The sequence below is a fragment of the Akebia trifoliata genome, chromosome 5 (assembly GCF_017979445.1).
Source record: "Akebia trifoliata isolate Shusen 1 chromosome 5, ASM1797944v1, whole genome shotgun sequence".
NCBI lineage: Eukaryota > Viridiplantae > Streptophyta > Magnoliopsida > Ranunculales > Lardizabalaceae > Akebia > Akebia trifoliata.
Genome location: NC_141379.1, coordinates 18,508,468 through 18,580,556, shown reverse-complemented (window position 1 = coordinate 18,580,556; position 72,089 = coordinate 18,508,468). Strand labels below are relative to the sequence as shown.

Sequence of the window (72,089 nt, the reverse complement as noted above, 5' to 3'; positions counted from 1 at the left end):
CTCAATTTGTTGGGCCTTCTTTTCATTTGTCATGCTTTTGGCCTCTGTGGCCCAATACTCACACTCGTTATCAGGAATGACCACAGGGGGTAGTCGATTTTGTGGAATGTAAGAAGGGGCCCCTGGTATCCCAGTACTGTGGGTGGCAAGGTGGTCTGTTGTCGTTCAATTAGATGTTGGTTTGACCCTGATACATGTTGTTGTACTATTTGGGTCTATATAAAACTAACATTAGCTAACACGACGCTTAACATCTTTTCTTACTGCTTAGTAGTTTTTAATAATGTTGCGATCCTTGCATCAATATTTGGCATTTCAGCCATTGTAGGCTGTGGTGCTTCGGAGGTACTCATGGTGGCACTTAAGGATCTGAACAAATACGAAGGCTCCTCTGGTTGTTTATATTTCTTTCAATTGGTCACTTGTGGGTATAGAAGATCAAGTGTTACTGGCTTATTTACAAAAAAGAAAATGCATGATGTTTTATTAGGTTGGGTGAAGTTATTTATTATAAAATAAACGAGTTTTAAAGAAAAAATGGTTATTCGACGTGGAGCCGGCATCAACATGGAGCTGGATTGTGTATTTTTGAAAATAATTACATTAGCATGAAGTTAGCATTAGCATGAAGATAAAGCATGTATTTTCAAAAATAATTTCATCAACTTGGAGTTGGCATTAGCACGAAGCTGGATTGCATATTTTTGAAAAGAATTACATCAGCACGGAGCTGGCATCAACATGGAATTGGCATTAACACAAAACTAGAATGTATATTTTCGAGAATAATTGCACCAACATGGAGCTAATATCAACACGGAGTTGGCATCAATATAGAACTGGGTTGCATGTTTTTGAAAATGATTACATCAACATGGAGCTAGTATCAACACGGAGTTGGCGTCAACATGGAGCTGAGTTGTATACTTTTGAAAATAATTACATCTATACGAAGCTAGCATCAACACGAAGTTGGAGTAATTTTGAGAGTAAGGGATTACATCAGCCCATAACTGGTATCAACACGGAGTTGGAAGACATTTTGTAAAATCAAATTTTTACGAAATTGAGTTGGAAGAACACACATTTTGTGTTAGCCTCCAATTCAATTATCTGAAACCAAGCTTGGCCAATCAAATCCCTAGGGAAGAGGTGGCATATGATACTTTCACAAGAGCACTCTTAAGTCACCTCATTTCCTTGAATAGACGTAGTTTATTTCCCTCATATAAATATGGCAAGATTGTTCTTAGGCACCGACTTTGACCAATACCTACAATTGACGCCATTGGAAATTTTTTTATTTTTTTTGTTTCTTTTTGTTTTATTTTTTTGATTTTTTTTATTTTTGAAATATATTTTCTTAGAAAATGATTGAGTTCGCTTGGTTTGTTGACCTTGTTGGGTCATATATGGATCCTAAACTCGGTTCGGGTCGAAATTGGATTGTGGACTCGATTCAAAATGGTTACAGGCCGTAGACCCGGGTTCAGTTGGAAACGAGTCCTGGACTCGATTTAGATGGACACAGGTCATAGATCCGATTCGAGTAGATACAGGTCGTGGACCCGATTCAGATGGATACAGGTCATGGATCCGATTTAGATAGATATAGGTCGTGGACCTGGTTTGAGTGGATACAGGTCGTGAACCCTGTTTGGATGGATAGTGGTTATAAACCATTCGAGATGGATATGGATCGTGACTCGGATCGAAACGATTATTGGTGGGGCTACAAAATCGATTTGATTTGAGAAATTCCACATATATATATATATATTTTGAAAACAGTTTGTAGAAATCTTGAGGGTGTTAGATCCCACTTGTCCTCAGATCTCAGGGCCAACTTGATTGGACGAAAAACCCTCATGGTTGCACTAGGTGCCATGGACCCACTTGAGGCCCAAGGTCTAAAATTTATTTTGATTCGGCTCATCGACGACATATTGAAGAAATTCCCCTTTGCTTAGTTTTCCAACATTTGGGATATATATATTAAGGTGGTGTTGATGTTTAAACAACAAGTAGGAGTTCCCATGAATCTGGTATGTTCAGGATTCATACTGGTCCATGTTTGGAGCATGGATAGAACTATCCTTGTCTTATCCATGTTTTAAGTAAGGATGAGACACTAAATATTCTATCCATACTTCAAACACGGATGAGACACATTTTTGTCTATCCGTGTTACGAGCACGGATGAGAAACATTTTTGTCCATTCGTGTTATGAACACGGACCAAAAAGAAATCCAATTTCTACAATTCACAAAAATTGGTTTTTTAGCCAGTATTTTGAATGTCCCTCACTATTCTTTGCATGTAATGCAGCAATTACCTCCCTCCCCTTTTACCTAAGGGGGAAAGCAAATGAATGGAAGGAAATTTGATCCTAATCTATACAAAGTTGGCTTCATGGGCTTAAAACTCTGACTTCGAGGCCCGACAACTACTTAAACAAATACAACTTTGTTCAGGGATCGATACATTCTTAGAAACTCGTGTCCTAGATTTATCTAATCGAGAACATGCATGCAACTAATAGGTGGATTTACATTTACCCAATCTTCAAACCTCGATGCATACCAAAGTACACACGTCATTGGTTGGTGATCGAATTTGATGTGTTCATCCTCAACACTTGAAATAACAATCTTAAGCTGTAAAACTATTAGGCATCGGGGCTAGATATATTGAGGGTTGGGTGGCTTGTGCAATGGGCTATGCTCGCAAGTACTCGTGCATTTTTTTTTTTTTTTTTATCATCGACCCCCTTACAAGTATGTAATGGAAGAATGAAAATAAGTAAATATTACAACATATCATACGTAATTAGAAAAGGAACATAAACAACAAACACAAAAAATGTTAGCAAACCAAATAAAAATATATGTTTTTTTACAATGATCGAGTCGACACGAGGGTTTAACACATGTTCCCTAGTGGAATCACTAGTTGTAGATGCATGATTTTCGGATATGGTTACCACTTCTACGAAGGTTTGGAATCATCACCATTCATTTTGTAGGAGAAAATAGTCACCCGATGAACATTTTTAGGAAAATTGTCATTTTTGACGTTTAGTGACTCTCGTTAGGATAAGGTACCAATCATCCTTGAGATCGGGGTAAACGGGTCAATTGGAGAAAAGGGAAGGTGTTAGACACCCTTTTCTCCCCACCAAGTGGCGATGACCTCAACTCAACTCAGTCATTTTTGGATAAAAATGCAAAATAAAATAAAGTGCCATGTGTCAAAAACTTGTACTCTAAGTAGGGATTTATTTTTGGCTTGATTATCGGATCATCCCATTGAAGGGGATGATCCTTATAAACACTTAGCCTTGGGAACTACATGAGTTTTTGAAAAATATTGGCTATGGTATGGGTCCATTCTTATAAGTTTAGAAGAATCTGAACTATGGTTGTCACAAAAAGGTTTGATGGGTTAAAACAATTTTATTTTGAAAATGGTTACAACCCCTATACTTTCAATCGAATCAAAGTCTGATCTATCAAAGATAGGAGAAGGGGAGCATCACATCCTATGTCTTTCTAAAAGGAACTTAAAGAGATGAAAGGGAAAGTAGAAGAGGAATATGGAGAAGGTAGAGAAAGAGGGGGGATATGTGTTATTTTTTACCCACCTTGAAGCTTTAACTTTTCTTTCTTTCCTTCCTTCTTAATCTTCTTTTATGTCATCTTGAGTCCTTAGTAAAGTATGCAAATGTATTTAGAGTAATGTGAGAATAAAGTAGAGGGGAGTTGAGGGAAGATTATTTTCTTTTCTTTTTTGTCTAAGACATGGTACCCATTTTGGAAGGGGATGGGGTATTTATAGGTATACGGAGTTTACTTTAAGGATATAATGGGGTGAAATAATGGAAGAGTAGAGAATGACATGGATTTTGAAGGTGGAGGGTATGAAATTTGGTGTTGGACTGAGGGTAGTTGTGTAATGAGGGTAAATGGATAATTTTTTATCCAAATGGTTTGGATCCTACCTAATCCATTTAGGTGAAGTGTTTAGTGAGGTAAGATGGTGGGTATTTATTTTAAGAGAATGAAAGTGTAAGGAAGTGGTTTGTTGATTGAGTGATAGGCAGGTTAAAGAGGAATGGTGTTTAGATTAAGAGAATGGGTTGTATAGGGGGTTAGTTGATTGAATTTTGGGAGGGTTAAAGAGATGATGACATGTGTCAAAAAGAGATGGGGAGGTTAGGTGACTAGATGAATTGATTGGAAATGAGTGCTTGATTAGCCAAGAGGGTATGAGTTTGTTTTGTAAGTGATGATGATGGTAAGTTAGAGATGGGGATAGATGATGTTTTAGAGAGAAGTGATGTGGGTAGGTTAGGGAAGGTATGGGTTGAGATGATTTTTAGAGAGTAAAACCCTTAATTTTTAATTCGTAACTCGAGAAAATAAATAAATAGTAGAATTTTAAGAAAATCTTGAAAGTGGGACTTAAGGGGTAAATCTTTAGGATGTTTCTAATCATTTTTAATAGAATCTGACCTCACCATTGGATTCAAAATGATTGAAAAACATACTTTAGCTTGTAAGCATGTTCAAATGGGAGTCCGTATATAAAAATTACAAAATCCTCGATTACCGAGTCGGACTAGACTAAAATAGTGACTTTTTGTTAGAGCAAAATTATTAAGATTCGATTATACCATTGGATTCGTAACGAAAAATTATTGAATATGGACTATTTATTTGTCATTTTTGGAGTAAAAAAAGTCGAATTATCCTAAAAAATGAAAATGACATCAATTTTAGGGGTCACCTCAGGCTAAAAATATAAATTTTTGTTAAAGAGAGAATTTATAGAAATTGACCACACCATTAGATCTGGAATAAAAAATTATGTGAAATAAAGTATTCATTCGTCATTTTTGGATTCCGGACGATCAAGTTATCGTCAATCGAAATAATAGGCAAAATACCGATTTCGTCCATTTCGGGATCAAACCGTCTTCCGTTGCAGAAGGGAGAAAGGACGACAGCATTGAGATCTTCAAAACCACCGGGTCAGATTCAAAAATCAGTCGCTTCGAAGTTTGATCCGTCTTAATTTCCGCATCGATCGCCTCGATTTTCGCACACGTGTTTTAATTCCTTCACATAGAGATAGTAAGGAACTTTCAATTTCTATTAGTAATCATAGATTGTGAAAATTGCATTTAGGATTTTATCAGAAAAATTTTGATGTATTTCCAAAATATAGAATTCTTTTGTTATTTAAAACTTCACGCCAGAAATTGTATGTTTGATATGTTTAATTGTATTTTTAACAAATTATACGTAGGTAGAGTATTTTAACGGGTTATTTCCATCAATTGGGTCTTTTGTACTGCTCAGACCTCGTTTTGATATAAAATTTGTATTCTTTTTCAATATTATTGATAAAAATAAATTCTATAGTTGAAAAATGTGATTTAATATTCAATGAACTCATATTGAGTTGATGAATATCAGAAAATTGATATTTCATTGAAGAGATTGAAAACTTTAAAAATCGGAAAAAGGGAAAAAGGGTATGAAACGGTAAAATGTCAGAGTCACACCTGAGGGGTAATGTCTGTATTTTATGTTGTTGTGTTGTGTGTAGGTTGGTGAACAGATATCCAGGAATAATGTTACTGGTTGCATGTTATTTACTTTTTGTTAACGCGAGGCGCTATTTACTTTTCCGTTCTATTATTTATGTTAGGCCGATTGGCCACACTTGCATAGTAAAAAACTGGATATCCATTCTCAACCTTGTATTGTTAATTTATCATTTATTTTCAAATAAAAATAATATATATATGTAGCTATTTTATGAGCTGTTAAAGAGTTTGTGAATGCCTGAAGGGATAGTGCGTCATATCATCCGGAGTGGTGTACTATCTTGGGATGTACGGTAGGGACCACCAAGCTCATATGTGGTACAGGACGCGTATGAGAGTGGAGTCACAACTGGGATCCGGGTTATTCCTCTCTATCTTTACTAGTGAACTTGTAATGTAAAGGTGGTCGTATACGAATGATTTGTATATTTGGGAATCACATGCACACCTGATAGGCATAGACAAAGATGATTAGTCAGTGATCACTAACAATATATAGTAGTCGAACGTTCTGACACATCGTAAAGAGACCCATTGCTTACGGTCACGTCAAACGGCCAGCCTGAGCCGGATAAATGGTCAACTAAGTGTTGTAAGTACAACGACGGGCCATAAAATCAGGAACTAAAAGCCAGAGAAGAATTGTAACATCATGTCCCGACTGGGAGCGATCCAGTCGTGAATCCTAACTCTCTAATTCCAGTACTCCACTATTGTGTATTATGTATCTGTTGCCTTATTTTTATATATAAAATGAAATGCATGTTTAATGTTTCAATTTAATCAGTTAAATTTGTATAAAATAAAAAGAAATGTTATAGTGAGTACTGCTGATCGATGTAATTTGAATTTTAAAATGTTTAGTTGCTCATCCCTGGCTATATGTACCAGTTAATCGTAGTTTTTTCTGTAAACCTTTGTATATTTTAAAATGATTCAGTATGTTTATTCGTTCATGTTAGGAGAGGTTATTGGCAGAAATTGTTTAATTCCCTATTGGGTAACCATTGTTAATCACCCTTTCCTTTTTTATTTTTTAGTTTCAGATTCAGAGCTTGGCGAGGCAGGTGTAAAACATGAGTGAGAATCATCTGGTGGGTCAGATAGACAGCCAGAGTCCGTCACTTAGTGAGTAGTGGGGTTATACTCCCTAGTGGTGTCAATTCCTCCAGGTAGTCTTATAGATTCTGTTATGAGCGTTAGGACTTTCGTTAGAACGAGAAATTTTTCTATAATCCCGTGTATAAATTTCTTCTTCTGCACTCTGATGTATCGTACGTTATTAGACGTAGATAGACTTTTGCTAGTACTATATTTTGTTTGTTTATATGCAGGATTGTATGTCGTTTATCAGGTGCAGGTTGAACGCCTTGGAATGCTAACATAAACAGAGGAGACCATGCAAAAATTTCGAAGTGCCACCTAGTACCTCAAGTTTTGACATGGGGTTTTGTGTTAGTGTTTGGCGGGGCACCACAGATAGTATCAGAGCATAGCATTAGATCCGTATGGGATACAGATCTGCTATGTTTAGATGAATTGGTTGATACCACAGATATTAGAGCGATAATCATAGAGTGTCACTAGGAATTCGATATCCGAACTCATTAGTAGTTCCGTATCGAAATTATGAGTTCTTCCGTGTCTAGAAGTTTATAGAGCCTTATAAGTCTAAGATAGGATTCTAAGTTTTTTCTTTAGTAATGGAAATGGAGTCCATTACTAAGTTCCAAGCTATCATAGTAATTCATAGTTACGTAAGAGCGATTTTGGCCTTATTCTGATAAGTGCCTTATTACAGATAAACACAAGCGAGAGGAATGGACAAGGTAAACGTAACAGAGACGAGACAGATTCTGGATCAGACCACTGACCTGATAGCACAGCTAATATCATTCATCGGACAGGTGACTGAGTCTCATGAGAAGAAATATGAATAATACAACTACCACCACCTCGAAGCCAAGTGGAAAGAACGCAATTAATATGTAATAAGAGACAAACAATTACGAAATTAGAAAATTCTTAGGAAAAATAACAATACGTGAGGTGGGATATTATAAACATACCAACTCAATGGATAGACGAATTTTATAAGAAACAACAACATATACTATTAAATCAGTCGAAAGAAAGAGCTATGGTATGTTATGAATGTGACAAATTAGAACATAAATGAGAGCAACGTTCAGGTCGACGTCAACCAATTAAAGATACGTGACTCAAAAAGATGTTAGACAAGTCAATTCAGGGAACGATAAGGTCACCAAATTTCAATAAAGTGGATAACGTACTCGTGCCACCCCGAACAGACAAGACTAGTCGCCAGAAACTAGAAATGATACAAGACTTACCACAATTGCAAGGTGCACCACTAAATCCAAGAAATGAGGGAGCGTTGGATTCTTCGCAAGAGACAAATACTATTTTATCTATAGGACCACTATCACAAGTCGTGCCTTTGAAGAATGAGAGAATTCTCCAGCCCAAAGGATAGGTAAATCCAAGAATGTGATTGTAGAATTTCCAATGATTACATCCACCGAGATTTAGGGGCTTTTTCGATCCGGTTGAGGTCAATGGGTGGATTTTTAAGACTTGATAGATTTTGAGTGTCATATAGTGCCCGATAGATCAATGGGTGGCGGTGACTACATTCCATTTGGACGAGGATGCCTATCATTAGTAACGTTTTGAGAAGAATGTATTGGGAGATGAATCGTTTGAATGGGTAGACTTCGAGAGGATGTTTGTTGATAGATTTATATCCGAGATTGCTCGAGAAATTAAACATTATGAGTTTTTGAGATTAGTACAAGGTAATCTATCAATTACAGAGACTAAGATATGATGTTCATTAGGTTGTCACGATATGCGCCCGAGCTTATCTTGACAAATTTGTAGAAGGACCGTAGATTCTATAGAAGACTATAACCCTACTTAAGGGCCAAGAGGTCGATGATTGAAACTACCCATTATAGAGATACGATGAGTCGAGCTTAAAAGGTAGAGCAGGGAGAAATGGAGTTACAGACCTCCAGGGGGCAAATTAGTTAATCTTAGACTTCTTTTCTTCCCAGATTAGATTCGGACAAGAGGTCTATATATTCGAGGCTAATCTCCCCCGAATCAATGTATCCACAATATAGAACTCTTCCACTATCAAGTTGTAGAGTTCCCCAATCGCCGAGTTATAGAGTAATTGGAGCTCTGATGATGCCAACAGGGGCCAAAAGAACCAACTACGCAGTTTCAGAGCATGTAGGCTCCAGTTTACCAACTGCCTACTCTAGAAAAGTCTACAAAGACAAGATCATTAACATGTACATGTGTGGGCAGGTGGGACACATATTATTTACTCCAACAGCTATAAAAGTCTAACTACAGCTAATAGTTAATAGGTTAAAGTGCAGATAAGACAAAAAACATATAAACAACTCATACAGTTACTAGAATAAAATAAGAACTACTGCTTCCTAAGAGACGAGAACTCATAACTCGGGCTTATTAGCTTAGTTAGTGCATAGTATCAGTAGGCAACGTAAAGGAAAGTCGTATTGACACTAGTAGATAAGCAGGTGCTTCTTGTATTTCCTTCATGTCGAGATCTACTTTCTCAAATATCAACATAGGGAGTCGCGTATCTTTCCTTTCGATTGAAGATGGTTTAACTTTGGAGGCCTAACGACTGAACTATTAGATGAAGCAACTCTTGATTTACGACTTCTTGAATCGATTCACCTCCTTTAAAAAGATAGATCATCCTTTTTTCTTTCATCTTTCTATCATCGATGTCGGTTCTAACTCTTCTTTTGCCTTCTCCTTTCACGACCGCTTTCCAGTAGATGAATTCATTATTGTCGTTCTCGTTACATGATCAATGCCTTCTATAGACAAGCGCTCATTTCAAAACTACGATCGTGGCTCCTTTTCACTTCTTGAAACGAAAGCGCTATAAGTAAATATTATAACTCTGTAGAAGCAACGGCTACCACCTGCTTGTGTCCACATCCATCCTAAAGAGAAAAGGTCTGCAATCAAGACATACCTTTCTTATAAGGTAAGGTACACTTGTTTATATGAGCAATTTTTAGATGAGAAGGAAAAAAAAATACGCGTGGTCCAGTTAAATATTGGCTTTTCATAGGCGAGTCACAAAAAGCCATTGGTTATACGGTAAGACTATGCATTAAGGAGTAAAATTCATGCAAGTAGGGGTAAAACATAATAGATGGTGTAATTGGTGAGAAAAATAAAGATGAAGAATAGAGAAGATGTGAAAGGATTGTGGTTGATAAACATTGGTGGGGAAGTGATATAAGGTGAATTAATTGTTATCTTACGGTTATACAAATAATGGATTAGTTGGAGTATGTGTTTGAATTATATTGAGTAGTTAACGAATGTGTTGGGTTGATGGAATATGGGAGACATAAGTCTATGTCGTGTTAGTGGAATCGCGATAAAGCTCGATAAGGTATGATTTCAATTTTGAGGACGAAATTTTTATTCAAGAGGGGAGAATGTAAAATCCTAAATTTTTAATTCGTATCTCGAGGAAAATAGTAAAATTTTAAAAAAATCTTGAAAGTGGGACTTAGGGGTAAAACTTTAGGATGTTTCTGATCATTTTTAATAGAATCTGACATCACCATTGGATTCAAAATGATCGAAAAACATACTTTAGCCTGTAAGCATGCTCAAATGCGAGTCCGAATATAAAAATTACAAAATCTTCGATTATCGAGTCGGAACAGGATAAAATAGTAATTTTTTACTAAAACAAGAATTATTAAAATTTGATTATACCATTGGATTCGTAATAAAAAATTATTAAATATGAACTATTTATTTGTCATTTTTGGAGCACAGAAAGTCGAATTATCGTCAAAAACGAAAATGACATCAATTTTAGGGGTCACCTCATGCCAAAAATGTAAATTTTTGTTAAAGATAGAATTTATAGAAATTGACCACACCATTAGATCCGGAACGAAAAATTAGGCGAAATAGAGTATTCATTCGTCATTTTTTGATTCCGGACGATCAAGTTATCATCGATTGAAATAATAGGTAAAATACCAATTTCGTCCGTTTTGGGATCAAACCGTCCTCCGCCGCAGAAGGGAGAAAGGACGACGGCATCGAGATCTTCATAACCACAGGGTCAGATTCAAAAATCAGCCACTTTGAAGTTTGGTCCGTCTCCATTTCTGTGCCAATCGCCTCGATTTTTGCGTACGTGTTTCAATTCTTTCTCATAGAGATAGTAAGGAACTTTCAATTTCTATTAGTAATCGTAGATTGTAAAAATTACATTTAGGATTTGATCGAAAATATTTTGATGTATTTCCAAAATATAGAATTCTTTTGTTATATCAAACTTCACGTTAGAAATTGCGTGTTTGATATGTTTAATTGTATTTTTAACAAATTATACGTGGGTAGAGTATTTTAACGGGTTATTTCCATCAATTGGGTCTTGTACACTGCTTGGACCCTGTTTTGATATAAAATTTGTATTCTTTTTCAATATTATTGATAAAAATAAATTCTATAGTTGGAAAATGTGATTTAATATTCAATGAACTCATATTGAGTTGATGAATATCAGAAAATGGATATTTTATTGAAGGGATTGAAAACTGTAAAAATCAGAAAAAGGGAAAAAGGGTATGAAACGGTAAAATGTTAGAGTCACACCCGAGGGGTAATGTCTGTATTTTATGTTGTTGTGTTGTGTTTAGGTTGGTGAATAGATATCTAGGAATAATGTTACTGGTTGCATGTTTATTTACATTCTGTTAGCGCGAGGCGCTGTTTACTTTTCCGTTCTGTTATTTATGTTCGGCCGATTGGCCACACTTGCATGGTAGGAAACTGGATATCCATTCTCAACCTTGTATTGTTAATTTATCATTTCTTTTCAAATGAAAATAATATATATATATGTAGCTATTTTGTGAGCTGTTAAAGAGTCTGTGAATGCCTGAAGGGATAGTGCGTCATATCATCCGGAGTTGTGTACTATCCTGAGATGTACGGTAGGGACCACCAAGCTCATACATGGTATGAGACGCGTATGAGAGTGAAGTCACAACTAGAATCCGGGTTATTCCTCTCTATCTTTACTAGTGAACTTGTAATGTAAAGGTGGTCGTATACGAATGGTTTATATATTTGGGAATCACATGCACGCCTAATAGGCATAGACGAAGATGATTAGTCAGTGATTACTAACAATCTATAGTAGTCGAACGTTCTGACACATCGAAAAGAGACCCATTGCTTACATCACGTCAAACGACCAGCCTAAGCTGGATAAATGGTCAACCAAGTGTGATAAGTGCAGCGACCAGCCACAAAATCAGGAATTAAAAGCTAGAGAAGAATTTTAATATCATGTCCCAACTAGGAGGGATCCAATCGTGAATCTCAACTCTCTAATTCCAATACTCCACTATTGTGTATTATGTATCTGTTACCTTATTTTGATATATAAAATGAAATTCATGTTTAATGTTTCCCTTTAATCAATTAGATTTGTATAAAAAAAAGAATGTTATAGTGAGTACTATTGATCGATGTAATGTGAATTTTAAAATGTTTAGTTGCTCATCCCTGGCTATATGTACTAGTTAATTATAGTTTCTTCTGTAAAACTTTGTATATTTTAAAATGATTCAGTATGTTTATTCGTTTATGTTAGGAGAGGTTATTAGCATAAATTGTTTGATTCCCTACTCGGTAACCATTGTTATTCATCATTTCCTTCTCTATTTTTTAGTTTCAAATTCAGAGCTTGGCGAGGCAGGTGTAAAACATGAGTGAGAATCATCTGGTGGGTCAGATAGATAGTCATAGTCCGTTACTTGGTGAGTATTGGGGTTATACCCCCTAGTGGTGTCAATTCCTCCAGGTAGGCTTATAGATTCTATCACGAGCGTTACGACATTCGTTAAAGCGAGAAATTTTTGTGTAATCCCGTGTATAAATTTCCTCTTCTGCACTTTGATCTATCGTACGTTATTAGACATATATAGGATTTCGCTAGTACTATATTTTTTTTGTTTATATACAGGATTGTATGTCGTTTATCAGGTGCAGGTTGAACACCTTGGAATGCTAACATAAACAGAGGAGACAATGTGTAGACACCCCATTTTTGCACTCGCCTGATTAATCAACTCGTCAATCCGATTGCAATGATTCCCAATGATGGATGTGTATTCCGTTACTTTATTTTGTTACCAGATGTGTTTCAGAAATCCGGATGAGGTATCTCGAATTGACAAAACCCTTAGAAACCACGCTACGCTAGGAAAATACGACCCCAGAAACATAGAAATCATCATCTTGCATACCAAAAAGAAACTTCATGATAAAAATCACTAAAAAATTACCAAATTACCAAAATACCCCTAACCTCAAAACAACCCTAGAGCCTACATTACGCTTAGAAAAACTCTCTCGAACACATAAAATAACAAATCGAAACCAAATAAATCATTTCACAAATTTTAAAAGAATTCGACAAAATTACGAAAATGCCCCTCATAAAGTTCACAATCATTTCACACAAAAAACTTCATAAATGACACAAAATAATATTTCCATTGAATTCCTTACGAAAAATCGATTCTAAAACATCCTAGAACATTAAAAACCGACTTAAAACGTGAAAAGTCCTCTCCGGGGGCAAAACGGTAATTTCACAATTTTCATAATTAAAAAATTTGAAATTAATAAATAAACATTAAATAATTAAAGTGAAATATTAATGAAATTAATTTAAAAATTTGAACCTAAAAAATCGATTAATCGGACTCTCAGGCAAAATTGTTGAGGGTTCGTGGGATATTTCTTTAAGGACCCCTCCATTTGGGGGTCCAAAGAATTAAAGAAATAATGGAAGGAGGTTCTCCAAAAATTTAAATTCAATCAAGCAAGACTGTAGTCAAAGTATTAAAGTCAATCAAGTGAGACTAAAGTCAAAATTAAAGTCAATTAAGCAAGACTGAAGTCAAAATATTAAAAGTCAATCAATTAAGACTAAAGTCAAAACATTAAAAGTCAATCAAATAAGATCAAAAGTCATAAGAGAATTCTAATTAAATAATAACTCTATCTAATAGAGTTCTAACTTAAAAACAATTCTACCTAAAACAATTCTAACTAAAACACAATTCTACCTAAAATAATTTTAACTAAAACACAACTCTAATTAAAAGATCTCTAATTAAACACTAACTCTATCCAAATCAACCTTAAAAAAATTCTATAAATAGAGGTGCTCACACCCTATTTTCATATATAAAAAAAACCCTAAGAGAAGTAGGTCTAGAAGCCCCCATAGCCTCCTATAAACCCTAGTTTTGGAGCCCCAACTCCTTACCTAACATCCCTCCTTCAATTTTAGTCTAGAAAACACCTAAAATCCCTCTAAAAACACCCCAAATCCGCAACAAACTTGAAGAGTTCAGATCCAAAAACAAGGAGATACCTTGATCTAGGAGATCTGAAGTCAAATCCAGAGACAGAATGAAGCAAGGGAGTACAGTACAAGGAGCTCTTTTTGTCAGATCTGAGGGAACAAAATCCTTGCTATCGGAAAGGTATGTAATTTTTTTATTTTTATCTAGGTTTTTAGCAATGTGATATATTTGGAAAGTTAGTAGAGACCGGCTTTGACCGGGCGGGGTTGGTGCCTAATACCTTCCAACCCCGTAACATGATCCCCGAATTCAAATTTTTTGTGGTAGATTAGTTCTTTTTATCCATGTTAGAGTCAGTTTGGTTCCTAGAGCACAATAACTAGGTGGCGACTCCCAAACCTCAAGAGTCAAAAGTGGATCCGCGCACCCCGCGGATCGAGGACACTTTCAGTGGCGACTCCATTGGGGACTATTGAGGATCAAACTTGAAAAACACCAAGTATGGGAGCATTGCCAAGATGACCTAGTTTTTTTTTATTATTTAGTTGGATTTATTTTATTTATTTTTTCTGTTTATTTATTTTTTGTCTTGATTGTAGATCATTTTGGGTATTGCATTTTTTTTTCCAATTAAGGATCACTTTTTGATGACCCCTAAATAATGAAAGATTCAAATTGACCTATGAAAATGATGGAATGATAAAGGTTTGATAGAAATATTAAAACGCTTTAGAGAATATTCTAGTAAGAATTAAGTCTAGGAGCCTCTTAATAAAACATAGATCTCGTCGAGTAGATTAATTTAGAATCTGAGTTCACTCAATTTCGTTATCGAAAGCCTTAGATATTATCGATGCAAGTTCAATCTGTAAATCTTGAATTATTTCTGAATGAAAGTTGGGACAGCAATGTTAAAATTTTTTTAGAGAATATTCTAGTGAGAATTAAGTCTGGGAGCCTTTAATAAAACATAGATCTCGTCGAGTAGATTAATTTAGAATCTGAGTTCACTCAATTTCGTTATCGAAAGCCTTAGATATTATCGATGCAAGTTCAATCTGTAAATCTTGAATTATTTCTGAATGAAAGTTGGGACAGCAATGTTAAAACTTTTTTAGAGAATATTCTAGTGAGAATTAAGTCTGGGAGCCTTTAATAAAACATAGATCTCGTCGAGTAGATTAATTTAGAATCTGAGTTCACTCAATTTCATTATCGGAAGCCTTAGATATCATCGATGCAAGTTCAATCTGTAAATCTGGAATTATTTCTGAATGAAAGTTGGGACAGCAATGTTAAAACTTTTTTACAGAACATTCTAGTGCGAATTAAGTCTGGGAACCTCTTAATAAAACGTAGATCTCATCGAATAGATTAATTTAAAACTTGAGTTCACTCAATTTCGTTATCGAAAGCCTTAGATATCATCGATGCAAGTTCAATCTGTAAATCTGGAATTATTTCTGAATGAAAGTTGGGATAGCAATGTTAAAACTTTTTTACAGAACATTTTAGTGAGAATTAAGTCTGGGAACCTTTAATAAAACGTATATCTCATCGAATAGATTAATTTAGAATCTGAGTTCACTCAATTTCGTTATCGGAAGCCTTAGATATCATCGATGTAAGTTCAATCTGTAAATCTGAAATTATTTCTGAATGAAAGTTTGGACAGAACCGTTAAAACGTTTTTACAGAACATTTTGGTGAGAACTAAGTCTGGACACCTATTAATAAAATGTAGATCTTATCGAGTAGATTAATTTAGAACTTGAGTTCACTCGATTTCGTTATCGGGAGCCTTAGATATCATCGATGCAAGTTCAGATTGTATTTTCCTAATTCACAGAAAATCTGAATTTATCTAATGTTGGCACAATTAATGTTCTTGAGAGTGAGCTCATCTCAACCATTGTCATTCTATCATCAATGTAACACCTATTGGAATCTCGATTTATTTTGGATCACCAAAAAGTGATCATTGATTGGACCATAAAAATTATAAAAATTATGCCTATTGCAATGTTTGTTTGATCATTATCATATGCCATATTTATTGATTAATTTACCATGATCTTGCTTGAAATACATGATTGATGTTGATCGTAATGTTAATGTGCTTATGTGATGGGAATAATGTGATCTTAATTGAATATTCATATGATTTGAATGATTTTGATTTTGATTAAATGTATGATTGGTTTGATTGGATCCATAGGCCCATTTGTTTGAAAAAGGTCCCGGGCACACCCCACCCTGTTTTGCACACACCACATGCACGTTTTCTGTTTTGCACACTTACACGTCCTATATAGCAAACGTGGCACTAGTGCGTGGCCCGATCTCTTCGGAGATGCGACGTCATTCATGAAAACCACAACTCCAGTCACGTACCTTAGGGTATATCAAACTGGGGCATCAATACTGTCTGATCAGGTGATTTTGAGAGATATATTGATGCACCCAGGCTGGAGCGACCTGAGCCTTTGACCTATTGTAAGCCACACAGTCACATGTCCCGATTGCCAACGTAGTACTAGTACGTGGTCGGTCCCCTCGTGGGATGCGAAACCATTTATGAAAGCTACAACTCTTGACCCGTACCCGTAGGTATAAAAGGTAATCTAAGTATATCAATTGCACTTCCTTGTCAAAATCGGTGCCTAAGCAAGATTTTGCCCCGCTGTACCCTACTGTACGAGGGGGATAGACTACGTCTATTCTAGACGAGAGGTATTTAAGTGGGCCCTTGCTCAGCATTGTGCGCCACCTCTCAACTGGAGATCGAACTGGCTATTTTTGGCTTCAGAGAAGTGAATTGAGGTTTTAGATTATCACCTATACGGTATATCAAACCAAGTCACTACGTATCGAGAGGTATATAGGTGTGCTTGGGCAAGGGTGGCCAGATAAAAATGCATTGCACGTAGTAAGCCTAGAGTCTAGAAACCTTCCCAGTAGGTCACGACTCGAACTTATCGTGGGTGTTCCCGGGTTGTTTATTAAATGAATGCATGTGATTGATGAATGTATGTGAGTGATGTGAATGATGAGATCAGGGTGTATGACTATCCTCAAGGATCAAAATTTTAGTTTTTTGAAAATTAAAGTGGGTGCACCAACCCAATAAAGAACCCATTCTTTTACAATAATGATCCAGTCCATCCCGATCCAACAATCATGGTGGGCTGAGCCATTTAAATTGAAAATGGAAATCAAATTTTCAAAAGGAGACAAATAATTTACAGAGAAGAATGTTTTCCAAAAAGAATTGTTCTCTAGAAAAATATTTTCCAAGGAAAAAATATTTCCCAGAAAATATTTTCCAGAAGAATAAGATTTTTCAAAAGGAAACGCTTTCCAAAAAAAAGTTTTCTAAAAGAAAATGTTTTCTAAAAAGAAAAGGAAGAAAAATATTTTTCAAAAAAAATGATTTACAAAAGATCTATTTTGCATTGAAATATGTTTGTTGGAAGTAGTTATTCAATGAAAATAATATTTGTCAATATTTTTCAAGAGTGCAGTAAAATTATTTTCCTTCTGAATAATCATTGAATGGATGAATTGCTTAATAGATTGATGCACAAAATTCAATAAAATCTCAGGGTTCATTTAAAATGTTATCAAGGGGGTGACACTGAAATTGGTTAAATTCACCTTTAAAGAGGTTCAAGGGTTATCATGGTGTCTAAGCTCAATCGTCCATCGTCTAGCTAGGGTTGTAAATCCGGTCAGTTAGAGTAAACGTCAATATCAAATCAACAGTCAGAAATGACCTCAAAATTTCTCAACATCGTCGAGTTGTTCTTTGAATATCATAGTGTTTCAATCCTATCGGTTATAAGCAATATCTCAGTCCTCAGTCCTAATCAAAGTCGTGTGGGTACTTGTCTTAAGTTTTCATGAGTCATTTGGATTAGCTCGAGTCCTTTTTTCCAGCAAGGTCATGTCTTCCTTAGATTGAGTCTACTCTTTTCTATTGAGTCAAGTTAGTTCATCGAGTTTATAGAGGTGTCTATCGCCCCTTCAGAATTGATCGTACAAAAGAAATTTTTGAATATCTCGAGCGCATTAACGAATTAACTAATAATCTAGCTTCAAAGACAAGAAGATAAAAGTCGGGCTTAAGAAAGCAAAGGTCATTGACCTCGGAACAGAAATAAATTCCTAAAGAGATTCAAATAAAAACCATCTTATCCCTAGAGGAACACAAGGGGATAATGAATTTTCTCAGAAATTTCAAAAGACTTGTTCGTGTGATCATATGAGGGTATGTTAGGTACAAGCTTGGGTGTTGTTCAACACGGAATAGATACTCGTCTATATCGATGGAATCAAAGAAGATTTTATAAAATGTATCAGCACTATCCTTACTACATCTTGAGTGCACTATCCTTACTACATCTTGAGTTGCAAATCACATATTATCAGTCGATATGAGGATACCTTTTGAACTGATCTCTGATAATGGGTCGTACTTCAAAGCATAAGTCATTATTCTGTGTACAAAGTTCAAAATCTGGCATCGCAGATCATCACTCTACCGTCCTCAGATTAATGGAGCAGTTGAAGCAACTCGTAAGAGTTTCAAGATAATCATCAAGAAAATATGTTAATCACACTGGGATTAGTTAGAAAAATTACCATTCACACTAGGGGCACATCATACTTCAATGCAGTCCTCTATTGGAGCTATTCCCTACTCTCTAGTATATGATATGGAAGTAGTTTTGCTAGTTAAATTGGAAATCCTGTATTTCAAGGTCTTGATTGAAAGTCAGTTGTCAGAAGCAGACTGGGTTCACCAACGGTATGAAAAGTTAAATTTGATCGAAGAAAACGAGTTAAAGCCCTGTACCATGTGCAAGTTTATCTAAAAAGAGTCACCCGTGCATTTGACAAAAAGGTCAAAGCTCATCATTTACAAGTCTAGGATTTAACTATCAGACTTCAAAGAAAATTGAATACTTTTCCTCGAAGTCTGAACCCAATTGGAGAAATTCATTCATTAAGAAAATACTATCTGGAAAAGTCGTCAGCCTTCAAGATCATGATGGAAGTGAACTACCAGAGTCAACTAACCTTGATCGGATCAAATGGTACTACATTTAAGGAGGCCATCTTTGGCCGAATCAATTTTCCTGCTACCCAGTTCATTATCTCCTTTCTCAGCCCTTTGCAGCCTTTTAAAAATAAAATGATGCCTTTTTCTTTCTCAGCCCGATCACCTAACCTAGGGGAGGGAAATTCGAACTACGTTTTGGTCTGATCCCAAAATTCTGGGGTACGTAGGCAACCTGAGAAGTTACTTCAGGCCCGATCACATCAAAATAAAATATATATTTCCCATACAATAAAAAAAATCAAGAAAAAATTCAAAAGAAATATCATCCACAATGGGGAAGAAAATTTAAAAAAAAATAAAAAATTTAAAGGAAATGCCACACAAGGGGCATTTGGGTTTTTGAGCCTCAAAATCCTTTTCTTTTTATACCCAGTCCTAAGCTTACCCATGAAAGTCCTCCTAAGTACCGAACGAGAAGTCAAGGAAGATAGCAAAGCATGATCAGACAGCAACTGCAGAAGTTCAGAAGGGAAGAAGTAGAAAAAAATCTGCTAAGTTGAAAACCCAAAAAGGGCGGCTTAGGCAAAAATTAAGGTAAGCTCGCAAGGTTGAAGATCTGAAAGGATGACCTTGGCAACAATCAAAGCAAGAAAAAAAGAAAAAATTGTAAGCTCGCTAGATCGAAAACCTAAAAAGACGATCTAGGCAAAAGCTAGAGCATGCTCGTTAGATTGAAAACCTGGATAGGCAATCTAGGCAAAACTTAGAGCTATCAAAAAATAAAAGAAAATCTCCGTTGAGTTGAGAAGCTGAAAAGGTAGCCCGAGCCGAAATATCAGAAGTCTGAATGATCAAGTTTCAATACCCAGTTTGAACCAAATATAGACTCAGTGGATATAAGTATCTCGTCTATGATTGATCTGAAGAGTTTCATGTCCCTAAGCGAACCGACGGGGAGAAAGAACAAATTCTATGATGAATTTCAGAAAGAAATATTTTGTTCCAATGTCTTTGAGCCTGACTCAAAATCTTCAATATAAAAAGTCAAAATTAAAAGTTAAACCTTTATTGCGCTTGCGGTAATCAAGGATTTCAAACTTTCATAACAAGGGCACTTCCTTTTTTCTAAAGAGTACAGTTTCCCCCCTTACACTAGGGGCATTTATTTTCAAATTATATTCAATTATCCCTAGTGCAATGTTCCTTGTCAAACTAGGGGCATTTTTGTTCTGATTCCTGGTCAATTTCAACCCCAAAGGATAAGGTTAACTTTGCATTAAAGGTTACCCTCTTGATAGCAATTTTGAAAACTCCTCAGATTCAAAGAGAGTTAAAATATTTACCAGACCTTCATAAAATCCAACTTTTTATTAAAAAAAAAAAAAAAAATTCAAATGCGAGGTTAATCCCCCGTTTGTTCCCTCAAAGCTTAGTTCATTATTCTTGCACCCTGGGCAGGTAGAATAAAACTTCCTAAAAAAGAAAAAAATTAGTTCATACTCTTTCACTTTGAGTAGGTAGAGTAGAACTTCAAAAAAAAAAATTAGTTCATTACTCTTTCACTCCGAGTAGGTAGAGTAGAACTTCCAAAAAAAAAAATTAGTTCGTTACTCTTTCACCCTGGCCAGGTAGAGTAGGACTCCCAAAAAAATTAGTTCATTACTCTTTCACTCCGAGTAGGTAGAGTAGAACTTCCCAAAATAATTAATTCATTACTCTTTCACCCTGGGCAAGTAGAGTAGGATTCCCAAAACAATTAGTTCATTACTCTTTCACTCCGAGTAGGTAGAGTAGAACTTCCCAAAATAATTAGTTCATTACTCTTTTACCCTGGGCAGGTAGAGTAGGACTCTCAAAAAGCTTGGTTCATTACTCTTTCACTCCGAGTAGGTAGAATAGAACTTTCCAAAAAAAATAAATTAGTTCATTACTCTTTCACCCTGGGCAAGTAGAGTAGGACTGATGAGTGTCTCCAAACACTCAATTATACGCACATTTTCCGAATATTTATCTTGATTTTTGTACATATTTCTCTATATTAAGATAATAATCATGATAAGCCTCAAACCACCACGTTGCATGTTAATTAGGCTTAATTATATATAAATAAATTCATTTACTAGATAAATCTAATTACGTGTGTTTCTTGTGCAGAAAATCAACAATTTGGAATCAAAATCTCAAGGCAAAAGCATTTGGGCCCACTTTGGAATGCCCTAATCCTTAACTCATATTCTCCTCTTTTGTCTTTTTGTGCAAAGAAAAGTGGAGGCTACTTTTAGACTCTTCTACACACATTTTTCTCTATAAATAGAGCCTTCATTTCTAGAGAAAGGGTCCCATCTTGGTTCTCTTATCCAAGACTCCTTTAATCTAAGGCTCTTTGCCTATTCTCTTATTTTTTGTATTTTCATTTTCTAGTTATTTCCTTTTGGCTAATTAGTCTTGTAAGAAGTAGAAGAAGAAGAAGTTGTAATTTTCTCCATGAAATGAAGAAAAGTTCTTTCATCTCTTATCTTCCCTCTCTTGCAATGACATTAGGCTAAGTTCCCTTCCATTGGAGAGTGGAAAAGCCTAGAGCAAGTTCTTGTGTTATTTTTAATTTCATGCCTTTCTTTTATTTAAAATGCTTATGAATTCTCTTTAAGTTTCTTGCACCTTTTATTCTTAATATAGATACTTTATGCTTAGATTAGATCAAGATAAAGTATGCTTAAACTAGATAATTGGTAGTAGGAAGTTTTCAAAGAATTCTATTTGTTTATGTTCCCTTATTTCATTTCATTTGCAAAACTTTCCGATCTAAGGAGCTAACACCAAGCCCTTACGATTGAGTTATAAAAAGGCTTGAAACTAAGAATTGCTCATCAACATGTTCTAGGTAGATCCACCTCTAATGGTGTTTTAATTTCATAAGTTTACTTGCTTTTAATTTCATTTACTTTAGTTTCTTTTCTAGTAATTTTACATTTTCTTATAAGTTCAAAAATACAAAGAAAAACAGTTTTAATTCCTTTTAGTTAATTTGAATTTTATCTTCTTAGCTTAACTCTATTCCTCCTTTCTCTTGGGTTCGATCCCCTACTTGCCCCACAAGTAAGGTAAACGTAAGATTATTATTAACTCCGGTGAAAAGAACAACGATAGTCTCATCAGAATTTTGACGCCGCTGCCGGGGAAAGGTAAAGGTAGTAGTGGTAAGTTTTGATTTAAAATTTATTTTTTTGATTTTTATTTTATTTTTTTTTTCTTTTGGTTTCTTTCTATAAGTTCAAGTGTTCTTGAGATTTTAAGAGAGAAGAAAGAAGAAAAAAAACATTGAAAAAAAAAAAAAGTCATTCTTGTTTTCTTTTTCACCCTTGACAGCAGAACTTAAACTGACTGTAACTTTCTACTCCGATCTCCGATTATCTATTAGTGTATATCGATTTGGGGTAGAACGAAATTTTCTATAAAATGTGACAAAGTTCAGCAAGATAGCGGTAAGTCAGATTTGTTTTTGAGTCCATTTACTATCATTTCTGCTAACATTTCTGTTTTGCTTCTTGTAGGTGAACATTTTTTTTCTTTTTTTCTTCTTTTCTTTCAATTTCCTTTAATCTTTAGTTAGGTTTATTTTTTTGTTTTAGAAACTCTTGTATAGGATTTCTTGTAATTTTTATTAATTATCCAAGAAGGCTTGGATTGTAATAGACTAAGGAAGGACGACGGGTGGACAATACCGTCACGGCTCCTTAGGTTCGCACACCAAAATTGGAGTTGGTGGCCTAAGTCGACTCAAACCGTCTTCACCCCGTCTAGCACGGGAGGTAATCCCGAAACACCCACGCCTCTCTTTGCTAGTGGGTTACTCCTTGCCTTTGTATGTTATTTTTCCAATTTGCACACACTTGGAATAGTTAATTAGGTAGTAAAGAGCACCCCTCTCCTAGGGATGGCATGATAAGATAAGGATTGGAAGTCATTACCAATTCCTTGCTCTAATTAGGATAATCAATTCACTAGTCATCCAATCAAATTAATTAAAATCAATTAGACTTGACTATAGGGCCCACGAGCTCAATAGGAGAAATTCGCTTCAAGTTGTGCCAATTGCGTTTCTTGGTCATTTTTGTATCTAGTAAGATCTTGCCCTTTGAGGGGATAGACTCAGTCTATTCAAGAAAGGAAGGTATTTAAGCGTGCTCTTGCTTATGCATTATGCGCCTCCTCCGATCTGGAGATCCGAATGATTCAAACTTGACTTCATAGAACCGAGTTGGAAGGCTAGTTGCGCTATTTCTACCCAGTTAGGAGCTGTCTAGCTTTAGGCAACCTATCTAGGTCCAGTCTTTTCTTTTCGTGATTGTTTGATCGACTGTGTGATTTGTATGCTTGGTAGACGTTCACAAAATAACGTGTTAGAACCATTTGATCCTGAGATCGAACGTACCATCAGTAGGATACGCAAGACACCATCAGTAGTTATGATGGGTGATCGAGAGCGAACTCTCAATGAGCTCTTCGCTCCAGCTTCCGCATCTCCTCCCACATGCATTGTTTTACCGTTGAACAATGCACCTCAGTTTGAAATTAGGGCTGCCACCATCAATATGCTCCCTAAGTTCCACGGTTTAGAGCGTGAACAACCTTACACCCATCTTAATCGATTCTTGACTATATGTCAAACTTTTAGAAATCAGAATCTAGATGAGGAGAGTATCAAGCTTATTCTATTCCCGTTATCCTTGGAAGACCATGCAGCTGCGTGGTTGAACTCCCTAACACCCAATTCCATATCTACCTGGGATGTTCTATCAAAAAAATTTATGGCCAAATTCTACCCCGTGGCCAAAACTGAGAAAATGAAGGACTCTATTAGAAATTTTAGAGCCCGTCCTGATGATGAATTTTCCCAAACTTGGGAAAGATTCAATGATTTATTGGTCAAGTGCCCACACCATGGCATTGACAAAGCACAGTTGGTGCAAAGTTTTTATAGAGGATTAACAATGAATCAACGTACCTTAGTCGAGTCAATGCATAAGGGTCAGTTCATGAACCAGACTCCCAACCAAGCGTACGATTTCCTCGTAGAGTTAGCTGAGAGTGCTCAAAACTGGAGTACTAACCAAGAAGAATTTGATAGAGACGATCCGGTTAGGAAGACAGGCATGTATGAGATGAAGGCAGACCCTGATCTCAAAAATGTCATGTGTAGTCTAGTGAGTGGGATGAATAATCTCACGAAGAAGTTAGATGCCTTTACCATCTCAGCATCCAAACCTCACCTAGACCCTCGTACAATTTCGCAAGTGACTGTCGAACCGAGTTCTTTGTGTGTCATATGCGACGGCAATGACCATTTGGTCGAATGTTGTCCCACCTTGCCTCAAATCAAAGCTGAACAAGCAAATGCGATTAATGGCTATAGTGCTTTTAAGAAGCCAACTCCAAACTCTTTTAGCCAAACGTATCACCCAGATAATAGGTTTCATCCTAATTTCTCATACAGACAGAACGAACCTATTCAATCTAGTGGTCCGTCAGGTTACAATAGGAGTTTTCCTAGGCAATCTGGTTCTTCCACAAACCAAGCCATTGTTCCTCAAGTCCCTTATCAACCCCAACAATCTACCGATTGCAGAGCCATCATACCAGATCCCATGACCAATTACCAGCAGCCTGCCCAACAACAGTCGTTTTAGAATCTATGATTGCCGAGTTGATGAGGCAGCAACAGCAGTTCATCCAAACTCAACAGCAAACCCATCAAAATCAAACTCAGATTAACCAGGTCACTGCGCAATCCATAGCTAAGATGGAAGTTCAGTTGGGGCAGTTAGCTCTTTCCTTGAGTGGGAGAGAGAAAGGTCAATTTCCTAGTCAGACTATCCCTAACCCTAGAGGTCAACCTTTGATTCCAAACGGATCAAAAGGTCAATACGAAGTAGGAAGCCATTCTGGAGCTCCACAAGACTCAGTCCAGGCTATCCACACCTTGCGTTCGGGAAAGAAGGTGGACAACAAGGTCCAACCTATTGAATACGGGAGAAAAGGTCTTAGAAAAGGACAAAGTTCAAAAAGAAGCCATAGAGTCTCCAACAGAGAAGAAGAAAGATTTGGAAAATCCTCCTATCATTTTGCCAATTCCAAAAGCTCCATTTCCCCATCGCCTTAGAGATTCTAAAAAAGGTAAGCAGTTTGAGGGTGTCTTAGAAGTCTTCCAAAATGTGCATATCAATATCCCATTCCTAGATGCCATTAAGCAGATACCTTCTTATGCGAAATTCTTAAAGGATTTGACCACAGCTAAAAGGAAAACACCATTTCCTCGGGAAGCTATTATGGCAGCCCAAGCTTCGTCACTCATCCAACAAACGATTGCACCAAAATTTAAGGATCCTGGATGTCCGACAATTTCTATTCATATTGGAAATCAAGTGGTCGAAAAATGTCTCTTAGACTTAGGGGCCAGTGTGAACCTTTTACCTATTCGGTTTATAAACAATTAGGTTTGGGGTTTTGAAACCCACAGATATCACGTTGAGTCTAGCCGATAGGTCCATAAAAATTCCAAAGGGTATAGTTGAGGACGTGATAGTTAAAGTCAAAGATTTCTATTTTCCTGTTGACTTTGTTGTCTTAGACACAGAGCCAGTCATCAATTCGAACAGTCATATTCCTATCATCTTAGGACGTCCATTCTTAGCCACGTCTGACGCAGTCATTCGTTGTAGAAACGGAATTATGACTTTAGCATTTGGGGATATGAAAGTGAAACTGAACGTCTTCCACAATTTCCAAGGAATTGATGTAGATGATGGTATGGAGGAAGTGAACATGATAGATACGCTAGTCAATCAAACGTATCAAGAATTAGGGTACTCTGATCCCCTAACGAAATGTTTGGCTCACTTTGGCCTTGACTTGGACGTAGAAGAGTCTATAAGCGAAGTCAATGCTTTGCTTGAATCCGTTCCACTCTTAGATTCTGTGCGGTGGCACAAAAGATGAAAGTCTTCCTGTGCGCACATCCAATCTTGTTCCTTCTCATGTCGAGCCTCCAAAATTGGAACTCAAGTTCTTCCAGAGACCTTGAGATATGCATTTCTTGGCAAGAATCAAACCTTGCCTGTGATCATTTCCTTCACCTCAATGAAGTCCAAGAGGGAAAGTTGTTAGGAGTATTAAGGGAACATCAAGAAGCTATTGGTTGGAGCATAGCTGACATCAAGGGAATTAGTCCATCTGTGGTGATGCACCACATTCGTTTAGAGGATTTTGCTAAACCTTCCTTAGAACCTCAGAGACGACTAAATCCTGTCATGAAAGACGTGGTTCGGATGGAAGTGATGAAATTGCTAGATGCGGGTATTATCTATCCTATCTCTGACAGTCATTGGGTGAGTCCTATACAAGTAGTTCCTAAGAAATCTGGTATCACTGTGGTAGTGAACCAAGACGACGAATTAATCCCCACTCGAGTCCAAAATGGATGGAGAGTGTGTATCGATTATAGGAAACTCAACTCGATGACTCCTAAGGATCATTTTCCCTTACCTTTCATTGATCAAATGTTAGAGCGTCTAGCAGGACATTCTTATTATTGCTTCTTAGATGGTTATTCCGGGTACAACCAGATACCTGTTGCTCCAATCGATCAAGAGAAAACAACGTTCACCTGTCCCTTTGGAACTTTCGCGTATCGTCGCATGCCTTTTGGATTATGCAATGCACCCGCTACTTTTCAACGGTGCATGATGAGTATATTTTCTGACATGCTAGAAAGATATCTCGAAGTGTTCATGGACGATTTTTCAATTTTCGGACCAAGTTTTGAGGAATGTCTCCATCACTTGACTTTGGTCCTTCAACGTTGCAAAGAGGTCAATCTAGTCCTCAATTGGGAAAAATGCCATTTCATGGTAACATCGGGGATTGTGCTAGGGCACATTGTTTCTGCTAAAGGGATTGAGGTAGATAAGGCAAAGGTAGGTCTAATTGAAAAATTACCACCTCCTAGAACGGTCAAAGAAATTAGGTCATTCCTAGGCCATGCGGGTTTTTATCGTAGATTCATTAAAGATTTTGGAAAATCTCGAAGCCTTTATGTGAGCTATTGGGAAAGGATGTTCCTTTCGACTTTTCAGAGTCATGTCTCTCTGCGTTCAACAAGCTCAAGTCCGAGTTAACCTCGGCACCCATTATTCAACCTCCAAACTGGAGCATTCCATTCGAAGTTATGTGCGACGCTTCAGATTATGCAATAGGCGCTGTTTTGGGTCAGCGAATTGAAAAACAACCTCATGTTATCCAATATGCTAGTAAAACCCTTAACGATGCTCAGCTTAACTACTCTACAACGGAGAAGGAAATGCTAGCAGTGGTCTATGCCGTTGAAAAATTTCGCCCCTACCTTATAGGATCTAAAGTTGTGATCTACACAGACCACGCAGCATTGAAGTACCTTCTATCAAAGAAAGATGCTAAAGCAAGATTAATCCGTTGGATTCTACTTCTACAAGAGTTTGATCTCGAGATCAGAGACAAAAAAGGGGCAGAAAATGTCGTCGCTGATCACTTGTCTAGGATAGTTAGCAAGCCATCCGAGGAATCCTTACCCATCTCTGAATCCTTTCCGATGAGCAACTTATGCAAATCTCTCAAGCCAATGCTCCATGGTATGCGGACATTGTCAACTACCTAGTTACAGGTCAATTCCCAGTCAAAATGACTAGTCAAGAGAAACTTCGTCTTCTGTCAAAAATAAAATGGTATTTCTGGGATGAACCATACTTATTTAAGTATTGTCCCGATCAAATCATTAGACGTTGTATTTCAACCTATGAGCAAGTCAGTATCCTAGAGTTTTGCCATAATCATGCCTGCGGAGGGCACTTCAGTGGTAAGAAGACCGCCATGAAAATCTTACAATGCGGTTTTTTCTGGCCTAGTATTTTTCGTGATGCCCACGAGTTTAGCAAATCTTGTGATAGATGTCAGAGATTAGGAAAAATCTCTAAGAGAAATGAAATGCCTCAAAATCCTATCTTGATCATCGAAATTTTTGACGTGTGGGGTATAGACTTCATGGGACCCTTTCCTATCTCCCAGGGTTACCAATACATCCTACTTGCCGTTGACTATGTGTCAAAATGGGTCGAAGCTGTGGCATGTAGAACTAACGATCACAAAGTTGTGATAAAATTCATCAAGGAGACGATTTTTTCAAGATTTGGTACTCCACGAGCTATCATAAGTGATGGTGGCTCGCATTTTTGCAACAAGATATTTGCTGCGTTGATGAAGAAATACCTCATAACGCATAAGGTTGCCACACCTTACCACCCACAAACAAGTGGACAAGTGGAGATTTCTAACAGGGAAATAAAGACTATCTTAGAAAAAACAGTCAATCCTTCAAGGAAAGATTGGTCTTTGAGATTGAGTGATTCACTCTGGGCCTATAGGACTGCATTCAAGACACCCATAGGGATGTCTCCCTACTGGTTAGTTTTTGGCAAGGCCTGCCATCTCCCTGTAGAACTAGAACATCGTGCATATTGGGCGATCAAACGCCTCAACTTTGATTTTGATAAAGCCGGTGAGAAGCGAAAGTTACAACTAGACGAGTTAGAAGAGATTAGAAATGACTCGTATGATTGTGCCAAAAGGTACAAAGAGCGTACCAAATTCTTTCACGATAGGCACATTCTTAGGAGGAATTTCATTCCTAATCAAAAAGTTTTGTTGTATGATAATAGACTCCACCTTTTTCCTGGAAAACTTAAGTCTCGATGGACTGGCCCATATATTATCCAAACATTTACCCCCATGGTGCTGTTGAAGTCCTTAATCCTAAGGACGGATCCACTTTCAAAGTGAATGGCCAACGTCTCAAACCGTTTCTCGAGTATGTTCCGCAGGAGGAAGTTTTTTTCTCGATGATCCCGTCTATCAAAATTAACTATGTTTTCGTCTAGCTAAAGACGTTAAACTTAGCGCTTCTGGGAGGCAACCATGCACTTCAAGGGACATTGTGTTAAATATCAACAGGACTATAAGGTCTTTCTCAGGTGCTATCTAACCCACTTCATTTCATTTTGTCAATTTCAATTTTACCTTTGCATGTATATGTTGAAATATTGAGGACAATATAATGTTTAAGTTTGGGGGTGTATGGGTTGGATTTCCACTTATTATTTTCTTCTTTATACAAAAAAAAATTGAAAAATATTTGGTTGGCAACTTTGTTGTATTTTTCTCAAAGTCTTAGCTTGTATCTTTTAAGCACTTAGTGAAAATATTTAATCAGTCTTCATTGGAAGCTATGATCTGGAGTCCCCATTTATGTTTCTCTTAGGCAAAAATTAGAGCAAAGTTATCTTTTGGTTTATAGTCACTTCTAATAAGGTTACCAAGAGTCTAGATTGTATTAAAAGAGCTTGTTACCTTCTTTCTACCTAGAGTTTAAGGAAAAACTAGGTTTGATGAACTTTGACTTCCTTGTTCAATTGGTTGGTTGATTAGAAGAAAAACAGAACTGGATTGTATACACCTTGTACAGCAACCATTGAATTAGACTGGGTACCTTGAAAAGGGCTGCCTACTTTTCTTAGAAAAATAGTGAAGAAGTAATAAAAATAAAAAAAATAAAAAAAAATGTCAAAGATCCAAAAGTTTATGTAAAGTTTTAGTAGGGTGAAAGCCATCAAGTGTAAAAATGTGAGTATATTGGAATATCACAGATAAAGCCCCTTAGAGGTATTAAAGTGAATATCCACACTTCTCACTACCACAGACAGGATGCTAAGTTTAGAATTAAACCCTAAGTTACTCCAGTTATTCTTGAGTAGTTAGAAGGTTGAAACTCATTTTGGGAAATCGAATCTCTTAAATTTCTGAGTTAGAATCACTATCGCTCAAAGGTCAATTTAAGTCTAAGTTTTGTCGTAGAGAAATAAGGGTTGGGACTCTATACCAAGCAGTACTTCTAATTGATTGACAAAAAAAAAAAAAAGACTTGTGCTTTTCAATATAAGTTTTGATTTTGACTATTTTTACTTCAAAGTTATTTTCAAATTTTGTGGGTATATTTTCTGCAAACCCTCACGAGTCAAACTCGTCCACTAGGGGTAACCTAGCGGTTCAAGGGCTTGCTGCATTCGCTAAATGCAGTCGAGGTGCCTGCGAAAGTGGCAGTTTTATTTTCTAGGGACTAGAAAAAGGTAAGTTTGGGGGTGTGATGAGTGTCTCCAAACACTCAATTATACGCACATTTTCCGAATATTTATCTTGATTTTTGTACCTATTTCTCTATATTAAGATAATAATCATGATAAGCCTCAAACCACCACGTTGCATGTTAATTAGGCTTAATTATATATAAATAAATTCATTTACTAGATAAATCTAATTACGTGTGTTTCTTGTGCAGAAAATCAACAATTTGGAATCAAAATCTCAAGGCAAAAGCATTTGGGCCCACTTTGGAATGCCCTAACACTTTGGAATGCCCTAATCCTTTGGAATGCCCTAATCCTTAACTCATATTCTCCTCTTTTGTCTTTTTGTGCAAAGAAAAGTGGAGGCTACTTTTAGACTCTTTTCTACACACATTTTTCTCTATAAATAGAGCCTTCATTTCTAGAGAAAGGGTCCCATCTTGGTTCTCTTATCCAAGACTCCTTTAATCTAAGGCTCTTTGCCTATTCTCTTATTTTTTGTATTTTCATTTTCTAGTTATTTCCTTTTGGCTAATTAGTCTTGTAAGAAGTAGAAGAAGAAGAAGTTGTAATTTTCTCCATGAAATGAAGAAAAGTTCTTTCATCTCTTATCTTCCCTCTCTTGCAATGACATTAGGCTAAGTTCCCCTCCATTGGAGAGTGGAAAAGCCTAGAGCAAGTTCTTGTGTTATTTTTAATTTCATGCCTTTCTTTTATTTAAAATGCTTATGAATTCTCTTTAAGTTTCTTGCACCTTTTATTCTTAATATAGATACTTTATGCTTAGATTAGATCAAGATAAAGTATGCTTAAACTAGATAATTGGTAGTAGGAAGTTTTCAAAGAATTCTACTTTGTTTATGTTCCCTTATTTCATTTCATTTGCAAAACTTTTCGATCTAAGGAGCTAACACCAAGCCCTTACGATTGAGTTATAAAAATGCTTGAAACTAAGAATTGCTCATCAACATGTTCTAGGTAGATCCACCTCTAATGGTGTTTTAATTTCATAAGTTTACTTGCTTTTAATTTACTTACTTTAGTTTCTTTTCTAGTAATTTTACATTTTCTTATAAGTTCAAAAATACAAAGAAAAACAGTTTTAATTCCTTTTAGTTAATTTGAATTTTATCTTCTTAGCTTAACTCTATTCCTCCTTTCTCTTGGGTTCGATCCCTACTTGCCCCACAAGTAAGGTAAACGTAAGATTATTATTAACTCCGGTGAGAAGAACAACGATAATATCATCAAGGACTCCTAAAAAATTAGTTCGTTACTCTTTCACTCGGAGTAGGTAGAGTAGAACTTCCCAAAAAAATTAGTTCATTACTCTTTCACCCTGGGCAGGTAGAGTAGGACTTTTAAAAAGCTAGTTCATTACTCTTTCACTCCGGGTAGGTAGTGTAGAACTTCCCGAAAAAAATTTTAGTTCATTACTCTTTCACTCCGAGTAGGTAGAACTTTCCAAAAAAAAAAATTAGTTCATTACTCTTTCACCCTAGGCAGGTAGAGTAGGACTCTTAAAAAATTAGTTCATTACTCTTTCACCTTGGCAGGTAGAGTAGGACTTCTAAAAAGCTTAGTTCATTACTCTTTCACTCCGAGTAGGTAGAGTAGAACTTCCAAAAAAAGAAAACAGAAAACAAAAATAGTTCATTACTCTTTCACTCCGGGTAGGTAGAGTAGAACTTCCCAAAAAAAATTTAGTACATTACTCTTTCACTCTGAGTAGGTAGAATAAAACTCTCAAAAAAATATAAATTCATTACTCTTTCACCTAGAGTAGGTAGAGTAGGACATTTAACTTTCTCCCAACTTTTGCTCAGATTTGTCTCAAATATCATTCAAATTTTCTCGAGTTTTGTTTTACTCAGATTTTACTCAATTTCACACAGTGCACACACTTGCACTTTTTAGTCAGGGAGAATTCTCTAAAATTCAAGGATCTGACACTGTCAGTGAGAGCTCTCGCTCAAGGACCTGACAATCTTTTAATTCGGGGAGAGCTTTACCCTCAAGGATCCGAACACCTCGACGAATTGCTAAATCAGGCTGCAAAATGAACTGTCACTAGCTTTGGCATTCAGATATTGCACTATCTACCAAAATAGATTTGCTATCTAGCTTGCTTCAACCCTCTGCCAAAGAAGGGCATCTGTAGACACCCCATTTTTGCACTCGCCTGATTAATCAACTCGTCAATCCGATTGCAATGATTCCCAATGATGGATGTGTATTCCGTTGCTTTATTTTGTTACTAGATGTGTTTCAGAAATCCGGATGAGGTATCTCGAATTGACAAAACCTTAGAAACCACGCTACACTAGGAAAATACGACCCCAGAAACATAGAAATCATCATCTTGCATACCAAAAAGAAACTTCACGATAAAAATCACTAAAAGATTATCAAATTACCAAAATACCCCTAACCTCAAAACAATCCTAGAGCCTACATTATGCTTAGAAAAACTCTCTCGAACACATAAAATAACAAATCGAAACCAAATAAATCATTTCACCAATTTTAAAAGAATTTCACAAAATTACGAAAATACCCCTCATAAAGTTCACAATCATTTCACACAAAAAACTTCATAAATGACACAAAATAATATTTCCATTGAATTCCTTACGAAAAATCGATTTTAAAACATCCTAGAACATTAAAAATCGACTTAAAACGTGAAAAGTCCTCTCCGAGGGCAAAACGATAATTTCACAATTTTTATAATTAAAAAATTCAAAATTAATAAATAAAACATTAAATAATTAAAGTGAAACATTAATGAAATTAATTTAAAATTTTGAACCTAAAAAATCGATTAATCGGACTCTCAGGCAAAATTGTTGAGGGTTCGTGGGATATTTCTTTAAGGACCCCTCCATTTGGGGGTCCAAAGAATTAAAGAAATAATGGAAGGGGATTCTCCAAAAATTTAAAGTCAATCAAGAAAGACTGTAGTCAAAGTATTAAAGTCAATCAAGTGAGACTAAAGTCAAAATTAAAGTCAATTAAGCAAGACTGAAGTAAAAATATTAAAAGTCAATCAATTAAGACTAAAGTCAAAACATTAAAAGTCAATCAGATAAGACCAAAAGTCATAATAGAATTCTAATTAAATAATAACTCTATCTAATAGATTTCTAACTTAAAAACAATTCTACCTAAAATAATTCTAATTAAAACACAATTCTGCCTAAAATAATTTTAACTAAAACACAACTCTAATTAAAAGATCTCTAATTAAACACTAACTCTATCCAAATCAACCTTAAAAAAATTCTATAAATAGAGGTGGTCACACCCTATTTTCATATATAAAAAAAAACCCTAAGAGAAGTAGGTCTAGAAGCCCCCATAGCCTCCCATAAACCCTAGTTTTGGAGCTCCAACTCCTTACCTAACATCCCTCCTTCAATTTTAGTCTAGAAAACACCTAAAATCCCTCCAAAAACACCCCCAAATTCACAACAAACTTGAAGAGTTCAGATCCAAAAACAAGGAGGTACCTTGATCTAGGAGATCCGAAGTCAAATCCGGAGACAGAACGAAGCAAGGGAGTACAGTACAAGGAGCTCTTTTTTGTCAGATCTGAGGGAACAAAATCCTTGCTATCGGAAAGGTATGTAATTTTTTTATTTTTATCTAAGTTTTTAGCAATGTGATATATTTGAGAAGTTAGTAGAGACCGGCTTTGGCCGGGCGGGGTTGGTGCCTAACACCTTCCAACCCCGTAACATGATCCCCGAATTCAGATTTTTTGTGGTAGATTAGTTTTTTTTATCCATGTTAGAGTCAGTTTGGTTCCTAGAGCACAATAACTAGGTGGCGACTCCCAAACCTCAAGAGTCAAAAGCGGATCCGCGCACCCCGCGGATCGAGGGCACTTTCACCATGCCAAAATTTCAAAGTGCCACCTAGTACCTCGAGTTTTTACATGGGGTTTTGTATTAGCGTTTGGCGGGGCGCCACAGGTGATGTGGGTAGATGGTTTGTTATAGAAAAGTGATGGGGGTAGGTTGTTGGATAAGAAAGGTGAGTTGGTGTGATGACATGTATCCCATTTGATGATCAAAAGGGTGATTGGTTGATGTGGATAATGGTTTGTGGGTTAGGGTTATGGGTGTGGTTGTAGATTGGATATAGATAATGGCTGATGGGCTTTAGTGTATTGGGCATGGGTTTTTTGAAGGTTAGGTTATTGGGAATTGGTAAGGATTATTTTGGAATAAGTTTTTGAGCGTGGGTGTGTTTTAGGGTTTAGGTGATGTGGGATTAAGTCTAGGTTAGGTTGGATAGGGTGAGAAATGAATTTTTTGTGAGTTGAGGGTTTGTGAGCTTTGAGCATGCTTGGGGTAATTCGATTTCGTAGGTGGAGCGATGAAAAGTGGGGAAAGTGAGGATATGCCAAGCTTATTTGGTAGACCCATTAGACCTTTAGGGTATCTTAGGGAACTTTGATTGATCAAAATGCCATGTATTGGCAAATTGGGCTTTTAGGCCAGTTGGCAAATTACTTAGAAAATCTGATTTTTTTTTGGCCCTTTCGAGTAGGGGCCCAGTCAAATTGGGGTGTCTACAAATGTATTGGTTTGTGTCACTTGTGGCGTGAGCTGATCATGAACCCTATGAAGGGTATTTTGATAATTTTGTAAAAATTGGCTAAATAATTTATTTAGTTTTATTTTGTTTCTTTTATCTATTTGAAAGTGTTTTCCTAAGTGTAATGTAGTCCTTAGGAATGTTCTGTCATTAGGGGTACTTTGGTAATTTGATCATTTTTTAATGATTTTTCTCGTAAAGATTCTTTTTATTTCAAAATGATGATTTCTATATTTTGGGTCATATTTTCATAACTTAATGTGGTTTCTAGAGTTTATTCGTATGAAATATCTCATTCAAGCTTTGGAAACACAATTAGTAATAAATAAAATTTTTAGAATATTCATCCATCATTTGGAACCGTTGCAATCGAGTTGACGAATTGATTGATCAGGCAAGTGCAAAAATGGTATATTTACAGGGACGCAAAATAATACTTTACTTTTTACAAAATACATGTAAATTATGCATGCGATCCAAATTAAAGATCCTACTTTTTGCATGTCCAGTCTTATCTTAGAAACTCTTATCAATGACTGTGTTAAGCCCAAAGAAAGGGCGCTCACTAGTTTTCCTACACTTAAAGGGGATGGGTAAGCGTTATAAATGGTAGAAGGTGCTAGAGCAACGACTCGATGTGGCTAAACATCATGAGAGGGTACGAGAGTTTGAGATATCCAATACTAGAGGCAAAGCACATAAACATTAGATGTTTCATTAGGAGTTTTATTAAGTATTGTAATAGGATTTACTTTGTTAGTATTTTTTTTGTGTATTGTACTACCCTATTTTCTTTCAAGAACAATTTATTTTGGTAGTATTTTTAGAAATCTTTTTCTTTTTCGTAGTTATTTCGTCTTGTGTTAGTTTAAACGGTGTTGGTTGAAAATACTGGTGTATGTATATCCAACATAGCCTAGGAAACATGTACCCAGATTATGAGGATAGTATCTTTCATGTTGCTCCAAGCATCATACAGCATGATCACAATTAATATGACAGATACAATAGTCCCTACGACAATGGTGAGTAGTGTGTTGTCTCATTTCAAGGGACACTGTATTGATATCACAAGAATGTAAGATCATTTTTAGATACTATCAAACCCGCTTCATTTCCTTTTGTCAATTTCAGTTTGCATTTGCATATGCATGCTAAAATATTGAGGACAATATTATGTTTAAGTTTGGGGGTGTAGGGCCGGATTTCCACCTTTTTTTTATTTTCTATTTCGAAAATCATAAAATTTTGAAAATTTTGAAAAATATTTTGTTACATTGTATACGGTTACCTTGCCTTTGAACCTTGGAAGTGAGTATTTGAATGTATGAGATTTGAATCTCGAAAGGTCTTAAAATAGGTTTATTGTATAGGATCGTTTTGCACTTGAACCTTGAAATAGGTATCTCTACTGTATGAGATTTAAATCCATAAATTTTTTTTATAGGATTGAGACCTAAGGTTCTAACAAACTTTTAATAGATAAGAATTGGTTGTGTGTACGATCCTTATCGGTGAAAGACGATTGGGGTGACCCATATGTGAGGTCGATCATGAGAGGTTCTAACAAACCTAAAATAGATAGATAGCATTGCACGAACGTTGACAATGAAGAATAATGAAGTAACCCATGAGTGGGGTCTATCATAAGAGGTTCTAACAAACCTAAAAGAAATGAGGATTGATAGAACTATGTTTTGAAAAAAAATTGAAGTTCTAGGGAAGAAAGAGTGGAGGCTTATTATGTGGATTGAAGTGAAAAGCTTTTCACCTCATTTTAGATTAAAGTGTAACTTAAACTTACGGATTCGAGTAGGATTTGAAATAACGATTACTTTTAGACCCATAGAAGTACCTAAGTTTAAAGAATAGGAATCTTAAGTCTAATTTGGAAATGAATTCACAAATCTAAGAAGTTAGTATGACAAAGATGCGAAGCAGATTCCTAACCTCATTTTTTTTTGGATTTTCTAAATTCGAACTATTCGATCAGGTTCACCTATGTAAGGATTGACCACTTGAATGCATAAGGAAACTGATGATGATTGTAATGATGACTTTGAGTCCTAATCTTATACTCGAGAAAATTTGAAATACTTCGATGAACCTAGAGTCTTAACCTAAGATCAAGGTTGCCTTCGACACTAATGAAACCTCGACTCAACCTTAAGTGGGAATTTGAAGACACATTAGATTTGGATTTAAACTCACCACAAGAAGTCAAGAGTGGGAAAAAGTCTAAGTTTAGTTTTGGTCTTGGTTGAACTTCAACTAAGGCCAAACACTTGTTCTAACCAAGGGTGAAGGTAGAGAAACCACCTTTAGTCATAGAGGGGGTTGATCCTGGATACAATATTGCTTGGCCGTGGGTAAGGTATGGCCAGGCCACAATTTTACCTTAGCTGTGGGTTAGGCATGACTATGCAACAATTTTACCCTGGTCATGGTTAGGTATGGTTAGGAAAAAAATTTCTTTGGCCATGGGTAAATCCCAATTTACCAAAGGTGGGACACACTAATCTATTACATGGGTTATCAAAAGCCTTACAACTTGACTTTCGTGGGTTGACTTGGACTTACAATACTTTAAGGAGTTGGCACACAATCCGTTAGGATTCTTTTTTCTAAAATGTGTCCTACACCTCTATCCGAAAGCTATGCATGATTGGCAATAGGTAGGTTGAAAGTTCTCAAATCTTCAAACCTCTGTACAAGTTGAAGCAAGTGTTTTATTGGTTAGTGATTGAGTTGGATATTTTTGTCTCCATATCTTAAGGTGAACGACCTTTAGGCATAAGATTACACGGATCTGAGACTAGGGAGTTTTTATAGGACAGGTGGTTTGTGCATTGGCTATGATCAAGAGGTGCATAAGTGCCTTCTTTTATAAAATGTATAACAACTTTACAAGTAAATCAATCCCACAAGGTAACCCCAAATAAATTCCCCATTATTGTAAACATTCACCACTCAAAGAGAAAGAACATAAAAGAAGCAAGACGATGTTAGTTGCAAAAAAAAGGAAAAACAACAAGTTAATGTTTTAAATCAACACCCATGGTCATTCAAATTCTAGTTTGAACCCTTGGTTTCCTTAGTGGAGTCGTTAGGTTGTAGTACGAGGGCTTCAAAACTTTTGGGAAGGTTTTAAATTCATCTAGATGGGTTTAGGAATCGCCATTATTCAATTAAAGTGTGAATGGATACTGTAGAGGGAAATAATCGCACAGTCATCTAAACCATACACGTGTCCAGGCCGGTTAAGTGGTACTAAGCACAAATCAACATACGAGGTGTTACCCGGCAGAAGGGTAGGCCAAGGTAGAGAATGCCTAGCCTAGCTAGGAGGGTAGCACAAGAATAAACAAGACCTGGTCGAAGAATACCCATAATCTTGATGCATCTATGTAAAGCCTAGAGATCTCGGAGGAGATCTCTCCAGTATAACATATCCATTTCAAAGATCCCCATTCTATTTAAGATCCTGAAAATCAGGGGATTCTCCAAGATCAACTCTCACGAGAATGAGAAGCCCTGATTCAGAGAAAATATCTATGAATAGTACAATATGAATAGACTTAAATATCGTTTCCCCGATTGAGAGTAGAACCAGTTTTATCCATTATTCCTCTATTATTCTAACTTGATCATCGGATAACTTTTTGCAAGTACCACACCCATGCTAGCAAGGGGTGGAAGGAGTGACTTTCAATCTGTGATGTAGAGTCCATCAACACCATTCATTGGAATCTGACCCCACAAATCTGGAACCATTTGTGGGAATCCAATAGCATATTGATTTTAGTCGAAATGATGAAGATCTATTAGATCCATCAAATTCATTGCACCTCCATCTGCGGTAGCAACTGTAGATGTTCACCTCCTGGCGATGTTAAAAATCATAAGGAAGTAGCAAGAAGATATGCAAAAGAAGATGGATGACTTGGATGAATAAAATATAAATCTAAGTCAGCATCTTGAAAATCAATAGCAAGCAAGACAAGATCTGCCACCACGATATCATTAGCCTCCTATAGGAGATGATCATGTCTCAAATACAGAGGGTAGTTCTCAATCGCGAATCCCAACTAGGGAGGAAAAAGCGAAAGCTGCCACTACTACTACTTGAGTGGTGCCCACAGTGGGTCTGACCCGAATGATGATCTGAAAAAAGAAAGAGACGATGAAGGGTATCGATATTGGCACAGTTACAATGCAAGCTTCAGGGGTATTTAGAGGTCCCCATTTACTTTGAAGATCTTAGCTTGAAAGATCTCGAAAAAGTCCATGCCATCGCATTTTACCCCATATTCTAAGATGAAGGACCAATAAAGCATTTATTCCACTTCTAACAAATGCTTATGCTGTAAAAAGGAAATGAGGGTTTGATGTGCAAGCTATTCCCTTCTAGTTTGTAGGAAAATGTGTCGATCTAGTTCCACTAGTTTCCATGAGGATCAATAACTTCTTTTGAGGAGCTTTTCACTGTCTTTGTAACTTGTTACATTGGCAACAAGAAGAGTGGAGAAAATGTGGATGCTCTGCTCAACATGGGAATGCAATCTGGGGAGAAACTTAGAGAGCTCACAAAGAGATTCAAGGAAAAAGTGATAGTCCTAGAAAATTGTACCGAGAGAACGACAGTAGTGGCCTTCAGAAACTCTTTGCCATTTGGCTCAAGGTTATATAGGTATCTTGTGAAGTGGAGACTAGAAACACTAAGTGAGCTATTCAAAAGAGTAAAAAAATACATCAGACTTTGGAATTTATCTGGGAAGGGAAAGGTCATACACACTATGGTGAAGTCCAGTAAGCAGCAATAGAACGGGAAGAGATTGTTCTAACAGGATAGAAAGCAGAGGCTAAGAGACATATTTCTCTATGCCTCCTAGTGAAATTCTACCCTTCTTCGTGAATGAACCATATTTCGAGTGGCAAGCATTTCTTTCTCAAGATCAAATAAAGTAAGACGAGTGATACTACGATTATTACAAGGTACAGGTCCATACACCAACAAGTGCTAGGCCTTGAAAAGATTTCTACAAAGATTGGCAGAGTAGGGCAGACTAAGGGACTTGCTCAAAAGACAGAGAGAAAATCCTCGCCAAGACATAAATCAGAAGCCTAATCAACCACCTGTTGAAGGGAAGGACAGAAGGGCAACAATTATTCATGTTGTCCTAAAATAAGAACCTATAAGGTCAGGCCTGAATAAGACTAACGAGAGAGCCAAAAGGAGGAGAGTAGAGCACCTTGCTCACATCTATACAATAAGAAGTGGGCCCACATAGTAGATGGAACCCTAGGAAAATCAAAATATGGCCTTTACTAAGAAAGGCTTGGTGGGAGTGGCAAAGCCACATTATGATGCTTTTGTTGTAACCCTCCAAGTAGGCACTTTCACTCTCAAGAGGGTGCTAATCGACAACGATAGCGTAATCGACATCTTGTATGCTACCTTTCTGAAGATGGGTCTCAATAGAAGCAAGTTCACCGAAGCAAGAGCTGCTCTAATTGGGTTTGATGGGAGAATGAGCCAATCATGGGGTGAAATAGTCTTGCCTGTGTTGGTTGGACGAATAACTTTGATAACTAAGTTTATGATCGTTGAAGCAAGCTCTCTTTACAATGCCATACTAGGAAGATGGTGGACCTAAGAGATGAAGGTAATACCTTTAGCGTACTACCAGGTCCTAAGGTTCCCAACATTGTAAGGGATGTGGGATATTCGAAGGGATCAAGTAGTAGCCTAGGTTTGCATATTAGGTAAGGAAGAACTTTTCGTGGAAAACACTTAGCAATAGCAGTTACACTGGGAAAAGTTAGTCCGATGAGCCCCCATGCTTGGAGAACGTCCAAATTGTGGATGTAAGGAAAGGAATGCAAATTGGGGTAAGGGCATAACTAGGTCTAGAGAAGTTGGAAGAGTTGGTAGATTGCCTGAGAAAGAACAAATATATTTTCACTTGGTCCATAGAAGAAATGTCGGGGATCAGTCCCAAAGTGATCTACCATCACTTAAACGTTAAGCTAGCTGTTAGGCCAGTAAAGCAAAAGCCAAGAAGATTATCACCTCATTTCAGGTGTTGTACATACTAACCATAATAACCAACAAATAATTGCAAAGTTGAATTTGCTGGAAGAAAAATGAGAAGCAGTGTTGATAAGGTTAGAGAGCTATCAGTAGAAGTTACAGAATTACTTTAATAAAAAAGTACGTCACATGCAATTCAAAAAAGGAGACTTAGTGCTATGCAAAGTGTTCCAGAACACAGAAGAGTAGAATAGTGGAAAACTATGTCCAAATTGGGAAGAACCATACAGAGTAGCAAAAGTAGGCCAGAAGGGAGTCACTACTTAGTGACAATGATCGGTAAATAGTTGCCTAGATCGTAGAATACTGGTAATCTCAAAAAATATTATCAATTAAAGAAAACTCCTTGGGTTGTTGATCGAGGCCTTAGTTTGCCACGAATATAATAGCACTAAAATGAATCTCACTTGGGTCTGAGTTTACGTGGTTCTACTCTACCTTAATTGGTAGGATATTGAGCAGGTCGGGGCCCTACTCTACCATGAGTAATATAACATAGAAATGGGCTCTTTTAAGAGTCAGGTCCTTGCAGCTCTCATTTTCTTTAATTGGTAAAGTGAAGAGTTGGATAACCATGCTCTATCCTGAGTAACAGAGCACAAAGATGGACTCTTTCGAAAGTAAGATCCTCGCAGTTCTCTTTTTCCTTAATTGGTAGAGTGAAGAGTTGGACGGCCAAGCTCTATCCTGAGTGATAGTGAGGTACTATCATCCATAATTAGACTCATTTTAAGAATAATGTGCTGATACAAGTTTTCAGATTTACCAATAAATAACATGTTCTTGAAATAAGATAGATTTCTGGATGACATGGCCACGTTGACTCCAACAACGTGAAATTTTTTGATAAATGAGGTCTTAACCTCAAATTTTATTAAAAAGCACACGATAATGAATCAAAAACTCAAAATTTTCAATTAAGACCAATTTGTGAGTTTTTGGACTCAAGAGTGAATGTATCTAGCTAATGTGTATTTTACACATCAGTGTGAGGATCTCCAAAGATTTGACTAAGGGGATGATCCTTAACTACTGGTGGATTTTCCGGTACGAGAGACGGGGACGACGACGTGGAAGGATAGGAAACACTTCTTCCTCAATGTCATCGAATCTATTTAACATATATACTTTGTTAGTTGATTATCAACTACAACATTTATGGACCTTTGAATAGAATAGGTTTTCTGATTGATGACTCGATAAGGGTGACTATGAATATACTAACATATAGCCTTGCCATTTTTCAAGACAACCTTTCCTAGGTTTTAATGGTCTCTAAAGAATATAACATTTCTACTTAAAGACCTTAAAATATATAATACTGGGAGATAAGTTGTTCCACAAATCATAGATTATCAATCCATCCTATTCTAAGATATACACAAGAAATAGGTATCAGGTAGTATTTATAACCATAGCTCAAATTTTACAATGAAGTATAACTAGCCATTTGTTGTAGAACAGAGCTAATCCTTTCAGCAACTCCATAATGCTAAGGGATCTTTAGAATAGAGAATTTATGTCGGATCCTATGATTATCACAAAATTCAATGAATTGATTATTCTCAAACTCTTCACTATGATCACTTTAGATCTATCCAACAATGGATTTTATTTTTGTTTGAAATTGCTTAATGACATTCATAAATTCATCAAATGTATCCAATTTTTTATTCTAGAATGCAGCCAACAGAATCTGAAGTGGTTATCTACCACGACTAGAAAATTTCTCTCACCTCTTAGAGTTTGAATTCTTGTGGGATCCATAAGATCTATGTGAAGTAATGCTAGAGGATTTGAGGTAGTTAAAGCGTTTATCTTTTTGTGAGTACTACAAATTTATTTACTAATATGATACTTCCCATGGACATTTCTAGCTTTACTACCCAGTTTGGGCAACCCTCTGACTAATGCTTTTTGAAGCACGTTGAGACAAGTTCTTGTAGTAAACATGGTCAAGATGTTGAAGTCACAATTGGACCTCGTCAACTCGAGTCACATTACCCACACACAGAATGATGGTTTTTCTAGTGTCTTCAATAACATAACAATCATTGGATGTGCGAAGACTTCTCATAATCAATTTCCCATTAATATCTGAGATCTCATACACCTTGCGGTTGAAACTCTATCACAAATTTGAGATATGTTGAGGAGGTTATATTTCAAACCATACACATAGAGGACAATTTCAACCTTGGCATCCCCAATTTACTAGCCATGCGACACCCAACAATCTTAGTGATACAACTATCACCAAAGGTGACAAAATCTCCATTAAACTCTACCAAGTGACTAAACTAGCTTTAGTGACTGGTCTTATGTTTGGACTAACTACTATCCAAATATCATTGTGTGAAATTTCTTACCTTAGAAAGGGTGTGAATCACGAGGCATTAGTTATCCCTAGAGTTAACTTTTTAGTTTAAAATAAATTCTTTGGGATGGAGGATTGTTTTTAGAAAAAGAAGGGATTTTCCTATTAAGTTCATATTTCTCTTTCTTTGTTGAGTTTTAAGTAGGAGACCTACTATTTTTAGGTGATCTTGAAGGTGATATCATCTTCGAATTCTTTCCTAGACTTTGATTTCTTCCACTTGATTTGAAAGACTCTTGTATTTTCAGATTTAGAAGAGAAATCAGATCAAATAAGTCCCTCACAATACAGTCCACTATAAAAGATGAAGACTTTATCACTTTCTTAGCCTTAGAGGGCTCATTTTTTTCACAAATAATTCAATTTTCTGTAAAGGAACCTATCCTATCTCATGTACCTTTTTCTATACCACTGGTTTTGGAATACATGGTCTTGTGTTTAAATTTAATACAACCAATATCTCTGTAGAAGTTGCAAGTGATCACTTTCTTAAAGTATTTCTTTAAGAAAGAAAAACATTTAGAAATGGTAACCTCCTTGGGATCTAAAGTGTCTCCAGAAGTGATTATTTTCTTGGAGTACGAAAAAAGTCTCCAAGAACAAATACTATGGGAATAGGAAACAATATAGAATTATAACTATCATAGCCAAGATTTCCCTTATCCCCAAACAGTTTTCATATACCCAAGATCTTTTCATATTTTTCACTACCCTGGGTATAATTATACTCAAGTCTAGCATAGTTATACTCGAATGTTGAGATTTACTGATCAATTCACTTCTCTCTCTCCAACAACTGTTGTGCACTAGAATCTCTTTGAAGGGATGTTTCATGTTTTATAACTCAATCTCTAAGGAGCATTTTTCTACAACTGTTTGTTCTAAGAAATCCATTAATCCCTCTTTTTTGTCTTTTCTTGACCATGCTTCTTAATGAGTACAACATGATTCGCAAACATTTGATCGAAGGCAGATTCAAACTCCAAGACATTTTGATTGCCTTTCTCATTCTTCTAATCAAAAGAGGAGGCTACTTAAGGAAATGATTGATTTACCAATATCTTTTCATCCTTAACTTCATCCACTAAAGGGATGTAGACCATAGTGAATATTATATTGGATCCTGAAGGTGATATAGTCTTCAAAATTTGACGAAGCTTATTTCTGACCTTATAACTCATTTGAGTCATCCAATGTGGCTTTTGCAATCAATTTTTTCCTTACACCTAGATTTTTGAAAATAAATTGTTTTAGGTTTCGAGGGACAAGCTTTGAAAAATGGCCAATGCTTCCATAGTTATAGCTTTTAGTATCATATTTTGACATATAAGGAGATTTACAAATGGGTCACCTTTTGTCATAGAGATACTCATTTTACCGAAACTATGTCATCCTTTCTTCTTACAAACTATCTTTCAATTTGTCCCCATCAAAGTCATGTCCTCAACATCTAGGTCACTCTCACTATTTTCCTCAAGGATATTTTACTACTAATTTGGGAAGAGGAATGAGATGAAATGTGATTTACCTATTTAGAGGTTGGCTTTGAAGTAGAAAAACATGACCATCGTCTACTTCTTTTAGGGAGGACCTTCAAGATAGAGCTCAACTATGGTAAGCAACCCAATGAGTTTGTGACGCCCCCCGAAATACTAACACAAAATCTCATGTTAGATATTGAAGCACAAGGTGGCGCCTCAAAATTTCAGCATGGTCTCTTTTGTTTATCTTAGAATTCTAAGGAGTCCAACCTATTCTACCTGATAAACAAAATCCATAATATCCTTTACATACATACAAAATATAATAATAGCAGAAACCTATATACATCTAATAATGTATGATAGATTAGAGTGCAGAAGCATAAATAAAATACAAGATTATATAAACATTCTTCACTTTAACAAAAATCCTTACACTCAGTACAAGACCTATAATGCTATCTGAACGAATTAACACCTCTAGGGAGGTATAGCCCTAGTACTTACGAGGTAATGGACTTCGATTGTCTATCTGACCTACTAAATAATCTTCACTCATGTTCTACACCTGTCTCGCCAAGCTCTGGATCTGAAATTAAACAATAGAGAAGGAAATGGTGAGTACCAATGGTTTTTTAGTAGGAAAGTAAACAATTTCTGCCAATAACCTCTCCTAACATGAACGAATAACATACTGAATCATTTAAACATATGCAAAGTTTTACAAAAGAAACTACACGTAATTGGTACATATAGCCAGGGATGAGCAACTAAACATTTTAAAACTCACATTACATCCATCAACAGTACTCACTATAACATTTTCTTTTTATACAAATCTAATTGATCAAATGGAAACATTAAACATGCATCTCATTTTTTATATCAAAATAAGGTAATATGTACATAATACACAAGGGTGGAGTTGTGGAATTAGCGAGTTGGGATTCGTGATTGGATCGTTTCCAATTGGAACATGACGTTTTATAATAAAGGACTAGTTCCTGATTTTAGGGCTGGTATTGTTTACCATACTTGTAGAACCATTTATTCGACTCAGACTGGTCGTTTGATGTAATCGTAAGTAATGGGGTCTCTTTTCGATGTGTCAGAACGTTCAACTTGATAAGAATGTAAAATACCATATTTTTCTCCTTTAATATTTAGTCCTTTATACATATTTGGTGCCTAAATGTACTCATTATTCTTTTATTTTCATTTAAGATGCAAATGGAGGTGTTAAGTGCAAAATGAAATTAATTGGACGATTTTGGACAATTTCGACATCACTTCGTAATCTAGGCATAACTCTCGCATACGAATTTCGATTGAGATTATTCAAAATGATATGGAATGTTGAGAAAAAGATCTACAACTTTCATATTTTGAGTTTTGAGAGATACTAGCTGCATCATGGTCAAAATCAGACTTAAAGTTGCTGCATGTATACTATTGACGCGGTTTATTTTTGAAAGTCTCCAAATTTCGTGCACGAAAATTCCAATTGAAAGCACCACTTTTCTAATTATATTATGACTTTATTTTATTCTTAATAATTTTTCCTTAGTTAGTCAGATTTTGATATTGTTATTTTAGGATAAGATTTAGAATATTTTTAAGAGATTTTGTAGGCTTCTAAGAATGAAAAAAAGAACATGTAGAAGAAAAAAAAAAGGGAGAGACTTGAGGAGGATCTCTCTCTCTCTCTCTCTCTCCCTCTCTCTATTATTTTATTTTAATCTTTTCTTTAGGAAAGAAGTGGCTGAAACTTGGGGAACTAGCGGCCATAAGAAGAAGACTTGCTGAATTTTTGTGAACTAGTTGCAAAAAAGAGATAAATTTCTACCATAAGGAAGAGTTGTTGAAATTAATAAGTTGCGAAAATCACCACCAACACATTACAAGCTTCTTTGGTTGTGTTAAAAAGTGTAACCCTTATGACTAGTCTTTTTATTTGTTTCAACCATGATTTTTATTGGATTAAAGATTATTTTGTTGGATTTTTATATTGAAATTTGTTAATTCAATGAGTTAGTAACTTTCAGATTTCTTAATTGATGTTTCCGGATTTGTGATATATAAACACATGAATTAGTGATCTTAATTATGTATGCTGAATTTTCAGTTCGGTTATATTGAAAACTTTGATATTAACTGTCATTGAAGCCATAATTGTATCTCTAATCACCTAATTGATTTGGGGTATGATTTAAAAATGATAAAAACTATGAACAATAGTTGTGATCTGAAAATTGCATGTTCTTTAGCCATGGACTTTTTCATAGGTTTGAGGAGTAAGTTATTGAATCATAATTCCTTTTGATCTTAATGATTTGTTTAAGGAGTTGTAAAGATACGTTGAGTATTAACTTGATTGCTTAATCAAAATAACTAGGTGATGGACTTTTCCAAAATCCTAGGATTTACTAAGAAGGAATTTATAAAATGCATGATCTTTTTAGACTTGCACTTTGATTCAATTCGGATATGTAATTAAGGCATGAAATTTGTTGTCTATGTTGAAGCAATTTGATTAGTCATTTAATGAATTTGATTTTTTTGAATTGTGAGAGAAGATGATGAATTGTAAATATTTATTTCTTTAATTTTAATTTTAATTTTAATTTTTATTATTATTATTATTTTTTAAATCCGAATCGTCACAATTGAAATCCCCTTAAAATTGTGTAATATGTTTGTTTCCAAATTGTTAATTAAAATAACTAAAATTTATTATGACTCTTTAGAATAGGAGTACCTACAATCCCCGCCCAATAACGATACCCTACAAATCACTTTACTACAATCTTCTACAGGGTTAATTGATTACTAAAAATATGGTCTATCAAATGGCACCGCTGCCGGGGATTGCAAAATCCCTATGTTTTAGCGTCATTTAACTTGTTAATATTCTATTTCACTTGTTAAGCTTGCATGTAATATATCTTGTGTTACACTTATTAAAATTTTTGCATGAATCTTTCTTATCATTATGGCGATCACGTTGTGATGTTTTTAGGAAGGGAAGCTTATTATTATTCTTTCAACTCTAACTTGTATATTGTTGTCTTTGCTTTTGGGTTCAGGTCCATGAATGTCCGCAGTTAGAAGAAAGACTCAAGAACTTGCAAAACACTTGGCCTTGCTAAAAGAAGTTGCACATCAACCCCCACCTCACCAAGAGGAGAGGGAAGAGTCAAAAGAGTCAGATAGCTCTTCCTATCCCTTGTTAGACGAGGAAGAAAATATACCTAATTTAAAAGAAGAAAGTAAAGAATAAGAATTACCAATGGCTGAAACCATTAGACAAATGTCTTCTTCAATTGATGGGGGAACCGTACCAACTTGTACTACTTATCCAGAATTATCAATCGGCAAAGTAGCTGAGTTTGAACTAAAGAGTGGGTTTTTACACCATTTGCCTAAATTCCATGGGCTTACTAATGAAGATCCTCATAAGCATCTCAAGGAGTTTCAGTTTGTGTGTTCAAGTATGTGCCCACAGAATGTGGATCTCAACATTTTGAAGCTGAAGTCATTCCCTTTCTCACTTGAAGATAAGGCAAAGATATGGTTGTTTGATCTACCTTCAGGCTATATCAACACATGGGAGAAGTTGATGACTGAGTTTCTAACTAAGTACTTCCCCGCTTCAAGGATTTTTGTCTTGAGAAAGTAAATAACTAGAATTGAGCAAAGGAAGGATGAGGCCTTTTATGCCTACTATGAGAGATTCAAGAGCTTAGTTACGTCATGTCCTTCACATGGGATGAAGGAAGGAAATCTACTTGTAGATACGGGGTTTTCGTCATTACGACGGCCACATCTACGATGAATTGGAGTCGCCACCATTCAAATTATAAGTGGGTGTGAATGGTCACCCGATGCACATTTTTCAAAAAATTACCATTTTTGGCATTAGTGACTCGCAACGGATAGGGAACTAATCGAACCTAGGGATTCGGGTAAGCAGTTCGGTTGGAGAAAAGGGAAGGGGTTAGGCACCCTTTTCTCCCCGCCAAGTGGCGGTAACCTCAACATAATTCGGTCATTTTTGGTTTTAAAGAACATCGGTAAATAAAGTGCCACGTGGAAGTGTTTGTCCCCTCGATAGGGATTCATTTTTGGCTTGATCATAGGGTCATTTCATTAATGGAAATGACCCTTATGAACCTTTAGCCTTGGGTCCACACATCTAAAAAAAAAAAAAAGAGTAGAAAGAGGGTGTCAGAAAAGGGAGAAAGAGAGGATAGAGAGAGAGGGGGTGCTTTGAACCCACCTTGAAGCTCCAAGTTCACTCTTGTTTCTTCACTTCTTCTTCTTCTTCTATGCTTCTTAGATCCTTAGTGAAGTATGAGAGTGAAGTTGTCCTTTTTTAGAAAGTGGTATGAGAGAATAATGGAAAAGAGATGAGTAGAAAAAATATCTTTTTTTTTTGTGTAAGACTTGGTAAAACTTCGTAACCATTTTTGGGATGAGGGGAGGGGTATTTATAGTGTTTGGAGGATGGTTTGAAGGGTATAATGGGGTGAAAGTTTGAAGGGATGGATAATGGCATTTTTTTTAGAGGGGAAAGGTATGAAATTTAAAGTGGAGGTGAGGGTAATTGTGTAATGAATGGAAGTGGATGAGGTTTAGATCCAAATGGGTTGGATCCTACCCAAATCCATTGGGGAATAGTGTTTGGTGAGATGAGATGAGTGATGGAAAATAGGGGTGTAAGGTGTTAGGTGTTTGATTGAGTGTTGGGTTGATGGAAGAGGTAAGGTGAGAGATTTGGAGGGATGGATAGTGTAAGAGGTGGGTATATTGGTTTTTGAGAGGAGAAAGGGGATGATGCCATGTGGCATATGTGATGAAAGAGTGTGGTGAGAAGATTGGTTGATTGGTTGATGGTGGTTGTTTGATTAGAGAGAGAGAAGTATGGGTTGAGGTGATTTTATTGGAGTGTTTTAAGGAAGATGATGGGTAGAGATATGGGTGGTGATGTGGGTAGTTGATGATGTTAGATAATGGTGATGGATTAGGGTATGGGTTTGGTGTGGGTGGTTGATGATGTTAGAGGATGGGGATAGGTTAGGTTAGGGTAGGGTATGGGTTGAGATGATTTTGGAGGGAAGTGATGTGTTAGATGAGTTGTTTAGAGAATGGTGATGGGGGTGGGTGATTAGATGGTGGAGGTGAAAGATGGTGATGACATGTGTCATCTTTTGATGTTGAAGGGTTGATTGGTTGATGTGGGTAATGGATAATGGGTTAAGGTTATGGGTTAGGTAAAGAGTTGGATATGGATAATAGTTAGTGGGCTTTTAGTGTATTGGGCTTGGGTTGAGGAGGATTATGGGTTATCTTGGGTTTGGATAAGGTTTGTTTGTGGGTTGGATTTTTGATGGTGGGTTCACTTTAGGGTTTAGGTGGTGTGGAATTGATTTTGGGTTGAGGGTAAGGTTAGAAATTATTTTTAAGAAAGGAGTGAAGGTTTGTAGGCCTCAAAGGGGCTCAGCATGTTTACGGATCTCGAGGTGGGGCGGCGGGAGGTAGATGAGAGGTAGGTATCCCAAGTCTCCCATTTTTATTTTTTTGGTTTTTTTGAAAATTTGAAAATCATTGATTTGATCAAAAATGCCACGTATTGACGAATTGGGCTTTTTGGGCCCGTTTGAAGGATTTTATCAATTTTTGAATGTAAGTGTGGAGCGGTGATGTTGAACACATGTGGGATGGGTCACAACCTTTCTTGTGGGTCCCTTAGACCATTGGGTGGTCTTAGGGGCATCGATTTAATCAAAACTGTCATCATTTAATGTTTTGGGCCTTAAAGGCCCGTTGGCCTATTTTGTCAGAAAATCGATATTTCGAATGGAGCATGTCAAGTTTTTTGGTGGACCTACTAAACCATTAAGAGGTGTTAGAGGCTTTGATTTGTCAAAAATGTCAAATTTTAATGCTTCAGGCCTTCGAGGCCCGTTAGTCAAATTTATCAGAAAATCACTGTTTTTGGGCCTTTTCGAGTAAGGGCCCGTTCAAATTGGGGTGTCTACAGCTGCCCTTCTTTGCAAAAAATAGACTAAACCCCTATTTGTATGGGCCAGACGATATTTTCTAAAACACGACTTCGCATTACCAATTGATGACTTTTGTATAAAAAATGGTTACTCAAACACAGGATCTGACAAAGTTACCTTATTAATTCCTTGATCTCGATGGCATGGAGCTCGTGTGAGTTCTCGGGTTTGACGAAAGTTGGATGAGCTTTGAAATTGGGATATTTCTCAGTTGTATTTTAGCAATTCGGCATTGAATGCAACTCGAAAGGATTTTGAATTTTCTCTGATTTTTATGATTTTTTATTTTTGATTTATTTATTTGATTTTTTGATTTTTATTTGATTTTTTGATTTTTTAGGTTTTTATTTGATATTTTGATTTTTTAGATTTTTGTTTGATTTTTTCGATTTTTGCTCATTGACTGATCCGTGCTTGAGGTACGGATAGCATTTGGAACGATTTCATCTGTATTTGAAACACGGATAGCATTTCTGACTCCTTCATCCGTGTTGGAGGCACTGTTGCAACCAAATTCCCCTTATCCGTGCTAGTGACACGGATGGCATACTCTTTGTCTTACCCATACTGGTAGCACGGACCAATATGAATTTCAAATGATAAAGCCTTCGCGCCCCTCCATTTTGTCCTTCTTCTTCGCTTTCTTTCGGTTTTTCTTTCTCTCTGGCGACTTTTGACGATTCTTCTCCTTACCTCTTCGTGATTTCGTTGATTTAAATCTTTGGTAGACTGGTTTGGTTAGGTTTAACCTAGACAGCTTCATCGAGATACGTGATCATAGGATTTTTGCATTGTTGATTGATCATGTGGCGACATGCAGATGGGTAGAGAGCGGAGGAGCCGAGTAGCGAGACATTCTTCTGACGAGGAGGAGGAGGCGAGGCCCCGGACCCGGACCCGCTTTGCCTTGGGGTCCGGTGTGGCGACGGAGTATGGCTGGCCGAGACAGCCTTTATGGAGGCCTGATTCAGCTTCAGTGGCCGGTTCTTCGTCTGGTAACAGGGCAGATGAAGCCAGTTCCTCTCATAGTGGTCCGGCTGAGGACCTATCGAGTAGCAGTGGTGGTAGAGGTCGACGTGGTAGCCGCGGCCAGGCAGATAGGGCCGTAGGTGCTGGCAGAGTGGGCCATGAGGCCCCCAGGGTCGAGATTCCTACGGAGGAGAGCGAGAGGGTTCCAGACACTTCTCTTCTTCGTGGATTGGGGAGACATGTTTCTATGCTGGTCCGCTTAGATATCCCTACCCCTTATCCTTCAGCTAGCTTCCGAGGGAGGTGGAGCGTATTTCTTTCTACTACTACCCTGTTCTCGGATGATATCAGGACGTAGTTTGCTACAGTAGGTTTTGGCGCATTCCTGCAGATTCTGGCATTGAGAGCAGATCGCCCTTTGTTCTTAGCTATGGTGGAGAGATGGTTCCCAGCTACTCATTCTTTTCATATGCCAAAGGTTGAGATAGGCATCAGGCCTTCCAATTTGGTTGCTATTACCGGCATTGCGATGGATGGAGAGCCTCTTCCTTTGACTATGCTATCTGTCTAGGAGGTAGGCGAGCTGTTGGGCCTTACCAGAGTCCCTGCCTCCATGGTGGGGAAGCAGGGTCGTATCAGCACCGAGGTTTTGATGGGGCTCCTGCTGATAGTGGGAGAGGATGGGGTCCCTCAAACCTACAGAGAGAGATCAGCCCGATTCGGAGACAGAGATTTTGATATCATCTTCCGCATTTGCTTCCTTCTCCTTATCGATAGTTGCTTCTTTTAGGAGGATGATTCATCAGTTTCTACCACCTTCCTTTCAGTCATGCATGACATCGACCACATCGACGATTTTGACGGGGGAGTTTGATTTATGGGACCATTCTCGCCGGTCTGGATCGAGTAGTTGAGGGCATCACTGCGCCTCGTGGAGCTGGGATCTCCACTCGCTATTTCTGGAAGTTTATTGAGGTAGATAGATCTTAATCTTGTTCCTCCTCCATTTTCTTTTTGACATTTCGTTCACTGTCTGATATTTTACGCTTTTTCTTCCAGATTTTTGTTCATGTATACTTTCCTTTTTACCTGCCTACCCGTCGTCATCCTGACGAGGGTTATCCATTGGGTGTATTCTGGGCTACCAGAGATGCCGGGCTATCAGGAGCAGGCCTAGGAGTACTCGGGCCCATATTGAAAGGTGTCGTTTCCGAGACGTGAGTATTCAAACCCTTTCTTTTCATTCAACTCTGGAACTACCTGTATTTGTTGTTTGACTCTCTTTTTTGCAAATCTTTTTGGTTACGCTTCGAGACCTCCCCCGCACTGTCAGCGGGAGGCAGGAGGTGAGGAACGCCTATCGGCGTAACGCCAGGAGACAGCGCTACCCCTTCTTTATCGGAGAGCAGAGGTACACATTTTACCTAGGGGAGCGCCTGTTCTTCCAGCACGACGGGAGTTTTCGTATTCCCGTTGCTCCACCTGAGCCCATCTTGGGGGTTATGAAGATAGAGGATTATCTCGCTCCAGAGATGGGCGTAGATGCGACTGGACTGGTGAGGGCTGAAGATTACCAGGCATGGTTCCGAGAGGCGTCTATTGGATGCATCATGCCTGCAGTTACTGCCAGAGCTGGGATTACAGAGATCGGAGGGGTACTGCTACAGGAGCATGTCGTTACGGTACGTACTCTATAATTACCTTCTTTCTTTTTAGAATTTTTTATCTTTTACCATTCTCACTTGGTCAATTTTCTCAATTTCAGGCTGATGATCTTCGTCGTCTCCGAGAGGGCTACGATGTGATTGAGGCCCAAGCAGCGAGGGCAGTGGAGATGGAGAATAGGTGAAGGGCCTCTAGGGCGGAGGTGGAGGAGTAGGCTGCTCGGCTCAAGTAGCAGGAGGCTCATATTGAGGCCCAGGCAGCTCGTATCCAGGGGCTAGAGCTGGAGGCAGCCTTGCGGGAGTCTCGTTTCCAGGCTAAGATGGTATGTCGTTATTTGTTTCTTTTTCTCTTTCCTATGTAGATCGTAGCATATTTTTCACCCGTTCTGATTGATTTTTTCGTGATTTTCTCAGGATTACTATCGATGCTGAGACGGAATGAGCACCTCTGCGCGTGCTCCGACACCTCTTAGGGTAAGCATTTCCATTTTGGTTGTTCATTTCTTTACATATGCTGTATATATCACTGCCTATATTTTGATATGCTTGTTTCTTTATTTTCAGGCCTCCCCCTCCACTGGCCCTTCTGTCCTTGGCACTGATCTCGCAGGTACCACCGAGCAAGATGCTGCCTTGGACGCTGAGTTTTTCTTCACGAATTCGGAGAGACGGCTGCGGATACATGGTCTACCTTCTTCCGGGGTGCCTGGCTCGGGTGCAGTGGCTGGATCTTGCTCTGGAGCGATCCCAGGGACTCAGAGTGCCCGGGATGATGCTCCCCCTTCGATCTGATTACTGATGTGCCTTGTAAAAACAAAGACGTTTTATGTTAGTCTTTAGAAATTGTATGTAAACACTTTAAACTTTTACATGTGTACATTTATGTTCATTATTCCTTGCATTTGTTGTCCCATCATGATTACATGTGCAATGGATTCGAACTTCTTGGGTGTGATATCGATCATCGGGGCTTTTGAGCCCTTTTGAGTGTTGGTGAGCTTACGGGTGGTTAAAGGGTGCGATTAGGGTCCCAAGGACCCTTCGAGTGTGCCTTTTGAGTGGTGTGAGTCATTTGGATCCACGGTGAATGAGGTGGCCCCTGGAGATTTGTTTTGGCCCAATATGGTTTTGGCGAGTTCCTACGTGCCCGATACGTATATTGAGAGTTTTGAATGCCTTTATCAAGCACGTAGGAACTTCTATCATCCTTTTTGTGATTTTAAGATATCGAGCCCTGAGATAATCGTTAGGTATTCCAGAATCATCAAAATTTCAAATGGCTCAGGCCTTAAGGCTTAAAATGTTCTGGTCCGTGTTACCAACACGGATTGGTTTCTCTAACTTTCATCCGTGCCAGGAGCACGGATAGGTTATTTCCTCTTTTATCCGTGCTTTAAGCACGGATGAGTTACATGTTCGTTTCATCCTTGCTTCCAACACGAATAAGCTAAACTTTATTCTATCCGTGTTTTGGACACGGATAAGTTGACATCTGTCCTTATCTGTGTTTCAAACACGGACCAGTATGATTTACTCTCTCTTTTAAGTCTGTTTCAACTCATTTTGCCCTAACATTCGATTTTTCACTTCCCTTTTTCATTTCTGGCCGATTTTTACTCTTTTTCTCCCTCAAAGCTTCTTCTCAAGCTCCATGGAGATGCCCTTTACTCATTCCAACTTGAAAACGTATGGCATTGTTGATTCTTTCTTGATTAGTTGGATAGATGGCATGGATAATGATGATAGAGCCCAATGGTGTTTGAACAAGTTGGGGTTCATTCCTTCTTTGCCCAAGGTTCCATTGCAATGGAGCTTTATTGAGGCAATGTTGGGGTATTGGATCCCTGAGCTTAATCTCTTTCAGTTCGGGGTGCATGAAATGACTCCCACCATCGAAGAGTTTGAAGTGTTGTTGGGACTTGAGATATCGGGCCCTGTTGTGATTCCATCACTACGCGATGGATTTTGAAGTGAGGCTTCCGACTTCTTGGGGATAAACCGCAAATTCTTGAAGATTTCGGATGGTGGATCAGTTTTGAAGACAATGTCCAAGTCCTTCTTGATTGAACGCCTCACGGATCCCTCGAAGCCATTGATTCATTTTAATGCTCTCACTTTGATGGTGGTGAGTCAACTTCTGTTTTTGAGTGGCGGCGACATCATGGACCTTTCTCTTATTCCCGTGATTCAGCAAGTCCGGGAGGGACACCGGTTGGCACCGATGCTTTTGAGCGAGATGTTTCAATCCCTTACGACTTGTTCTTCTGGTCATGATCATATTTTCCGAGGATGTACTCCCCTCCTACAGGTATATTCAAAACTTAGCTTAGATTTAAATCTAAACTTGAATTCACTAGTTTCCAAAGTTTAGAATGCTCCTGTTGTTGAAGCTTTGGTTCATGGATCATCTGGCTTCGACTGAACTCGTTAGTCGTCCATTTTATGTTAACGCCGACCTCGTACTCATGATGTCGAGGCGAGTTGCTCCCTTTATCTCGGGTGGCAAAGAAGAATGGTATTCTTTTATCGGTAACCTGGATGATGAAGAAGTGAGATGGGTTGGTGCCTTCCAACCTCGAGGGTCTCCCATGATAGCATTTGATGGTGCCCGTTTTCTCGTTTTGGTTGGTCTTCATGGGGCAACACATTATATACCACTTTGGGTTCTTCGTCAATTTGGTTATGATCAGGGTGTGCTCATCCCCGAGAATTTTAATGAGTTGGTCGGTCCTTTGTCGACTGCCCTTTTGAGTAGACTCGTTAAAGAATGGGGTCAAGTTGAGGTTCTGAGTCGGCCCATCTTTGCAGCGTACCTGTTCCCGGCATACCTTTATTGGATTCTAGAGCTCATTTCTGGGAGACCATCAGTATCGATAGTTCCCCGAACACGCCCTGGCGCTTCGTCCTTCTTTGATTATCGAGATGGAGTTGAAGAGTCTCAAACTGATCATCATCAAATTCAGGCCATTTGGCTCAAATTCGAGAAGAATATGCAGAAAGAGATCGCTTGGCTGACTTCTGCCCTTGCCTAGTCTGGATCTAGTGATGGTGGTGAAGTGGCTAGGCTTCGAACTGAAGTTGCTGAGTTGAGAGATCGGCTTGCCCAGTGTTATCACTTTGAGGACTTTACAGCATATTTGGTAAGCTGCAATGCTTCTGATGCCGAGAAAGTGATGATGAGTCAAGCTGCCCGGATCCATGCTTTGGAGGAGCGCCTTGACTCTTTTTTCATTTCTCACTATGATGTTTGACTGATTGCACTATATTCTCAGTTTTGTATTATCTGAATGTATGCAAAATGTTAGAAGATTAATGCAAAGAAAATTGGTTTTGTACTTACTTCGCCTCAGGTATATCTATTGTTTCCGAAAACTGAAGTTTTATCGAATGAGTCCTAGATTTGTCATCATTGGCCAAAATAGTAGTTTTGACATGTAATTTTGTGAAATGTCTTTATCAAATGAGTATGATAAATTCAGAGTTTGTAAAATCTTTGGTTATGACGATTTTGGTGCTTCTGCCAAGCATAGGGGATATAAGTGTCAATTATCTCTTAGTTCCTTTAGAGTCATCCCCAGTGCCCTAGTATTTGGAAGGTTATCATCTATTTTGGGTCACGAATCTTTTGGATGGATTTTTCCGTTCACAGTTCATACTCTTGCGGGCCAGGAGTTTTTTTTTTTTTTTTTTGTATATTGTTCACCTTTATTGCCCCGGTGCCAGTTACGATTTTCACCAGACCCCGTTTCCACATTTTTACGCATCGACGTCCTTTTTGGGATTTTCGTCGTGCCGGTGGCTTTGATCTTGCCATAGTCTGATTTTTTTACTCATAGCGCCCTTTCGGGTTTTCACTATGTCCTTTCAGACTATGCTTGTATCTTTGGTTCTTTACATTTCAGTTTTTTTCGGAGTCTCTGTGTCTCTGTGGCTTGGTGACTCAAGTTGAGCTGCGAGATCGACGATTCTACTCTTGTAGCGGCACTTTTTCTTGAGTAATCGATCTGGATTCCCCTCTCGAGTTTGCTGACGACTATTCGTGGTTTGGCAACTCAAGTTGAGCTGCAAGATTGGCTACTATACACTTCGAGTACTCTTTTTTCGAATATCCGACCTGGACTCCCCTTTCGAGTCTTCCAACGACTAATAAGACTTTGAGGTCCGGATCAAGTTGCAAGATCATTGGTGCTGCCATTGTCATTGTGTTGCCCTAGGACATTCCCTGATCAAAACAAAATTTTGGTGGGATGAAACGTTGGCTTAGGCTTATGGTGGTGGAAGGGTACAAAAAGGTTAAGGTATGGATGTATGTTGAGTGATTTAAACCTTGGGCTTGTCTATTTTTGTTTCGAAAAGGTGATTTATATCTCCTCCCAAAGTCTCTCGAACTTGTTTAGGCTGGAGATTTGGGTCGAACTTAGATCAAGTGTCCAAATTTTTGACTTTTTTGATTTTTTTGTATTTTTAACCGTTCACAGTTTATCCTCATGCGGACTAGGAGTAACTTGATGCTTTTGCTTTGATTTTCTTTTGTCTCCTTTTTTTTTTTTTTTTTTTTTTTTTGCTTTTATATTTTTTTGTAGTTGTTGACTTACCCCAGTCTTAGGTTAAGAAATGAATGTGATGGCTCAAAAGGGTTGACTAAGGTAGATAGTTTATTCTGGATATCAAGGATGGCCTTTCATCGTCTCGAGGTCCGTTCTTAGGCGTAGTATTTCTTGACAGTGTCAGCATTGATCGGTTATGGGAATACTTGTCCGTCCATCTCCGTAAGGATCAGAGCACCTCCCGTCATTACCTTCTTCACGATGAATGATCTCTCATAGTTTGGTCTGAATTTTTCTCTAGCGTCCTCTTGGATTGGCAGAATTTTCTTCAGAACAGGTCTCCTAGTGAGAAATCTCTGGGCTTGAATTTCTTGTTGTAGGCACGAGCCATTCGTCGCCGATAGATCTATCCGTGGCAGATGGCTGCAAGTTACTTTTCTTCAATCAAGTTCAATTGATTAAACCGAGCTTGAATCTATTTAGCTTCATCCAACTCTACTTCTTTTATGATCCGAAGAGAAGGGATCTCGACCTCTACAGGTAAGACTGCTTCCATTCTGTAGACTAGGGAATATGGAGGTTCGATAGGCGTGAAGTGAAAAAGGTAACATGTCGTGCCAATCTTTGTACGTGACTGCCATCTTCTCGATAATTTTTTGGATATTCTTGTTGGCTGTCTCGATTGCTCCGTTCATCTTAGGTCTGTAGGGTACAGAATTGTGATGAGTAATCTAGAAATCTTCGCACATCTTGATCATATCTTTGTTCTTGAAGTTCTTGGCATTATCAGTTACTGGTCTGCTGGGAAGCCCATATCTGCAGACAATGTTGTTCTTGACAAACTTCAGGACATTACTTTTAGTGACGTTGGCGTATGAAGCAGCTTCTACCCACTTGGTGAAGTAATCGATGGCTACTAAGATGAAGCGATGCCCATTTGCAGCTTTAGGTGAGATTGACCCGATAACGTCCATTCCCCAGAGCGAAAAAAGGCCAAGGCGTAGTCATGTTATGCAATTCTGCTGGTGGGGCATTGATCTTGTTGGCGTATATCTGGCATAAATGGCATTCGTGAACATGCTGATAGTAGTCGCTTTCCATTGTCGACCAATAGTATCCCATCCTCATAATCTTTTTTGCTAGCATATGACCATTCATGTGAGGTCCACAAACTCCACCATGTACAGTCTCGATTAATCATTTTGCTTCTGTTTCTGCCACACACCGAAGTAAGACCTCGTGGTGCGATTTCTTGTACAGAATGCCATTGCTGATGAAGAATTGCCCTGCCAATTTTTGGATAGTTCTGCTATCATTTGACGTTACATCTGAGGGAAGAATTCGATCCTCAAGATATGCCTTGATGTCCGAATACCATGGATTTTCTTCAGATTCTTCAACTTCGACGGGTAGACAATAGGCTGGCTCGTCTTGAATCCCGATCTCAATTGGGTTGATGACTAGATCTTCTGAAATACTGATCATGGAAGCAAGCGTAGCTAGTGCGTCGGCGAACTGGTTCTTAGCTCTTGGCATGTATGTGAATGAGATTCTGTCAAAGTGTAAGCTTAGTTCCTTCAGATACTCGTGGTAAGGGACTAGTCTCTGTTTCAGAGTCTTCCATTCTCTAGTCGTCTGATAGACTACTAGGCTTGAATCTCCGAAAACATCAATCTCATCTACCTCGAGATCTAGTGTTGCTTTCAACCCTGCTATGCATGCTTCATATTCGGCCTCGTTGTTAGAGCATTGAAATTTCAATCTGATGGCAAGTGGCACATGGGACCCATCTGGTTTAACGAAGACTGCCCCTATTCCATTTCCTTTTTGATTGGCTGCTCTGTCGAAGTACATTTTCCAGCCTGGTTCTTCGTCATCATCATCGTTCTCAATCTTAGTAAATAATATAGCTTCATCCGGGAAGTTCATCTTTAACAGCTCTTAGTCAGGCAATGGGTGCTCGGCGAGGTGGTCCGCGATGGCTTGTCCTTTGATGGCTTTTTGAGTGACATAGGTGATGTCAAACTCAGATAGCAATAATTGCCATTTTGCTGTGCGGCCTGTTAGTGCTGATATTTTGAATAGGTACTTTAGGGGGTCCATCATAGCGATAAGCATAGTCGAGTAGCTGAGCAAATAATGACGTAGTCGTTGAGATGCCCAGACTAATGCAAAACAAGTCTTCTCAAGTGTCGAATATTTTTTTTATAATCAGTGAATTTCTTGCTGAGATAGTAGATGGCCTGTTCCTTCCGTCCTGATTCATCGTGTTGCCCTAACACACACCCCATAGATATTTTTTGCACTGAGATGTACATCAGCAGAGGTCGTCCTGGAGTAGGAGGGACTAAGACTGGGAGATTGAGTAGATATTGCTTAATCTTGTCGAATGTTTCCTGACAGTCTTTGTTCCACTTCTTCGGCGTATCTTTCCTCAGTAACTTGAATACCGGTTCATAGATAGGTGTCAATTGTGCTATAAATCGACTGATATACTGTATTCTTCCCAGAAAGCCTCGAACGTCTTTTTCTGTGACAGGTGCTTTCATTTCGAGGATATATTTAGTCTTAGTCGAATCTATTTCAATGCTCCTTCTGCTGACGATGAACCCCAGTAGCTTGCCCGATGTTGCTCTGAATACGTATTTTGCCAGATTTAGCCTTAAACTGTACTTTCTGAGTCTGTCGAATAACTTCTTCAGATTTACCAGATGGTCTTCTTCAATGCCGGATTTAGCGATCATGTCATCTATGTAAACCTCCATTTCCTTATGGATCATGTCGTGGAATAGTGCGGTCATTACTCGTTGGTAAGTCGCCCCTGCGTTTTTCAGCCCGAACAACATAACTTTGCAATGGAAAGTACCCCATGGTGTGATGAACGCTGTCTTTTCTTGGTCTTCTTCTGCCATTTTTGTCTAATTATTGCCTGAGAAACCGTCCATGAATAAGAACATGCCGTGCCCTGTTGTGCTATCAACTAGAGTGTCTATGTGTGAAAGTGGAAAATCATCTTTAGGACTGGCTTTGTTCAACTCTCGCTAGTCAACACACATGCGTACTTTTCCGTCCTTCTTTGGTACTGGGATGATGTTAGCTAGACATTCCGAGTACGTAGAAACTGTAAGAAATCCAGCTTCGAACTGTTTCATGACCTCGTCCTTGACCTTGAGAGTCCATTCAGGCTTCAGTCTTCTCAGTTTCTGCTTGATTGCTTACTTCAAGAAGCAATTGGCAACTTGTGAACGACGACATTTGTATCTAACCCCGGCATATCTCTGTATGACCATGCGAAGACGTCCTGATAGTTTCGTAATAGTTCGACCATTTCTTCCTTTTGTTGTGATGTTAATAAAGCTCCGATCTTGATGACTCGTGGGTCCTCTTCGGTACCAAGATTGATTGAGTTTGTATCCTCAATGTTTGGCTGAACACCTATCTCGTGACATTCTACCAAATCTTTAATTTCTTTGGATGGGTATTTCATTTCGTCCTTAGACTCTTCTTTTATCCCCATGAGGTCGAAGTCGAGTTCAAGATCGAAATCATACTCGTCCCTTTCAAATTCTGTTTTATCTAGGTACTCATTTGATGGAGACAGATCCCTTGAAAACTCATTTTTTGGTTTTTGGAAAATATCTATTTTTTTTTGCAATTTTGAAAGCTTTTTGGTTTTTTTTATTTTTGAGAAATTTTTGACTTTTTTACTTTTTGAGAAATATTTGTTTTTTTGTGATTTTCTGGATACCTGAAATAAGAAGAACAATCATGCAAACTTGTTAATAAATATGGGGAGCCCCCAAAATAGTCTTTACCCGAGGACGAGGGCTCGTTATGATCCTCGGGCAAATTGATGTCGCCTAACAGTATTTTTTTTTTAGGCCTCAACAGTCTCAAGTGTCAATGGGAATTCTTCCCAGTTGTGCAATGTCTCCCCTTCTCTAAGGGGGCGGATGAGATGAGCAAGTGATTCGTTGGATGATTTGGATGGTGGTTTGGAGATGACCATGATCTCCGCTTGATGGTTGTCAGATTGGGGCATAGTCCCTCCCAAACTTGGTGGGATGACAACTGATGCCCAGTCAATCCCTATTGGAAATGGTGAGTTGTTTCCTTGGTTGGTAGTGACCTCGACTTTGGTGGATTCTTGAGCTGTCTTTGATAGACTTCCATCAGAATCTCCATTGAATAGAACATCAATGCCTTCTATGAAAGATGTTTGGGACTCAACGACTTGGTCTTCTTGAATGTGCATTGGTGCGACATTTACCCTTTTCGGCTTTTTCGCTGGTTGTGATTCTGATAAACTGTCGGGTCTAGCATGTGATCTTGGGAAGCTAACAGTGATGTGAGGGACTCGACCCAAATTCCAAATGTTCGATTCACGATTTTGCCTCCTCGTTAGTCGAAGCTCTTTTTTCTTATCATTCATTTATGCAATATCCCTTTTTGTGGGCCTAAACCCCAAACCAAAATAAGGAGTATGCTTTCTTACTTCGATCGATGTAGCTCACCCTCTCCCTCTTGGTCCCAACCCTTGTTTGGGTCGATAGCCTGCTCTTTTCATGACCCGACCAATCATCAGACTTGTTCTTGATAGCTTTGCCTTTATCTTCTCCTTTCCTTTCTCGATGTGATTGACAGTAGCGAATTGGTAAGAGTGGTAGAGTGTCTTGTCCTTCGTCATCTGTATATCAATAAATGGCACGTCCGGAGCTCTGCCAGCCAGGATCAAGTTCTCTACTAGTACCGATATCATTCTCTACCCCATGATGAATTTGACTCTCTGGTGTAGAGAAAAAGGTACGGCCCCTACTATATGAATCCACGGCCTGCCCAGCAGTAAATTGAAGGTTGTCAGTATCTCTATGACTTCAAATGTTACCTCAAAGGTGCACGGGCCTATCGTGATAGGTAGGTCTACTTTTCCCAGGGAATCCCTTCTTGAGCTATCAAAACCTCGAACAACTTTGTTGTTGGGTTTCACATGTGACTAATCAGTGTTGAGTTTCCGAAAGGTTTCAAGCGAACAGAAGTTAAGCGCTGAGCCATTATCAATCAATACTCTGGCGACCATCATGCCCTTGCATACCACCATGATGTTCAGTGATTCGACGTGCCCCATTCCCTCAGGCATAAATTCATTCTCTGTGAAAATAATCGGATTGGGGGCCATGATCTGACTGACTGTTTGTTCCAACTACGCCGGTGAGGTAGTTGCGGGTACATGTGATCTCCCCAAAACTCTTAGTAGCGCCTCTTGGTGCTCTTCCAATTTTTGCATCAGTCCCAGGATACTGATTTGAGCTGGCTGCTTGTTCAATCTGTCCACCATATGATGCTCACTCTTGAGATCGAGCTTAACAAAGTCTGCAGCTTCCTTGTCTGTCACCCTTTCCCTTCGATTTCCTTTTTTCTTCATCTGTCACCTCTTTTGCTGTCTCTTTTGTTTCTTTCCCACTTTCTGACATTTTTTGACATTTTCCTGCCCTTGTCACATGGCCGATATCAGCCACTATTGTTTCTTTCTTTGTTTCGACCCCCGCTGTTGTGGTGATAGTGGTCTCATAGCTCTAGGGGACTGCCTGATCGGAGCTATAGGGGAATGGTTTAGGTGAGCTATAGGGGAATGGGAGGTGGATCGGGTTTCATGTTGAGAATAAGGGGTGGTGGTGACGGTTTGGAGGCAGTGGTAGTAGGAGGAGTTACGTGAGGAGCTGATGGAATGAAGAGTGGTAGACGTGGAGACGAAGGGTATGGTATGTGAAGAAGGGGTCGAGTTGGTCCTTGAGAATATGGTGGTGCGTAAGGTATGACAAGGGGGACCGGGGTCAAATTTTGATGATGGGGTGATCTGTAAGGTATGACTAAGGGTGGTCGAGTAGTCGTATTTTGATGAGTGGGATGGATGGTGCGGTCGGCCAAATTGAGTGGTGGTAGTTAGTTTTGGGATGCGTTAGTTGTGTAGTGGTTGACTGTGTTAACCGTTGATGCCTTGGATTCCTTGGTTAGGTGGACCCTAATTTTCATCCTGATAGGTGCTATCAGATCAAAAGGATTAAAGTTGAGTTCTCCGCAAATGACATTTACCCTGTGCCCACTCCCCTCTCCATTGTGAATAGGTAGGGGGTTTTGATTGATATTCTGTTGTTGGGGCGGGTTGGCAGGCCCATCTAGGATGAGAGCTTTTTTATCGATCAGGTTCTGTACTTGATGCTTGAGCTGCTAGCATTGGTCTGTAGAGTGCCCTGGCGCACCCATGTGAAATTCACATAACAGGTTAGGGTTGTACCCTAGCTCTTTGGTAGCCTCGGGGTTTGGTGGACGTTTTACCAGGTATTCACCCCTGAGTAGGATTGGCAGTAACTCTGATAGTGTCATAGGTAACCTAGTGAATACTCTGTTTACTCTGTTGGGTCGTGCCTGCTGGTTCTGCCCGTATAGTGGTGCCTGTTGTGCTACTGGCAGAGGATTTGCCCTGAATTGGTTTTGAGGTGGAGGGTTTCATGTCGGCGGTGCTGGTGCCCATGAAGTTGTCGGTGCTTATGGTCTTGGTGCTGGTGAAGGGATGAAGAGGGGTTGGTTAGGCTATACATTATTGACCTGAGTTTCTTCCCTCTTTTTTCCGGGAGGCACTGGCTTTCTTTGAGAAGGGATTCCTGCCGTTCCCTCTAAACTTGTGAAATCAAAGATCAGACCGGTTCGGATCCCATCTTCGACCCTATCCCCCACTTGTACCAGGTTTGAGAATGTGTTTGTGGTGTGCCCCACCAGATGCCTATAGAAGGCGTGCCCTAGTGTCGAGATAAACGTAGTATTCATCTCTTGCTCCGTCATTGCAGGCCTCACTTTTAAGGCGGATTCTCGCCATCTCTGCGCATACTCTTTCACCGTTTCCTTCTGCTTTCTTGTATTTTGGCCATGTCATTTCGATCTAGCCCCACATCAGTATTGAATTGGTAATTTTGTCAGAACATTTCGGCTAAGTCTTGCCAGTTCTTAATAAGTGAGTGATCCAATCTAGAAAACCATTTGAGTCCCGACCCCGTTAAGCTCCTTTGAAACAACTGTACCAACAACCTGTCATCCTCGCCATACTGGCACATGGATCCACAATACAACTTCAGATGCGACAGCGAACACTCTACTCCGTTATACTTTTCAAACTCCGGACATTTAAACTTGGTCGGTAATTGAGCATTAGGGTAGAAGCACAGATCCTTGAATCAGGTTCCACTCATAGTGTTGAGGCCCTTCATCCTCCTGATCTCTTCCTGTAGAGATTCGATCTGCTGAGCCAGTTTTTCATCTGTTGCACTTTTGGCTTCCGTAGCCCTGTATTCACATTCATCGTCGGGAATGACCACTGGGGGTGGTCAATTCTGTGGAATATAGAGCGGTGGCCCCTGATATTCAGGTACTGCAGGTGGCATTGTGGTCTATGGTCCTTGTGGAAGCTGCTCGGGTAACTTTTAATTCGACCCGGATGCGTACTGCTGTATCGTTTAAGCTTGTAGGATGCTGGTATTGGCTAACACGGTACTCACTATCTTCTCTTGCCTTTCAATTATCTTTAATAGTACTGTTATTTGTGGGTCGAAACCTGATGCTTTGGTTACTGGAGGTTGTGCTGGTTCAGAAGAACTCATGGTGACGGTAGACGATCTGAGAAAATAGGAAGGCACTTTTGGCTGCTAGTATTTCTTTCGCTTGACCACCTGTGGGTACAGAAGACCAAGCGTTACTATCTTGTTTACAAAAATGAAGATGCATGATGTTTTATTAGATCTGGTAAAGTTGTTTATTGTGAGTTTTAATAGAAAAATAATTTCTTGGCGTGGAGCCAGCATCAACACAGAGTTGGTAAAATGTTTTACAAAAGAATTACATCAGCACAGAGCCTGCATTGACATGGAGTCGACATCAACACGGAGTTGGCATCAGCACGGAGCTGGCATCGACACGGAGTCGGTAAGATATCTTAGGAAAGGTAATTTCATCAGCACGGAACGGGCATCGACATGGAGTTGGGAAAACATTTTGAAAGCAGAATTATCTCAGCACGGAGCAGGCATCGACGTGGAGTCTGCATCAACACGGAGTTGGCATCAGCACGGAGCTGGTATCAACACGAGGTCGGGAAAACATTTTGAAAGAGTAATTTCATCAGCATAGAGCTGGCATTGACACGGAGTCGGGAAAATATTTTGAAAAAGTAATTTCATCAGCACGGAGCTGGCATCGACACGGAGTCGGGAAAATATTTTAAAAAATTAATTTCATCAGCACGGAGCTGGCATCGACACGGAGTCGGGAAAACATTTTGAAAAATTAATTTCATCAGCACGGAGCTGGCATCGACACGGAGTCGGGAAACATTTTGAACGGTAATTTCATCAACACGGAGCTGGCATCGATACGGAGTCGGAAAATATTTTGAACAAGTAATTTCATCACCACGGAGCTGGCATCGACACGGAGTCGGAAAATATTTGAAAAGGTAATTTCATCAGATAAATCGAGTTGGAATATCCCGTGTTTTTGGTAGACTCCTATTCAGTTCTCTAAATTGAATGCATTTGAGTCGATTGATCGATTGTTATCTTTGTTATATTATGAACTCGGTTTGAAATTTGATGTGGGTCCGGTTTGTAGTAGATCCGGGTTGAGGATCCAATTAAAATGGGTCTGGGTCGTGGACCCTGTTGAAAATAGACCTAGGTCGGATCTGGGTCGTGGACCCATTTGGAATGGATCTGGGTCGTGGACCCAGTTGAATAATGGATCTGGGTCTTAACCCAGTTGGATTGGATCTGGGTCGTGGACCCAGTTGAGAAATGGATCTGGGTCGTGGACCCAGTTGAGAAATGGATCTGGGTTGTGGACCCAATTGAGAATGGATCTGGGTCATGGACCCAGTTGTAAATGGATCTGGGTCGTGGGCCCAGTTGGAAATGGATCTGGGTCGCAACCCAATTGGATTGGATCTAGGTCGTGGACCCAGTTGGAAATGGATCTATGTCGCAACCCAGTTGGATTGGATCTGTGGACCCAGTTGAAAATGGATCTGGGTTGTGGACCCAGTTGGAAATTGATCTAGGTCGCAACCCAATTGGATTGGATCTGGGTCGTGGACCCAGTTGGATTGGATCTGGGTCGTCGACCCAGTTGGATTGGTTTGGATCGTGGGTCCAGTTTAAATGGATACAAATGGGGGGGACCCGGTTCATAAAATTGTTTTGAGTTGGAAAATCCGCAAATTCTTCCCCTTTTTTTTTGTTTTTGTTTTTGTTTTTATTATTTTTTTTATATATTATTGTTTTTTTTTGTTTTTTTTTAAAAACATTGATTAACAAAATCCATTTTATTTAACTCGTCTAAAACTTGGGACTTTTCTAAGAGACCGTCAACGTTTGATCAATTGTAAGTGGGCCCTTTCAAAAAATAGACTGTCGAGTTCATCCTGTAGGGTAGAGTTCACTCTGGTCCGTGTTAATGGCACGAATGAGACACCTATTATTCCAACTGTACCCAAGACACGGATAAGGTAATTTGTCGCTTCAACCGTGTTTGGAGCACGGTTAAGATATCCATTGTCTCATCCGTGCTTCTGGAACGGATGAAGTACTTAATGTTTCATCCATGTTTCTGGAACGGATGAGACACATTCCTACCTAACCGTGTTATGGGCACGGACCATAAAGAAACCCAGTTTCTGCAAATCACAGAAACTGGTTTCCTTGCCACTATTTTGGATGTCTCCCATTATTCTAAGTCCTTTGCTAACTGTTTTTTTTGTTTTTTTGAACATGAATGCGATGCATTCCTTCCCTTTTACCTAAGGGGAGATGGAAGGAAAACGAAAATAGATATCTTACAATCTACGCGTGCCTCTTTGGGGCTTACAACTTGGACTTCGAGGCCCGACTACGACTTGTACAATTACAACTTTGCTTGGGGGTCACTGTAGCATTAAAAAATTATGTCCTAGCCTCATCTAATCGGGCACATGCATGTGGTTTAATGGGTGGCTTCACGGTTACCCGATCTTCAAACCTCGATGCATACCGAAGTACACATGTCGTTGGTTGGTGATCGGGTTTGATGTGTTCATTTCCGACACTTGAAATAACGATCTCAAGCCGTGGAACTACTAAGCATCGGGGTTAAGTATATTGGGGATAAGGTGGCTCGGAAGTGGGGCTATGCTCGCAAGTGCACATGTGCATTTCCATTCATTATTCTTCATCGACCCCCTTACAAACATCATAATGAAGCAACAAAAATGTAAGTGAATATTACATCGAGAACATAATAACGAAAGAAAAAGCAAACTATACACACACAACAAACAACAAACAACATTAGTAAAAGAAAAATCTGTTTGTTTTTCTTTTTTCTCAAATGACCAAGTTACCCACGAGGGATGAGCCATTTGTCCCCAGTGGAGTTGCTAGCTGTAGATATGTGGTTTTCGTCATTACGATGGTCACATCTACGATTTATTGGAGTCGCCACCATTCAAATTGTAAATGGGTGTGAATGGTCACCCGATGCACATTTTTCAGAAAATTATCATTTTTGGCATTAGTGACTCGCAACAGATAGGGAACTAATTGAACCTAGGGATTCGGGTAAGCGGCTCGGTTGGAGAAAAGGGAAGGGGTTAGGCACCCTTTTCTCCCCGCCAAGTGGCGGTAATCTCAACATAATTCGGTCATTTTTGGTTTTAAAGAACATCGATAAATAAAGTGCCACGTGGAAGTGTTTGTCCCCTCGATAGGGATTCATTTTCGGCTTGATCATAGGGTCATTTCATTGATGGAAATGACCCTTATGAACCTTTAGCCTTGGGGTCCACTCATCTAAAAAATAAAAATAACAGAGTAGAAATGGGGTATTAGAAAAGGGAGAAAGAGAGGATAGAGAGAGAGAGGGTGCTTTGAACCCACCTTGAAGCTCCAAGTTCACTCTTGTTTCTTCACTTCTTCTTCTTCTTCTATGCTTCTTAGATCCTTAGTGAAGTATGAGAGTGAAGTTGTCCTTTTTTAGAAAGTGGTATGAGAGAATAGTGGAGAAGAGATGAGTAGAGACAATATCTTTTTTTGTTGTAAGACTTGGTGAAACTTGGTAACCATTTTTGGGATGAGGGGAGGGGTATTTATAGTGTTTAGAGGATGGTTTGAAAGGTATAATGGGGTGAAAGTTTGAAGGGATGGATAATGGAATTTGTTTTAGAGGGGAAAGGTATGAAATTTAAAGTGGAGGTGAGGGTAATTGTGTAATGAATGGAAGTGGATGAGGTTTAGATCCAAATGGGTTGGATCCTACCCAAATCCATTTGGGTGGAGTGTTTGGTGAGATGAGATGAGTGATGGAGAAGGGGGGTGTAAGGTGTTAGGTGTTTGATTGAGTGTTGGGTTGATGGAAGAGGTAAGGTGAGAGATTTAGAGGGATGGGTAGTGTAAGAGGTGGGTATATTGGTTTTTGGGAGGAGAAAGGGGATGATGCCATGTGGCATATGTGATGAAAGAGTGTGGTGAGGAAATTGGTTGATTGGTTGATGGTGGCAGTTTGATTAGAGAGAGAAGTATGGGTTAGTTAGTTGATGATGAGAGAAGTATGGGTTGAGGTGATTTTATTGGAGTGTTTTAAGGAAGATGATGGGTAGAGATATAGGTGGTGATGTGGGTAGTTGATGATGTTAGATAATGGTGATGGATTAGGGTATGGGTTGAGGTGTGGGTGGTTGATGATGTTAGAGGATGGGGATAGGTTAGGTTAGGGTAGGGTTTGGGTTGAGGTGATTTTGGAGGGAAGTGATGTGTTAGATGAGTTGTTTAGAGAATGGTGATGGGGGTGGGTGATTAGATGAGGGAGGTGAAGGGTGGTGATGACATGTGTCATCTTTTGAATCAGCAAAAGAAATTTATGCCAATTTTTGAATTTTCAAAGCATTAATCTTGAATATTCATCAATTTAACGAATGAGTTATTGCATGGCATCATCGTCTAAATCACGACACAAGTATCAGATGTTAGGACCTATTAAATTGAACATTATTTATTCCTAAACGTGGATAATTACGAAAGTAATTCGAATCATTCTAGTTACCAAAAAAAAAGGAATTTAAACAACCTCAACTTCATTATATAAAAGTCAACTTAACTAGTGATCATGAATTTCACAAAAATAATATAATTTATAATCCTACTAAAAAACTAATAATGAGAAAAAATAAAAGAATAAAAAAATTCTACACCCCAAACCACATGATGTGTATAATTAAAAAAAAAATAGAAAAGACTACTGCAATGATCGAAAAAATGAATAAATAAAAATCAAGATCATAACACGAGGAGAAAGAAAAGAAAAATAAAGAAAAAAATCAAAAATATAACTATATGAAACTTACCTCGATGACGAGATGGTGGCTACAATGATTCCTTCAAATAAAACTCGAAAAATGTGAGATGCCAGAGAAAGTAAGAAGAATATAAGATGATGACTGTTGTGGGTGGTTTAAGGGAAGAGAAGAATATTGTCATCGAAGGCTGTGCTGTTGGATGTTGAAAAGAAATGAGGATAATATTGTGGCTGTGTTAGCCGTTGAAAAGAATAGAAGAGAGTGTTGTGTTAATGGAAGTGAAGGATAAATTCGTGGTGGTGACTATTGCTAGAGGGAGGCATCGTCATGTTAGTTTTTTTTCTTCTTCTTCCTTCTCTTCTTCTGTTACATCTTATTCCTTTTTTATTCTTTTTTTGGCTACTGTCTGAAAAATAAAGAGGGCTCAGAGAGGGGGTATAGGACGTGAGAGAGAAAAGAAGAGTAGGTTGTTATGGGATTGAACCAAGAGACAAAGAGTGAGATGGGGAGAGTCTTCCAACTGTGTTGTGGATAGTTAGAGAAGAGAAACGTGAGATAATGAGAGTTTTTGGGTGTTGAAAAATGATAGGAGAAGTGTTGTGGTGATTGTGAGATCATGAGGGCTGTTTGATAATGGTGAAAAAGGTGAAGAAGACAAGTGAAGTGTTAATGGTTTTGAAAGAAAAAAGAGGCACGAACATTAATAGTTGTGTCTACTATGAGTGTGAGAAGGACGATGCTGTGATGTAGATAAAAAAGATGTCCATGGCTGCTATTTTTACGAGAAATGAGTTGAGGACGATGGTAAAGAGAGTAGCTAGAGTGGCTGAAGATGAAGAGGAGGTGCTATGATGCTCGACTGAGAAGTAAGATGAGGTGTAGTTGGTCGAAGACGACAATGAATTCTCTCATCTCTTTTCCTTAATATTTTTTTTATTTTTTTTCTTGTTCTCTTGTTGTTGTCCGTGAGAAAAGAGTTGAAGGAAAGAGTCCTCTTTGTTATGCTTGGGAGGGAATTTGGACTTTAGAGAAAGAGAGAGAGCCCATGTAAAGCCAAAAGAGAACCCCCCTTTTGAAAGGTGGTAAGTGGCTTTTTATAGGTGTTTTTAGGTTTTCTTTGTTTTCAGCAACTTTCTTTTTTTACTTTATTTATTTATTCTTCCTTTTATTTGTTTCTTCTTTGTCTAAACCAAAGGGAGATTTTCTCTTTCTATTTAGGTTTAAATGGAAGAAAAAAAAATGACCATTATCCCATGCTTAACAACCCGTGGCACATTGGTGAGTGATTAATTTTTAATTTTTTTATTTTCATTGATTGATTAAGTTAAAATTTCAAATGTATTAGGTAAATTAATTTTTAATTATCAATTTTGATTTCATTAAGTTAAAATTTTAATTTTACGAGTTAATTGTGTTTTACTTTTTGATCTTGATTGGTTGATTAAATTAAAATTTCAATTCGATTAATTGATTGTGTTTTGATTTGAATATTGATTGGTCAATTGATTTTTAAATTCAATTCAATTGATAGATTGGGTTTTAATTTCAATTTGATTGGTCGATTGAATTTTAATTTGAATGTTAATTGGTCGATTGGA

General features: G+C 38.1%; 1 protein-coding gene across 1 annotated transcript; it reads left to right on the top strand.

The window, feature by feature from the left end:
* Nucleotides 1–40,245: 40,245 nt before the first annotated feature.
* Nucleotides 40,246–40,584, top strand: LOC147401594 (uncharacterized). Its single transcript, XM_086444416.1, has one exon. It carries the CDS (start codon nt 40,246–40,248, stop codon nt 40,582–40,584), a length of 339 nt encoding a protein of 112 aa, XP_086300542.1.
* Nucleotides 40,585–72,089: the final 31,505 nt, after the last annotated feature.

Bases quoted from the DNA above. Each gene is read 5' to 3' on its own strand.
- LOC147401594 (XM_086444416.1), top strand. From the start codon at position 40,246: ATGGCCTTTACTAAGAAAGGCTTGGTGGGAGTGGCAAAGCCACATTAT.